Source organism: Centroberyx gerrardi, chromosome 11 (genome assembly GCF_048128805.1).
Source record: "Centroberyx gerrardi isolate f3 chromosome 11, fCenGer3.hap1.cur.20231027, whole genome shotgun sequence".
In the NCBI taxonomy this organism is placed as follows: domain Eukaryota; kingdom Metazoa; phylum Chordata; class Actinopteri; order Beryciformes; family Berycidae; genus Centroberyx; species Centroberyx gerrardi.
Genome location: NC_136007.1, coordinates 30,127,386 through 30,199,474, shown reverse-complemented (window position 1 = coordinate 30,199,474; position 72,089 = coordinate 30,127,386).

The window sequence follows — 72,089 nt, the reverse complement described above, 5'->3', positions numbered from 1 at the left end:
TTAGATCTTCTCCTCTCTCATCCCTTTGGTATTCTTTGGTCTAAAGCATCAAAACTGGCCGGGTTGGTAAAGATGAGTGTGCAGTTTACTGACATGATTTCTGGGCCATGAATTAAGTTCATGCAGTTGCCTCTCGCTGCCATTTGGGGCCGCCAATGTGCGAAAAGCTGGACGGCGCAGCTTCAGCGATCTAGAATGTATTGTGACACAGGCTGAATTGCCGCCAAGAATTTGAAGCTTGTGCGCCCGCCATTGCACTCTCACATCTTTTTCACCTAGCTAACCCCAAACGTTATAGACCAGTGGTTCGCCAATAAATCTTCAAAGCAATTTGCATCTGTCAACCCTGCTTCTATCCCTGACAATTTTTTTTCTTTTTATAGGGTCATCATAAATCAGAGGGGCCTGGTTACTGAAAAGGAGGGACATAATATGCAAATGAGCCCTTTAGACCTTCCCGTACAATGGACAAAGGCAAGAAAAGGGATTATTTGTGTGTGTGTGTGTGTGTGTGTGTGTGAAAAGAAGGTGGGGGTGAGGGGCTTAACAGCACAAAACAGCATAGGGTACAGCATTTAGTTGCATATTATCAACCCACCAGTCATACTCACGCGCCAGCCAGCAACACACACACAAACACACATATGATGTGAATTCTTTTTTTAGCGCACGCTAAGAACATTAGCTGTTTTTGGTTTCAGTGCGGCTGGTTTCAGTATTTATTGACAGCGGGGAATAATCCAAAATAGATAAGCAATTAATATTTGATTCCCTCCCTCTGCACATTTTGTCATAATTTGGATTTCTTATCAACGGCAAAATGGCTAATCAAAGTTGACGTTTGAACTAAAGCATTTTCCAACAAGTAGGTTTCGGCTGAAGTGTCATAGATCTTGCTTTTTAGCGGCATCTCTTCTTTAAAACCTTGTACACCATGAGGGTATACCTGAGGCATAAGGCTTTCAATTTACTAATGTGTTTGCTGCCTTGAACTCGTTCCCGGTCTTAAGGGAAAGGCTGCGTTACTGTGTATGCATGCATAAGGATTTGGTGAGGTATAGAAACCAATGTCTGCTTCATCAAATAAAGTGGAAAATATGTCCGTTAATAGCATATGCCAAGGTCAAATAATATATGTTTACAAATAAGCCCACCTTGGGGGATGAAGGTCAAAAGGCATTTTCCCTCCAAAATGCAAACTGTGTAAATTACTACCACTAGTGCCTGCCTGGTTGGTAGTGGTGTAGGTGGTGACTGATTCAGCTATTAATACCAATCACACAGACAAAGCAATGATGAGGTGATTATTGAGGGTAGCAGGCAACTGACAAGCAACTACAGTTTACAATAATACGGGAGTCATAAACAGCAGGAACGATAATAACTATAAATATACAGCATTTATCTAGACAAGGTTACAGAGTGCTGTGAGATAAAAAGAACGGATCCAACATATTAACAAACAATCAGTGATAATAAAGGGATGGCTTTCTCTGCTGGCTCCATTAAGGCCTGCTCAGCAAAACAGAAATGGCACAAGACTATTATATAGAATTATTATCATAACAATGCAAATATACATATAAAAATAATGACACTATAAGCTTGAAAGTCCTCTCAACAGTTCAGTGACCACTAAGTATGCCATCAAATTGAAGCCAAAAGGGCACCTGATACTGGTGGCTCATTAAGGCCCACTCAGCAAAATTCAGAAACCATATTGGAATCCCAACACACTAATAATTCATACTACTGTGGCATAATGACAGCTATAGCAAGTTCTCAAGTAAATGTAACAAACAAATAGAGGGTTGTATAAACATGAACTCTGGGATAACAACACACACACACACACACACACACACACACACACACACACACATATACAGTATATCTATAGATATGAAAACATATTTCAATTTTAAAGAGCACACAGCTGCTTATCACATTTATACTTCAAATGTATGAGCTTTACATTAAACCGCTCCCCCGAAACACAAGCTCACAGACAAGAGAGGCCTTACATAGTTTAGTTTAAAATCAAAGCCAGCTTTATCTTTCAAATGGAAGGCACAGAAACAAAATATAACCGGCAACTTAAATGCAAAGGATGAGCTGCTACTGTCATTGCGTATTCCCACTGTGCGAAACACTTTCATGCTAGGCAAAGCTGTCTTTGTTCAGGTTTGACTTGAGGTTATCTGCTTTATCTGCTGTTTTCGCTCTGCGGAACACACGGGCTAAAACCATTTAATATCCTCGGAACGTACTGGGTGTCGCAAATATTGAATGATGGTCACTTTGAAGTCAAGTATTGATTTGACCAAATATCTCCAGTGAATGTCAAAAGGGTTAGGGGGTTGTGGCATGTAGAAACTGTTCAGTGGCAGCCGGCAGACACAAACAAATATTGTTCAGCAGTCTCGCCGGCTCTGCTCTGTGTGGTTGGTTCTGGGGAGAAACGGCTCCCCTGTGGATTTTTTGGAATTAGATTAGGAATGTGGTGTGAGGTACCGCAGTTCAAGGGTTCAATTGCTGCCTTTTATCGTGAAAGTTATCCCTGGTGTTCAGACTTAAATATTTAAGATATACCCCTGCACATACTGGCTGAGTGTGGAACGAGTTTGAAGACAGACTGGGTGTGCACTGTATGGTATGAGGCCAACTGTTCAGCACAGCATCACATCAGGTTTTTAGATAGCATTTTAGATAGCTTTTTCTTTCCACCAAAGAACAATTAGGCTGTAGCATTGTTGCAACTGATAACGTAATATCTGCCAGATAGATAGATAGATACCTTATCTGACATAATATCTGAAATAAAATCACATTATTATATCAATCAGCAGTTATTGCTTTGTAAGGAAGATTTAACATATTTGTAACTGATGATGTAATAGCTCAGGAAGACTGTAATAACTCAAATTATTGCATTATTAGTCAATATTGTTATTACATCATCAGTTACAAATATCTTACACCCCTTATGAAGTTCTAATCACCAGTTAATGTAATAATGTGATGTTATTACATTATCAAAATGCAATAATGCAATGTTATTACATTACCCAGGAATGCATTACATTAACAGGTTTGATCACATTTTCAACCCATTTAGAGGGTAATTTTCTTAAATTGTGACAAGTTATATTGCATTATCTGGCAGTGATTACATTCTCTGTTATTACAAGGCTAAAGACACTAAAGTGTACTGAAACCGATACAGGAGAAATATTTTTCAAAAGGTAAGATTCTAAAACACCCACAATGCCTGAACTAGTTTTATGCAGTGACATGGCATATTTGCGAATATGTGAGCTCTCCTGTAATGCTCACTGCATGTCATTTGTGGCATAACAGTGGAACAGTGTGTCAATATATTGAGTGACTTTTTAGTGTAGAGGACCCAGATAATGCTGGTCCTGTTTCTACCATAGTTGGCAATTCAGTCATGCAGCTTCATCAGTCATGCGGCCTCCTGTGCCATCTTAATCACCCATTAACCAGGGAGAAGTGAACTGTGGACAAACGGCATCAATTCCACAGAGTGGGCAGAATGAATCCCAACATCATGACTTATCCATCCAGAAACCCCCTGTCAGAGGAGATGGATCGGATGCATCTCCAAGAGAAGTCTAGATGTCGATGGTGAGTGATAAAGTCCGTCGTCGCTCAGCATGCTGAAATATTGCGTCTGACATGAAATGTGGAGTCTTGTTCGCCCGGTGCCCGTCCCAGTGCCCATTTGTAAACCCTGCGGGGAGGCAAGCTAATCCTCAGACGGATGCTGGCCACACATGTTAATGGGAGTCTCGTGGTCGGCCAAGTGTGGGCGATGTGATGGATCACACAGCCTCTCTAAAAGTTCACGCTACACGAGGCAAGATTTGAATGTAAAACTACACCTGTTTCATCAGTGTGGGGCTGCGGCAGAGAGAAGCGTCCCATCTCTACTAATTGAGATGCTGTAGATTTGCCCAAATTAACTTCTGGGGTTGGTATGGACACGGCGGGAAATCCTCTCTGCAGGAGGAAGTAGCAAATCAAAACTTAAGAGGGAAATACAAACTGTGTCCTAAGCAGCAGCTGGTCCATCCAGTGCTAGAACTTTTGTCTTCCTTGTCCCTTTGGAATTCTTTGGAATCCTTCTGGGTGCTTGAGTCCCCAAAAATGACAGTTACCGCCAACATGAGACATTGCCTATTGTCGCTTTAAAAGATCAGATTGGTTGTTTTACTTCCACCCATGTTTCCTTCTCCTCAAACATTTAGCCTTTGCTAGTTTGAGTTGTATCTGTATTTCTTGTTCCTAAAGGGGGTTTCAGGGCAAGCCTCACAGCTCAGTTGATATGCCACTTCCGTGAGTGTGTGTGGTGGTGGTGGTGGACCTTTCCATCAACACACACCCTTGATGGAAAGGTCGCTGCACGCCCAATTAGCAGTGACATTTACAATTATGATTCTTGATGACAGGTAACAAGAGTTCCACTGGGCCAGGGGATCACTTAATCCAGAGTTTGGCAAGGGGGTGATCAGGAATAGGTCATCCATCAGGGGAATAAACTCATCCTGGAGCAGAGGGTGACTCAGAAATATTTGGGCTCTTAGTGTCTTGTTTGCCAAGTGTACGACAGACACCCAACAGACTATGGGTAAACCACATCAGAACAAGCCCGTAATCCTCCATAAGGGTTTATTTACCTCTCGGGTACAACACAGAAAGAGGGACAAAAAACGACAAAGATGTGATTGGCATTTTAAAAGTGACTGTGGAGAATTTGGTATAGACTCTGCCATCCTACGTGGATTCCCTTCACCACCTGCTAAACCAAGATACATTTCAGAACTAATAAATTGCTGCTTGGGTTCACAACTTTCAAAAGGATGAAAGTAATGGTGAAATATTCGAGCTAAGAAACAGGGTTTGAAACTATCAGCATTTTCACCTCAGAAGAGATGAATTTGAGGCTCATTGGCCCAAAAGGCAAGATTTTTATAGCGGCAAAATTATTTTCTCAGAGCCATAGTCACAGCACTGGCACAACTGTGCAGTGGTGTAGCAGTCGGATGTTCTGGATATTCATTGTTGGCTGTTATCCTGAATTTTCTACACGCCCTGTTGATTTGGGACTAGTGCCCAAAATCCTTGAGTTCATCCCTGCTTCATCCCTGCTTAAGGGTCTCTGAATTGCTGGGTGTTCACATACTGGCTATACTTCACACTGTAAGACATCAGACATCACATACGAAATCTTGTGTCTCCACTGTGTTTTACCTCTCTATTCAACCTCTGCAGCCATTCAGGCAGACAAGTCCTCGCTGAGGAAGCGCTGACCAACACAAATGCATCCACTCCAGCATAAACTGTCAGAAAAGGACACGTTCCAGCTTTTCTGACAGGCTTTCCACAGCGGATCATGTTTTTGGACACAAGAATTCGAGAGTCTCGTCCTTGTTCGCTTTTCCAACAATCCCTGACTGCTCATAGGCTTGAGCGCGGCCCCTGCCTTGGCGTTGGCTTTAATTACATGCTGTATGAAATCTAAATTCGCCCATAGCAGTGGCTCCGAAGACACTCGGACTCAATGACAGAATCTTACAAGAGGAAAGAGAGCAAGATGGATTTCCACGGCGAACCCATGTTCACCCAGTCACACGACCAGTTTATCTAGCGTGGCAGGAGACCAACCGAGGAGTGCTGCTGCCATCCCCCCGGTGACACACAGGGATTTGTGTGGTAAAAGCTGGCCAACCAGTGGGTGAGAGTCACATATTCTGCGGCCGGTATACATGCTCAGTGATGTGGCGCAAAGCCGCCTAGCTGAGTTCCACTAACAGTTAATGAGGCATTTCATTCAGATGGTACTGGAAGGTAGTGGCCCACATTTGAGCACATTGTGCTTCAAATCCATTGTTGAATGATAGTGCTTGTTCCTCTTGATTCTGTTTCTTTTTCCTATCTTTATTTTATCAGGTAGGTGAAAAGACAAAAGGCCACTTAAAGTCGGACTAAAATAACAAAACTGGACACTGAACATAAATGAGAAAACAGGACACACAGAACACAAACATGGGCATCAATGATGAGAAACAAGTAGGGTTAGACATTGGTTTTTCAATAAAACAGCTTCAAGGGTGTCAGTCTGTAAAACCTGCAGTGAAACCTGCTTCACTCTGCCTTAAAGAGCCACTAACGTAACTAAAACAATTTCATTAGTATGGCTTTCAATGGAGAGTTTTAGTGACCCATGGTCTAAACGCTGTTTCAGAGGCTTGCCACCTGCAAAGAGTAAAATTCTGTAGGAAACAATGAATCTTAATTCGCTGTAATATACATAATATCAGCACAAACCATCGGCTATCAGCAGCTTCAATCCAAAAATATCGGTATCTGTATTTGCCTTCAAAAACCCATATTGGTCAAACCCTAGTATATTTAACATTTAACACTACAGATTTCATCACAAGGTCAGACAGCATCCATGTCAGCTCAAAGACCCTGCAACCAGAGTTGTACTCTATACTGGTTTTGATCATTCATTCACAGAGGTGTGGAGTGAAGCTTCTCAGTGGTGTTGCCGGTGCTCTGTGTTTCCGTTCTAAAATTATCATTTCCAACAAGTGCCCAGCGTTGACTTTGCTTTCATGAAAACAGAGCGCTTGAAGTCTGGGGCAATGCGCATTGGAATGCTAGATCTGTCCTTTTTCATAGTTGTAGAAACTGTCGAAACCCCAAAACGGGTTCGACACTAACTTAAACAAAGCCCGTGAATTTGACTCCCGAGGCCAATGGGTGAATGGATACATTATCAACGTGATTAATATGTAGGTCTTCATGGTTGGCACTACCCTAGGTCAAAGGTGAGATGACAATCGGGCCCATTGTCTTGCCTCTAAACTGACCAAGACTTCTATTGTACCACTTTCCCAGAGATTTTTTGGCGCCCTTCAGCTCTGCAGGTTTCCGTGCTGACCTCCAAACAACCTTTCATCCTCCGGGCTCATAGGGAGCTTTTACATGGCCGGCTCTTTAGTCTGTGCCAACGAGACAAAAGAGGCATGGGAGGAACTTCAGAGCATGGGAAGCTTCCACATACCGTTTGACAATACTCTGTCAGCAAAATTAGTCGGGACGACGAGGTTAAGTGTGACAAGTGCTATCAGCCCTGGGAACTTCTTTCGCTCCTCCGGTGTCTTCATTTGTTATTGTTTCATAACGCCTTCAAGGAGGGGGAACACTTTGAAACCATGCCTCAGGGAGTCTCCTTTAACAGAATACACTCTCCTCAGAAGTCGACATGAAGATTATAGTTACACTGCTGCTACTTGGACTTAAAATCTATTTCTTAACTAAACAGTTTAAGATAACACACAGTATGAGGGACAGATTTTAATTCATGAATAATGCAAAGAGGTGTGCTCTCATGTGTGAGAAGGGTAAAAATATTCCACTTTCCAAGAATATTCTCAGATGGAAACTACCGATCCAGTTCAGCAAGAATGAGACACTGCAAAACCTTTTTTTTGGGGGGTCTTTTTTCAATCAAGTGAACACCTCTTTAAATATCTTCCGCAGCACAATGAAGCAAAAAGGGCTATTAAAATCCCAATTATATCCTGTGAGGAGATCACATATATTCCAGATGACACTCTAGGATTGTTAATTCTGTCTAGACAGAGGTTAGGAAGTAACCCTCTTGTTTCCAAGTGCTCCGAAAGGAGAGAGAAAGGAGAGAGATCCTACCCCCCTCCCCCCTCGTCTCTTTTTCCATCCATTATTTGTGCAATCCCTCGCCTTGCCAAACTCCATAAAGCCTATGCTACATACCGATTATCTGTCTGGCCTGCATGGGGGCAAATGGAAGGCTTGAGAAATTCAGTGTCATGAAAGGTTTATAAGTCAGATTCTGTGGGTTCAGACAAGCTGTGGGAGGTCAAAGGGGGAAGGTAAGCCTTTGGCTGTATATATAAGAACACTTAGCCTGCCCTAATATTTGTGGCTGAGTTCTTTGGCTTTTCATAAGTAAGGCTTCCACTGTGTATTGACCATGCCAGTGATGATCTCAGGATCCTTATTATGATGAAGAAAAATGGTGTGGCTACAGTCATGTGGAAGATTCCGCCTGTCCAAATAGTAGACAGAGGTGAATACTGTGTAACTGACTATCTAGTGTCATTGTGACCAGCATGGCAGACCAAATGACAGTCGTCTATAGTGCTATAAAGCACAGGGAAATTGGTAGTGAGTGTTGCTGTATGAAGTCAACCCCATCCCCACCCCCAACCCCCCAGCCTCCTATACAGGTCCAACGGAGCAGACACATATTTCATTTCTATTGTGTCATCTGTTAAACTCTTTACATTATGAATTCCCTGAAGCGTTTATTCCCTCTGGACTCTCCCACACACAGTATAAAAACCATGACTGCCAAGGTCTGGTGAACGAATGACATCTCCCAAGATCCCGTTAAGTGTACACAGCTGTGAAGAGACGGAGGAAGCCGAGGAAAATGTAAAATAGCTTAGCAAACAATACCCCCTATAGTTTAAGATCAAATGGGACTCAGTAGTCTCTGTATTTCTATGTCGTCTGCTGCTGGAGAGCAGTGGTGGGTTCGGCATGAGCAGACGGCAACTGCAGTATGGAATTGTGTACATCAAAGCCAAGGTCCAAAATCTTTTCATTAAGAGAGGCTGGTACTGAGAGCGGTCACAGCTGGTTTCTATATGAGAGTGCTGTCTAGGCCACAATACAGAAGCAGAGAGCGTTTCTATAGTTCTACAACAGCCTGGTGCTTCTCAGTGGTTTTGACATTCCTATGCGCGCTGTTGTTTCAATGGAGCAGGAATCATTACAATGTGCATATGCATGACCTTAACAATAATAACAACAACCAAAACATCGGTGCCTGAAAAGATATCTGTTGATTTGTACTGCTGGCACTAGTTTGTCAGTTTATTTGGTGTGAAAGTGTTACAACACATCAAATGGCACCAAAGCGCAATGGCCCAAGGATACACATAGCTGCTATAGTATTATGATTTTGTCAGTGATGCCCAATTTGACAGTGACTGAACAAGCCACGAGTGTCATTTTCCGCTAGTTCAACGTGATTGTGGATGCAAATACTTGGGTACTTGATGGATTTATTATAAAGCCCTCCTACTGAAGAGGAGGGAAAAGCTCTCCAAAAACGGTTCATCAATATTAAACAGATGTCGGTCTGCCATGCGATATTTCAGGAGCACGTGATCCCTTATAGGCCGACACCATATAATATACAGAAGGGGAAAATCTATACAGCTCACTGGCATTAACTTTGTTGTTAAAGGAGGCCCAGGCCCTGTGATATTAGAAACAAATGGAGTGAGGTTTTCATTTTCATTTTCTCCCTGCCCGCAGAAATGAGAACATCATGGCGGGTTATTCATAAATAGTTCTCTCCACCGGGGTCACGGTGTCAATCATAATAGAACTTTATTGTTTTTCATCATTCAAAATGCATGAGGCGTGGGAGGGGAAAAGCACACGGGCAGAGTTTGATTAGGATACCTAGTCTTCACCCATCAGGAATTCCTTTTTCATTCTGGCACAAACATATTGAGTTGAAAGCCCCTCTGCAGTCTTGATCAGCAAAGAAAGAGCGTGAATTGGCCCCAGAGCCATACTACAGTGAGCTTAACTATTTTTGTGTGGTCGGGGCTGCAGCACTCAAGTCCGGTCTTGAGAACATTATTTCGACATCTCAAACTCGCCTCGGTCTCGGTCTTGGTCTTGTGTACTTTTGGATGTTGACTATATTTTTTTCCTTCCTATCTAAAAATTTCAAGAATGGGTCATTTTTATTGGTGTGTGGTTAGCACTACAGACAATTTATGGGATTTCAACCTGTGTATGTAATGGTCCTGAAACTTCAGTACATTGGTTAGTCAAAATCCTATGCATTGATTAGTTGGATGTTGAAGGGTATAGTACAGAGCTCCTGCAGATAGATCCACGTCTCTGTTGGTCCTGAAGAAACCCCTTGAGCGTTATTTTTACATTTGGAAGGAAATGTACTTGGTTTATTGCCTTGTCTCGACCCCCTTTGGACCCGTTCTTGACTTGAACTCGACTGGGCCTGGTCTCGGCATTGCCTTGGACTTGGACTAACGTACCTACAGCCCTGTGTGTGGTTGTGCAACCAGGCAGCTGAGGAGGGTCTTAAATCCACGGAGGGGGGATTGAACACCCCTATCCACACGTCTACTCCTCTCAGGTTCACATGCTACTTAAGAGGCCCACGTGGAGACATAAATTAAAGGGATGTCTTCAACCATAAAGCAGCCTCTTAAAAGGGAGCGTGTGGTTGATGCAGCTGGCCCTCTTTGTAACAAACATGCTCCAAATGCAACCATATATGGAGCTTGTTTCCTTATATATATGCCTAAGGCTTGAACCTAAACCATATCCCAACATCTCTCTTTGGATGAGAAGTGAAAGCAACACATAAGACTGCAGATGAATCAATGTAAAACAAATTGACAGTGATTCTGACAATTTCATCGCCCGATATTACTGTAATATATATACCTCTAAGTGGCAGGATGCTTTTTAGAACATTATATAACCTATAAAGCAATTGCTCAGATGGCCCTTTGATTCAGTTATGGCAGCAGCTGAGATTAGGTTTTCCCCTCCTCCTCTAGGGGTTCAGTTACTAGCAGTAAGAGCCAATGCGTCTAGCAGCTGGTAGCATATGGGGTCTCTCCCCTTCTTGACTTGTATGGGATAAGAGCACAAAGACGCCAGCAGTGCACAGCTGTCTAGACAAAAGCAGGCGAGACACGGAGGGAAAAAGCGAATGAAGTTAAACTGGACACCAGGCCACAGGGGGATATATATACTCTGCTGCTCAAATGGCAGTAACAAAGTGTTGGGTATGTGCGGCAAACATGGCCTTCATTTGTTGAGCTCGAGTTGCGGCCCTACCGTCCTGAAGCAAAGTTCGACATTACTTATGCACTGGAGAGAGTTTTCTGGACCTGTGCGGAGGCGTTCCGTCTAAAAATGTAACCTTACTCCTCAACACATGTTTCTAGGCTTGCTTCTGTACAGGGGGGCAGAGGGGTTGGATGAGGATGGAAGAGGGCAGCTAGCCTGTGTGAACAGCACCACATATAAAAGAGAATAGCAAAACACTGGACTGGCTACTAAGTATGTAACCCCAAAACAACCCCCCGCCCCCAGCAGTGACCGAGAACTACAGAACAATATGTTCTCTGTTGACAGAGGAAAAAAATGAGATGGGAACAAGGTGCAGCTCATAGATCTATTTTTGCAGATTTGGGTGTAAGAGCAGAACGGCTCAGCTGAGGCCTGGTGCATCGTTAAAGGGGCAAGAAGTAGGAGTTTTACTGACCCTAATATATCTGCGGGGGTAGATAGAGTATTTGATCAGTACCAATGATTCAACGATTACTAGATGCTGAGAATTCTGGCTTTCAAAACTCAGTTCATCTGCTCAATGATGGACTACAAGCAAGATTTCTCAGCTTTTAAGCCTTGTTCTCAAGCCAAAAAAGCAAATGGCAAAGCAGTGTTAGTATTCCAGTTTTTAGCACGGTGATATAATACCTCTTCACTAGATGTTTGTGTTGGATCTTTGCTCTAATTAGCTTGGATACTTGTCTCTACTGTGGAAAGGGATGGGAGGGGTTGGAGGGGCTGTGTCAGAGACTTTTGTAGAAGGAGACGAGTTCTATTGATGTTGTCGCAGTTCCCACTGGTCGCAGATAGAAAAAAAATTTGACAACCTTCATTGTATCACACCTCTGAATGGCCATGACAAGATCCACTGTAGCCTGGTGTCTGCCTGTCACACTGAGGTACTTTGCCAGCTAATTGCAAGTTGGGCACTGTGACAGTTGTTGGGATGTGTTCATACCAAAAACTTAAACTTTGAACTACACATTTTACTACCCAAGAATACAAGAAGTGCCCCTTATGTTGCGTGGATTGCTTGGGTAGACCATGTAACGGTGCTCAGTCTTCATGAAGAGGCTTCCTGTCCACCTTCACTGCGTTTTCTCGTTTCTTTTCTTTTCATGTGCCCACTGAAGTCTTTTCTGACATGGTGGGTTGCAGACCATTCAAGAGCGCATTCTGATTTGGTGCTCAAATGCAATTACCCCAGTCTCTTATCCACATCTAGTCTGCACCACACTTTTGATCATATTAGTTACGGACTTTGAGTGCGTCTCATTTCTCTTACGAGGCGGAAGAAAATGTAAACAACAGCCAAGAGCGCACGCAAGATCAATGGCTGGAAGTAAAAAAAAAAAAAAAATCATTTGATTTCACATTCATGTAACTACCCTTTCTTGAAATGGTTCACCTGATCAGTTCGGTCAGTCCGTATGAAACTGTGACTTAAGTGTCTTTTTATTCATCTGGCCAATTTGTCTCTCATTACCGCAGAAATGCTTGAGAGAACAAAACATTCAAGTACCTAAAAGCAGAAGGCATTCAAATAATACCACAGAAGCACACCCATTTTTGAGTTCTCACCATCACTCTAATTGGGTTTAATTGCTTGCTTTCCCAGAGCTGAGGGAAAATCACAGCCAAAATCATAACAATATCACTTTGGGTCCATGAAAATGAGTATTGTCAGCTCATTTTGTTTTAGTTTTCCTCAGGGCTCCGGAGTCATTTGAAGCATTTATCATGCACCCTATCAGCCCTCAACCACTGGGAAACTTCACGGTTGGAGGGAGCTAAGGTTTCTTTGCTTTGTTCTTGTAGCCAAGTGGCAGAAAGGAAAGACTTGGATGTCTTTATTAGAGGGGAAGAGGAGAAACCGTATTCCATGCTCACGTCTGAAAGCCTAAATGGAATTACACTGACATGCAGATGACCACTGCACAGAAAGCAGCGGGATTTAAAAATAGGCCTAAGTGTATTTGTGGAACAGACTGGAATAAATTAATCCAGCGGTTCTTTGGTGGAGACGGATGACTGAAGGCAGAGGTTTGCCAGCTAAATGAATTCAGTTTGTTTAAGCAGAGGGTCATTTTCAATACTCCGTACAGATGGATAGATGATATTACTGTTGGCAAGGCTGCGATCCTAGCTTGTTGATTTATGAAACAATCCTTCACACCACGGTCTCAAAGATTACTTTTTTAAATCCCTCCGTTGAACCCACCAGCAGCCACTGAAAAGCTATCAGCTGGCTAAAGCTATGGCCTTTGCCTCCCTCTAAAGCTTCTAGGACTGTGCTGAAAGTCAGGAAAAACATGCATACAAATCATAGCCAGATGGATTGAAAATCAGTACTTTAGTTACATTTTTACGGCGAGTAACCTGTTATTTTTTCTTTATAGCGCGTTCTGTATCAGTACATTAGCGTTCGCTCCCTCGCCATGTGTGACTCACATTAATGAAAACACATTCAACGGTCAATAAGAAAGCACTTGGCTTAGTGTTTACAATTCTTCAGCTTAACCACATCCGACTGATGGAAAGCTTTAACTACCTTCTAATCCCCACAACTCCACACCAGCCGACACACACACACACACACACACACACCCCTGGCTATTAGACAGTCTCGCACAACAACTACTGTTGGTAGGAAATACACTAAGCTGGGAAGTTCAAGAAAAGATTAGAAAAACACTTGCTAGTTTACAAATTAAAAAGTCCTTTCGGGACAGTTAACAGGGCCAATGGGCGTGGTGTGATGTTCCTCTTAAATAAATAGTTTCCAGGCAGTGCAGACAACTTTGTAGATTACCTTTCCACGATCAAAGACATTAATTGGGTCTGGGGGACGAGGACAGTCTGGTCTAAAAGCATATATTACAATGGGAGAATTATTTGGACAGTTTTATGGGGTGGTGTGTGTTGACAAACGGCATTGGACCTTTTGTGTATTCAAAATGAATTTTAGATTCATGCATAGAGTTAGAGGGATTTTATTGCTCTCCTCCGCTGCATACCCACTTTGTGATTTAGACCAATGACACAGGTGTATTTTTACATCAGAATTTTGCCTCGCGCTGCTTATAATTCTTGTTGCTTGAGGATGTTTCACTATGCAAACAGCCTTATCACTTGGACAAACATGCAACAGAGATAGCTGGATATTCAATCTAGAGACAGGCATTGAATCTAAAAGCGGTATTTCACTTTGGAGGAACCTTTTCACCTTTTCACACACACACCTCCACGGTACTCCAGGAGCAGTCAATATCTGACATGAGCCGCCCTGGGGATTCGCTGTCACTACTGGCATCCAGGTTTTTTTCCCCCCTCAACTGTCAAGATCAATAATTGTAAACATTCTTGAAGGAGGACACTGGACACCAAAAGAAATAATACTGCCTAGGCCTACTTTGGCTTAGTTTTTTTTGCCTTTATTAGATAGTCTAGTCAGGAAAGATGGAGGAGAGAGAGAGGGGGATGACATGTGGCAAAGGTCCCAGGCCAGATATGAATCCAGGACGTCACAGTTACATGGTATGCGCCTTAGCCCAGTGGTTCTCAACCTTTTTCATATCAAGGACCCCTAATTTAGTCTACATTAGGGCCATGGACCCCCATTTGATGAGATTTTCTCTCTTGGACCGAAATCTGAGAATATTTTTTATTGTTAAATATGATTTTGTCCAGAATTTCATGACTATCTGAATTGTAGGTAGAGAGATAACAGTGAAACTATGATCAAAATAGTCATTCTTCTACATTCTATAATTGTTCTTATGAATGAAATAATGAAGTTTAACAATTCATCAATTTGCTGGGGACCCCCTGGAATGCCCTCAAGGACCCCTGGTGGTCCCCGGACCCCTCGTTGAGAACCACTGCCTTAGACCACTGAGCTACCAGGACACCCAAGTATGGGCTTTTAAAAGGGAAAATGTTCCATCAAAATGGTATTTTGCTTTTAAGCGCACATCCAACACATAACCCACTTTCTTCCAGTATACAAAGCTGCTTTACCATGGGAATAGGACATGGTTTTTTTTAGCACATGGCAATGCTAATACTTTCTGGTTTGTTAGGCCAAACCAGAAAGTATGGCCATGCCGTGGCCCACTAACACATGTCTCTAAAACTGTCCAAACCAGTAATTCACACTGCAGACATAATAACCTAACCGTGTGGGGGACCATCTCACCTTCCAAACTGGCATGAATGTGTTTTAGTCATGAAACTGTCATGACAACACCCATCATTAATCTTTACCTCTGTAGGTATCCATTTCACTTATAGTTTTTCTCAATTGCTTAGATGCATCGCACACAAATATGAACAAAAATGAGACAAAGGCAAGCCTGGTTACAGTACTGAAAACAAAACGATACACTATCTATTGAAAAATGCAATGTTGCTGTAATTACAGTCAAGTACTGTAAGAAGCACTCATTCAAAGGCAGGTGTGCTCGTTTGCTTTTCAATTGTTGGAAACTTACTGGGGAAGTGAATCACTGGAATCACACATCACACTGGCCTTTTCGTTTGTACAAACACAATGCTCATTGTACATAGTATTTTGCATGCAATGATTTACGCAATGAACAACTGTCAATGCGAGTGTGAAATGTACATAGCTGGCTGACAAAAGTACAATCTGTTTTGACTGGCATGTCAGAGTCAGAGAATTGCTTCTACGCAATGACAATTGTAGGTGTTTTGCAAAATGTGCTTTAGCATTTGCATTTTGTGTGAACACAATGAGAGTTGAAATAGTGCCATGGTTAATTGCGTTAATTTTCTGGGGTTTTGAGGCACTATTTTCAGAATTAGGTTAGCGTTTCGGGAAAGCTAACCGATTGAGAAAAACTGTAATTAGGAAATGGGAGTCAGGACTCCCTCTGCCAACGAGTCGTTCGTTCAGCGCCACATGCAGCCATTCAAGAACTGAGTCTTGTTCGTGAACGAGGGGAGCTGTGAGCGGGTTGAGGAAATTGAGCGGCGAGTCGCGCATGCACCACAAGCATAGGCAGGAGGCTAGGGAAGCAGTAGAGGTAAACAGGCTCTTCCTCTCGACTCGCGAACGATGAGCTGTTGAGTGAGTGCGTGACTCAGCAAGTGAGTGAGTGACTCAGCGGGTGCGTGAGTGAGTGACTCAGTGGGACAGTGAGTGAGTGAGTGAGTGACTCAGCGGGTGAGTGAGTGACTCAGTGGGACAGTGAGTGAGTGAGTGAGTGACTCAGCGGGTGAGTGAGTGACTCAGTGGGACAGTGAGTGAGTGAGTGAGTGACTCAGCGAGTAAGCGACTCAGCGGGTGAGTGAGTGACTCGGTGGGACAGTGAATGAGTGAGTGAGTGACTCAGCGGGACAGTGAATGAGTGAGTGAGTGCCTCAGCGGGATAGTGAGTGAGTGAGTGACTCAGCGAGTAAGTGACTCAGTGGGTGAGTGAGTGAGTGACTCAGTGGGACAGTGAATGAGTGAGTGAGTGACTCAGCAGGACAGTGAGTGAGTAGGTGACTCAGCAGGACAGTGAGTGAGTGAGTGACTCAGTGGGACAGTGAGTGAGTGAGTGACTCAGCAGAACAGTGAGTGAGTGAGTGACTCAGCGGGACAGTGAGTGAGTGAGTGACTCAGCGACTCAATGAATGAGTGACACAGGGAGTCAGCGAGTGAGTGACTCAGCAGGACAGTGAGTGAATGACTCACTCAGCGGGACAGTGAGTGAATGAGTGACTCAATAAATGAGTGAGTGACTCAGTGGGACAGTGAGTGAGTGACTGACTCAGTGAGTGAGTGAGTGAGTCTGGCTTCCAGGCTAACCCTTGCAGTGTTCACTGCAGCAAGATATTTAGACTACAAGCAAATAAGCAGTCAGATAAAGACTAATTGACACTTTCCATTGCAGTGTGAACATAGCCATGTTGTTCAAGATTTTTAGGTCACCAAGTCCACTGTGTGAACTTTGAGGAGGAGTGAATATGGTCATCATTCCTTCCATAACTTAGACCAGAATACCTCAGTTTCCAGGCCATCTTTGTCTCAGGTTTCCTTGTGCAAACCACAGGTACAGTTTTGTCTGGATTGAGTCAGTAAGTCGCAACACTATTGCCACAGATATTGAAGAGTAAGCAGCCGGTGCAGTGCCAAGACAAGCGCCCAGAGAGCAAACAAAAGTGGATGGTTCGCTGTCACCTCAATCTGGAAATTCAAATATTTAACAGAGCAGATACGGAGGCCCCCTGGAGAGAATTTCCTTTGCATGGAAATACATTTCCTGACAGCAGAGAGACAGCCAGTCTTAAAAACCATTTTGAGAGAGAGCCCTTCATTTTTGCCCTTCAAAGACACTTCCAGCCATTAGAGATACAGTGGCAGACAAATTAAATTTCAGCAGGGCAACCAGTCCTTTTTTCCTCGTTCTATTTGAGGACACTGTATGAGGCGCTGATTTCCTGCCATCTGCTCTTATTGCGGCACCAACTTGGATTGAGCATTATCATTATAATTATTTTTTTTAACTGAATCCATGGCATTATCTGTAATAAGCTGAAATGTCTCACCAATGGCCTTCTCTTGACAGCTAATTAATAGGCCTACGCATATTCCTCTGAAATTCAAGTCATGCAGAGAGACTGCCTTCTTCAACAGGAACCGTGCTCTCCATATTGCAGTGCACTGACGCTGAAATACCCACAGCCCCCAGAGAGTCAGTTGCCATGTGGGACACCAAATTTGTAAATGGGAAAATGTTTTATGTTAACAATTACCGCCTTAAATGTTTTAAAAGACCTGATTTTCTGTTCTTTATAGACCCAGGCTTACTGATTAGACATCATTTTCTAAAAATTGGGTCATAGATGCAATAAAGAACACATTTCTTGCCTCCAGAGTTGATAAAATATAAAGTCAAAGGGACAAAATCACTCAAAATAACAGACTTTTTCCGGGGTACAACTTTTTTTTACTTATAATAATCGCCAACTTACAAGAATGTGGTCCTCCACAACCTGTAGCAGTGTAGCTGTCGGGTTTAAAAGGTAGGGGAAACAAAAACACAGCAGAGGAAAATTGAGGATTCTCATCTCTTGAAAATATGAGTTCTGTCAGCGAAAGAAATTAGAACCGGCCCAGGCCCTAGGTTTTTGCAAGACCACAGCGTATCCAACGGCAGATGCGCTACTACAATTCCCCTCTCTTAGTCGGCACAGGCCCATGCCCGTTTATGGGGAAATTGTTAGGAGAGGTGGGGAGGGTGCGGAGGTCTGGAGAGAGAGAGAGAGAGAGGGAGAGCTTCCTTAATGGCCCAAAGCCAATAAACACATAAATAAACATTATGGCAGCGGATACTTTTACAGGGGCAGGTGGTGAAAGGCTGGTTAAGTGGCACAGAAAGCCAGTAAAAAGCCAAGAGTCCAGCCTTTAATCAAGTTTTGGTGGGGCACTCAGCAAGGATCTGATTAGACGCACATACGGGAGTTGCTGTGATGAATGTGGGTGGGACTGGGTGCTCCACACCCACACACCCACACACACACACCACCCAGCCACTGCCACCCAACCTAGCCCCATCTCTCTCGGAGGTGCAGGCACAAGATGGCAGCTGAGCGGCTTCCCGAACACATTGATTTCCAACCGTTTGCCTGGATGCACCATATGGCGCCAGCTATCACCGCGGCTCCTGCCAGCCAACACAACACACACTCGTGTCAGCAAACAGAGTAAGCTGATTGGCTCGTTTCGCGTTGCTAGCACAGAGGTATTCAGCTTGAGTCTTCCTCTGCTGCTGTCATTTTCCTGAGAAGTCGTGGAGAAGCAGTGTCTGCAACACCAGGGGCAGTTATCAGGGGGTTTTAAGGGAAGGGAAAGGGATGGAGGGGTTCTATCTAATACTGAGCAAGAAGATAAAGAGAATCCTGTTACTCTTCTCAAATGGACCAGATAACCACCTCTCCTTTCAAGACAATATAGATTATATCCACAAGAAAGCACAAGCCATTACCAGGCACAAAAAATAGCTCTGTCCAATTACTAATAGCTGTCATGCAAATGAGACCATCACAGTTTTGGCTCTCTCTGGGACTTGAACTGCACTCGAAACTCATCGGTCATCGGTGTGGAAGACAAAGACATAGGTTGATCATGTTGTGAGATGCGGCTGGCTGACAACAATTTCACGTCACTCAAGGTCGTTTGCCTTGCATTATACTAAATGGTCAAACTAATCGATGAGCAACATGGAGGCACTTGCATGCTGTTGTCATGGAAATCGAGCCGGAAATTTTGTGAAATTGTCCTGTGAAGAAGTTTTCGACTGGTAGTGCAGTTTTCATTTTTAGCTAACGTTTTTCTTATTTAGCCATGACTAAAACCTTAACCTAACCTTAACCAAATTGTTTTAGTTGTCTAACCGTAACCCTAACCTTAACCAAAGTTGTTTTACTTGCCTAAACATAGCAGCTAGCTAACAGTTTAACGAAATGAACAGGTGAAAATGGCTTGTCTTATTAGTGCTATTGTCACATAATCCAATTCATGCTATTGCCACATAATCCTTTTGCGGTGGAGGAACATAATCTTCACATGTAATTTGCGTTTCAGAGTTGCTAGTGACCAGCTTGTAGCTCTTGCCTAGTTTGTTGCTAGTGTAGACATTGAGCTAGCATGTCAGTCAACAATCCTTGCTGCCTTTGTAAGGCAAATCTGCACAGTCATTTGTTCTTCTTTTATCACTTTCCAGTTCTGCAATAAAAGATGCTTTTGCTATGCATGATTCTCCTTTGAAGATGTGGCACCTGTCACTTGTGTCACCAACTGATACACCTCAAACATCGGTCTCCAGAGCTGATAGGATCAAAGGGGTTGAAAGAGGATACCAGAGTGCGTCCTTGCTTCATGCTTCTCCAAATTTCTCTGTTTTCAAATTTACTCTGTTCGCAAAAGAAAAGGTGCTCTTTGGAGTCAAGGGTAAAAGAATACTTGAAAAAGGTGTTTCTTTTGTGTGGAAAAGTTAAAAAACCCTTTCATTTTCTCTAGCTACCCTTCATGTTTTGGCATACGTGAAGGTAGAGGTCTATACGGAAACATGTAAGGTAGCCGTAGAATATCAAAGCTTTGCTTAACTTTTGCACACAAAAGAAAAGTGTGCCTTGGCTTCCTCTTTTCGTGAACCAGGGTTTTTGTTGGCCTTGCCTTAGTCCTTGCTCCTGGCCAGACGTGTCCCACGCTGTGATCAACTCTCGAGATCATCTGGTTCGTGACATCAGATTAATATTACAGTTTATTCTGATGTTTCATGTTGTTGTTTAGGCATAGTACGCTAGGTGGGGTATTGATTAAAAAGAAAAAGACAGAGAGAGAGAGAGAAACTAACAAGGGTTTTGAGGAAATGGGTGGTGAATACACTAGGAATATACTGGAAAAGCAGCTGGTGATGGGAGGCCTTCCTTTGCCCCCACTTCTCATTTTTTTCAGTTAGCATAGTACTCCATGTCACACAGGGAGCCAGGATGTTACAGAAAGAGACGGCTAGCCCCCTCTTGCACTCTTCAGCGGCTGCTTCCCACATTAATGTTAGTCGTCGCTGCGACCGAGCGGCAAACGTTGACTAGCTTTATGTCTGTCAAACCCCCTGGCAGCTGCTTTCCATTAGCCTGATATTAGCCTTCATGCAATTAAAGTCTACACCCACGCTTGGAGGAAACTGGCCTGATGGCGTGTCGAGCTGCTACAGTACATCTTGACAGCCAAGCTCTCTGCTCTGGTTAGTTCACTCTTAACTCAAGTCAACAAATCCGGGAGCAGATGTCTTCTTGTGCTCCGTTCCTGAAGTGCTGCGATTGATGCTAGCGCCCAAACAAAAATCTGGGTTGGTTCCCTCTGGAAATATAGCACCTTTTAAATAGAAAGCGTTTATGTATTATCTCAAACTTGCACTGTACCTGGAATGTGTTGTTATGATCACATGGAGTTGAGGAGAAGCGACATCCTAACAGCAATATTGAACTTTTCAGAAAATGAGCCCCAAAGCTGAGGTTGCCCTGCTGAAACCTATTGTCCTCGTATTCATTTCAACCCGCAGGCTACCAGCATCCTCAGTGCCTTTAACAAGCCAGACACGCAGAGTTCACCAGCGCTGTAATCTATTTAGAAGGATGCGACACAGTTCAGTTTTATTTGTCTGAGGCGTAAACAGCTTTCTGTGACTCACACTGCAAACCCCAGACAGGACAAGGCTGAAGACTGTGTGCTTTCTGTTGAGACACTTTGCAGCAGTGATATTGGCTTGTATTAGCTTAGCCCATTACAAGAGCCAGGGGATTTTAAGGGGAGTAAAATAATTAACTCAGAAAACACATGTAATGAAAAGACTAGGCGGCTCGTACTATTATTAACAATATGTAAGAGGGCATCACATTTGCAGCGTTTGTGAGAATTAAAGCAACGTCGGCTGTTCAAAGTGCGCAGATTGATACAATCCATCAAATTAAGAGTGAACAAATCTTTTGCAATGACAACATAAAGCCTCAGTCTCATATTACTACTTCTTTGTATTCATACAGTTAGCGTTTTCTGGTCCTATGCATATAATGACATGTTCTTTAAATAGCCCTGAAGATGAAAGCCCTCACAACACCAGTCAAATCCTTGACTCACCCACATTTCATCTGACCTCTTTTTGTAAATCAACTCTCTTCCTCCCTCGTGCTGCCTTTCTAAAACTCAGCCATTCCCTAAAGGTTGTAATTGTGGCTGCTTAAGGGGGTAATTTTGAGGGCAGCAGCCCATGTTCCCTTTTTTAGAGGGGGGGGGGGGCAGTGTGAGTGTGGCCGCCTTTGAACCCGGGGGTTGGGCGATGTGTCGTTAAAAAAAATCGGAGGCCTTTCGGAAATACCGTTTTGCCGTGTTCGACTTCCATCTCGTCGTCTTGACTGACAGCTGGGGATGGGTGTGCCAGCCCCTGCGGGAGTAACTTGGAAATTATCTGGATGGGTAGGGAAGTCATTACTGCCGAGTGCTGCCATGAAGGGGTGGGGCAGGCGGGGTGAGGCGGGCGGGCAGGCGGGTGGGAGGGGGACTCGACCTGCTTTGCAACCGGCTCAGCACACGGACGACAGATGGAAGGGTATGCCATGTGCCACGAGCAGCCGACACAATCCTTCACAGCTGTCCAATAGGGCGAGGGCGCGCAAAAATAGCAGGACAGGCCCGTAAGAGCTCATGGCGGGAATGTGGAATGAGGAGTAAACATTCTCATCGCTCACTTTACCGCCGGGGTTCTCTCGGCGCTGTGACCGAGGCTGATTAGACGGGCCTCTGAGCGCTGATACGCGGCAGGGGTGAGGGGTTAGCTTGAGAAAGTTATTGGAGACCCCCTGCCTGAGCACCTCAGGTTTTTCCACCCTTAAAAGGCACTATCTGTAACTTCTATTCTCTGTCCAAAAGCACTGCCCCAACAGCAGTTCACTTTCACCCACTGGGATCTATCCAGCATGTGAGAGTGGTGTACAGCCAGTGGAAGCTGATACCAGAGGGATGCCTCTTGAATTGTGCAGAATTATACACAAACAAAGAGGATTTGCTATTTAGGGAAGGCCTTTGAATAGCCAAGTAATACCATACCTATTGGTTGGGAAAGGATAGATAGATAGATAGATAGATAGATAGATAGATAGATAGATAGATAGATAGAGTATTTTTTATTCCCTCTTCTTTCTTAGGCAACTGAACTTTACATCAGATTGCACTCCTCTAACGGATACCTCAAACGTCAGAGCCTTTAAATAATGCATTTGTCATCTGCCTCAAAATATGAAAGGAAAAATGCCAAGCTGTTTTGATGCACTAAAGTGCTTTTCATTCCTTTTTAGTGTTTTTTTCTGCACTCTCTTTTCCTGGGCTGCACCCTCTCTCTGCAATTATCCCGTCTGACAGCCCACTACAATCACACAGTGGCACGCCGATGTGATATGTAGGTGATACAATCCTGGAAAGGAAGCTGTCAATCCTGCTGGAGGATGACAGGATGCCAGGGACATGTGACGATCTCTGTAACCAAGTATTCAATTAGAAATTTGTTTGTCGGCCTGCCCATGCGCGTCGCTCAGCGGAAAGGTTGCAAACCCTGTGATACGGAACTGTTGTATAATGAAAAGAAACATGTTGTGCTCCTTATTTAATTAATTAGGAATATCATTTGTACTAAGGTGATACAAGTGAGAGGAACACAGTTATGAATCAAAAAGGAGTCCCAAGGCACTCTTCAAGCAAAACATTCAAAATGCTTTTAGTTCATGGGTAGTTCAAAATAAATTAATACCAACTGGAATGATTTCTTCATGCAGTTTGGTGTGCTGCTCCCTGATGATGGCCACACCCTGGCCCGAAACATATTGGAGTTGGTATTAATATGTAGGAAGCCATGAAATAAAAGCTTTTTAAATGTTTTGCTTGAAGAGTGCCAAGCATCTTCAGCAAATGCCTCCACACTCTGAAACCCAATAGAAGCACTCTCTAACCTCTATATGCCTTGAACTACAGTTAAGAATCAATTTAAGAGCCGACTTTGACAGGAGTAAAATAGGAAACCGCCTCATAGGAATAGGACATTTTGAAGTATTTGTACAGATGAATGCATCAAATCTACAGAATGTATCAAAATCAAAACATCAACCCTAAAAAAATGGAGCAGTGAGACATGAGAAGCCGTTATGGTGCTTTTGAATGTTTCTGAAGAGAAATGCAATGGTTTGTTGTCCGTGAGATCATTTGCTTTACGCTTCCTGGAAGACTGTGGAGCAGATGGAAACTCAACCGGTCTTTGGACAAAAAGTTAAAATTTACACCAAAATTATACCTTGATAATGACGGCAGATAAGCAGAGCTGGAGGCCAAATTACCCAAGAAAGTCCAAATCAAAAGTAACATCCACTGGACCAATGTTGGTCCATAATGTTAGCTATCTTTCTTTTTTTTTTTAAAGATTATCGAGGGGGATGACATGTGACATCACTGTTATGGTATGCGCCTTAGACCACTGAGGCAGCAGGGCACCCTGCTACTTCATGTTTTTAGCATTATATTTATCCCTAAACCAACTACATCAAGTTCTTACTAATATGCTAACATTATGCCTCATATCCTTAGTGGCGCTGTGTCCTTAGTGGTGCTGCTAACAAACTGCTACATAGGTGCTAACAAACTGCTAACAAACTCAATAAAATAAAAAACGACTCAATTCCTGACTTTATATCTCAGAATTCGGACTTTATTTTTTCCTCCTGCAAAAAAGAAGTCAGAATTCTGAGATATAAACTCAGAATCATGAAAATAAAGTAATAATTCTGAGAAATAAAGTCAGAATTCTGAGATATAAAGTCAGACTTCTGAGAAATAAAGTCACAATTGCAAGAAAAAAACTCAAATTTTTCATTTTATTGAGTGGCGGGACTGGGCTTCCATAGCTAACAAACTGCTACATAGCTGCTAACAAACTCCAGCTGCTAATAAACTGCTACACAACTGCTAACAAACTGCTACATAGCGGCTAACAAAGTGCTACACAACTGCAAACAAACAGCTGCTAACAAACTGCTACTGTTAAAACTGGCTACTGAAACTGGCTTTCGGTATCAACTTACACAATTAGATCTAGTTGGTTTGAAGATAAATATAATGTTAGCAGGAAGTAGCTGACTGCTACATTAGCTAATTAGCTTTTAGCAACATTAGCTAATGTTATGGATCAACATCAATCCAGTTGCTGGACCTTCATCTGGACCTTCTCCAGCTCTGCTTATCTGTCCACCATATCCAAGGAAAATTTTGATGATTTGTTGTCCATGACTTGGTTGCATTTGCCTCTGTTTCATTGTCTTCCGGGTAGGGTTTCCAAACCCGAATATGACGTAAATCAAATATGTGAATAATGCGAGGTGTATGGTTTCTGCTGCTTCTCGTCCGAACTCCATACATATTTCATACACTACGATAATTCACTTCATAGTATTATAGGCTCAGCGGTGGGGTTTTACACTGGCAGTTAATATCTCACAGTAGGAGTGTGTGATGGTAGTACTTAAAGAGTTAAAATACTCCTTTCTTATGTTTCCAAAAATTTACTACACCAGGGAGTCTTCATGGCGGGAAGCTAAATTGAAAATAGCCTTTATGTGGCCCTACGGTGGGGGGGGAGACATGCAACCCAAGCTGTGAGTGGACCATGATAAATTCTGAGGCGAAACCTTAGTGCTACGGCCAAAGCTCCATCATGTATCACCTAGGGGAGAGGGGGGGTGGGGGTTGACATTGTATACTCCCGGTGGAGTGGACCCTAGACCCTGTGATGGTGGGTATAGTGGGCTGACTGGGCCCCTCTCTTTTGAATGAATACACAGCGGCGGACGCTCGGCAGCAGACGGGAGCATTTAAGGAGGGACCCGTGCGGCGGGGGAACTTGGACGCCATCCAGAGCCTCTCGCCGCGCAGCTTAATCACATCCAGATTTGGAAATTTAAGATGAAAACAAAACTGGGAAAGCTTGTAAAATTTATGAGGTCTCGAGAAGGTGAGGCTGCATCTGCGTGTGGGAGCGCATGTGTGCGTGTGTGTGTCCCCCAATAACCGTGCTTTACTATCTGCAGCATTATCATAAGCAAGTCATTAAACTCATGTCCCATATCCTAAATGGCTGTCATGTTTACAACAGTCTGTACATACCCAGCCGTGGCAGAAATGCTGACCGGACACTGCGTTTCATTCCAGTATTATTTACCCCTGTGTATTACTGTTATTGCCATATACTGGCATGTAACCCATACTAAACTGTCATATGCACTTTTCAGAAGTGCATATGACAGTGCACTACTTAGTACGCCTTTGCAAAGGTGTATCTATTTTTAACAATCTGACCTTAATCATTCACTGGAAAAGTTTTGTAATAGCAATCAAGAACTGGCTCTTTGCCAATTTCTACACATATAAAATGATGGGAATGACATCTGACAATAGAGCCATTGTTTGGATTAGATAATATATAACAGAATTCTACATTACTGATTCAAGCGTATTGTCCAAGTGGCAAAACAAGAATAAAAAAAACATCTTGAGCGACTGACTCTTCTGAAAATATGAAAAAGCCATTATTTATATGGCTGTTGCTAAGGGGCATTTCTTTGCGAGATGCAACAGCCAAATGAATCGACTTTTTATATTTTTTTTTGCCACACAGTTGACCCCATAGCCCTTGAGCGGTGTTGTAAAAGTATTCAGATAACTCACCTATTGAAGAAGACACGAGGAGACGGCATCGCCAAGTGATCCAGAGGAAGAGATAGGGGAGAGACAGGGGGAGGAAAAAACAAATCTTTATTAGTTAGAACATAAACAACTTTAAAACAGTATATACAATACACCAAGTAATACACAAAAACCATTCCAGATGCGAGGTGAATGAAGCCAAGAAGCGGCGCGGCTTTACAAACAACGCTAGATCATTTCCTGAGGAAGAAAAAACATGCTATCGCTATTTTCAGATGACCTTAAAAAGTCCAATTCAACTCTCACTTTTCACCTCCCTCTTCAACTGTTTTCAAGGTTGCATCCGTGTTAATGACACACTAGCAAGGGCATGGTAGGACACTGTTAAAATGATACAGATGTAGAACAACATTTTGAAGGGTGTATAGTGATTTCCCAACTGTTAAATCTCCGCAGCTCAAAGTGGTATTGTTTGCTCGTCTATAATTTAATTTGAGTCAGCTTAAAAGATTAACACCATCTCAGGTTACATCACAACCTTTTACCACTGAGGTTGCGCTATAATCAGGGCGTGAATATACAGATTTACTATCTCGTTTCAGCAATGATTTGGGGTCAGCGTTCGGCAACGGTTCAAGTAATAATTTTGGGGGATTTTGGCGACATCTTTGGTGATGAGCGATCATTGCATTGGTGTTTTGCACTCAATGTAGGCACTGGCCCAACACACTGAAATAATAAAATAATAAAACATTCAGTGTAGACTGTGGCTTCTGATATTTCTTCTACTTTTTTTATGTCAAGTCCAAACAAACAAAGACTTCACAAGTGTAACTCCAATGTAGTTTCTCAGTCTGGCAATACAGATGGCATTTTGTTTTCTTTCTTACTTGAATTGCACACATACAGGCCAAATAAAGACGCTGCTGTCACAATCCGACCACAGAAAGTGCACTGAACTTTCTTTGTTTTTCTCTCAGGTTTTACTGCAAGCTTGACTCATTTGTGAAATTCACTCAGCCGGCCACATTTCTTCTAAACAGCAAAATACTGTGTATTTGTTAGAAACAGGAAATGGACGCGTTTAGACCCCGCTGGCCAATAGCCTCCCCTGTCCCATACCACTTCCTCCAGTCGAAATCCCCACAGAACACTTCTTCATTCATCCTCTTCTATAGCCAGCTAATCGCAACAAATTTGCATGAGTGAAAAGGCTGTGGCAAATGCCAAGGTCAACTTATTTATCTACCTAAAGAAAAGACCTGCTGTCCTTTTTCCTTTTCTAAGTGGTAATCATCCTGGCCCTTTCAAGCACTCGGGAGAGGGGGGGAGGTGGGCAAAGGGCTGATGAGAGAGAGAAAAAGTAACTTTAAAGTGATAAGAGCATCCGCAAAAACCCACTAGGGTCATTGGTATTCAATGTAAAGTGGTTTTAATAAGAGGCCGCCCACAGCTTTGATTGCACATTGGCAGCATTACTTGGCAGCATCACTTGGCAGCATGGGGAATGTAGCATTTAGAGATAACATTTATCAACCTTTTGATCTGCAGCCCCTCTTAACCCTCAAGAATTATTTTTTTCCAGAAAATAGTCCGATGACAGCGCAACAAAGACGCTGCGAGATTTGCGTGGCAGTTATCAAAGGCAATGTCTGTCTTGAGCAGAGATATACAGATATACAACGAGGTCTGATGACATGAATCATCTGGAGTTTCCCCCGAATGGCACTGCACAAGGCAGTCATTTTCATTCACGACCCAGAAATGTGCTATGTGTATAAAACTTACAGACTAAGTCAGCGGTTCTCAACGTGGGGTCCGGGGACCACCAGGGGTCCTAGGGGGGGTTCCAGCTGGTCCCCAGCAAATTGATGAATTGTTAAACATCACCATTATTTCATTTAATTAAGTTAACACAATTAGAGAATGTAGAAGAGTGACTGTTTTGATCATAGTTTCAAGTTATCTTTCTACCTACAATGCAGATAGTCATGGAATTCTGGACAAAATCATATCTAACAATAAAAAATATTCTCAGATTTGGGTCCAAGAGAAAAAATCTCATGAAATGGGGGTCCATTTCCCTAATGTGGACTAAATTAGGGGTCCTTGATATGAAAAAGGTTGAGAATCACTGGATTAAATTACACACTAAAAGACATACACCATGTATGCAATATGAAGCATGTATGCAGCTTGTTTTCCAACACAATCACATACAATTTTGTGAAATGAGCACAAACTCTGAACATTACACCTCTCCGCCACAAATTGGATGATGTGACAATACCACAAATTGGAAGAATTTTAGCTAAAAATTCAAACTGAGAGTAGAAATCATCTTGTTAAATGTCAAACTGTGTAACCCTGTTTCTGGTCGTGTCTCCTTCACATAATCCTTTCCTGGTGGGGAAAATGTGTTTCTCTCCACATTTCTCTTCACAAAAAGTCAGGAAACAGGACTCTCATTTTCTCAGACTTCATAATTACAAATCATAGTTATAGTGAAATTCCTTCATGCATACAGACGGACAAGCTTTATATCCCATAAACTCCAACAAATATAGCCGTAAATGGTTGACTCTTAGGTGGATGATATTTAGAGGCATCAGTCAACTGCCATGCTACAATTCCTACTGTACCTACCAATTGTTTTTACTGTACCTATTTGACTTATTATAGCAGTGAAATGTAGACTAGCAGCATCATTTGGCAGCATTTCTGCATAATATCCGATCATTAATGCCATTACCGACGTCACATTCTGTGCACATGAGCTGTAGGTGGAGGATTTATGGCGGTGCAAAAATGTATCATGTGTGGGAAGGCTCGGGATGACCTGCCGGAGGTTCAGGAGGAAGCCGTCGGTGCTAAATGACCTTGGTGCTGCCGCTGTGGACTCCCAGCCCACGGCTCTGATATGATGTGAGGCGGTGAAGTCGCGTTCCGCAAGATAAAAAGCCGGTACATCGGGGAGGAGATTTATCTCTTCGGCTTGAGCAATCTGAGAAAGTGGATGACTGCATCAGTTCTTACATATTTTACCTGGAGGGGTGTCGTGATGGACGGACTACTCTGAAACTGCAATCTGAGTTGTTTATAGATTACCTGTCAGTGCAAACTAATCAGTGGGTGATTCTTAATAATGCTTTTAGATATGCCCAGCCTTTTATGCGCATGAATATAGTATTTATGGCCACTGTGGTCAGCCTGTGGTTTAAAAGTTGGTCGAGTGCAGCTGAACACCCAAAGTAACTTGATAGTGGTTCATCATGTTTCAAAAGCAAAGAGCTCAAGGTGTCTGCAGGTCTTGAAAAAGTCTTAAAAATGTCATAGATCATGTCAACTCAAGGCCTTAACCCCTTGAACTCTGATTTTCCCCTTAAATTTCCCCTTAAGTAGCTTCAAAGATAGAAAATTTCTTACTGTACGACAATGTCACATACACATTCTGCATCTGCTCGTACCAACGCTTCATTGAAGCTACAGCTGCTTATATTGAGTGAAATATTCAAACCTAAGTCGCCCTATTTTATGGCTGCACCATTACAACAAATGGAAAAAAATCTAGATGTCTTGTGCATCGTTTGATACACATTTCCCTGTAATTCAGTGTGACACATTTGGTATCTTTGGAAACCTCGGGAACTTGACTCGAATTTAAAATAAGGTTCTGTGGGTTTGAACCAAGCTTGGCCGTGCACCATGCATTTGAAATGATGAACCCACCGGTGGGACCGGCGGGGTTGGAGAGATTCAAGTTTTTCAATCCAGTTAAAGAAAGCATTTTACATTCACTTTTAGAGGTTTTTGAAATGTTACAGTTTCTTGTTATTTTTCCAAGGAGAAATCAGCCTGCACAAGAAGAGACCTACAGTATATTCCTAAAGCTCTGCAGTTGTTTTCATTTTCATGTTTCAATAGCGAAATTGGTCACATATTTCATCCTAACTGGCATTAAAAGGTCTTAAAATGTCTTAAATTGAACTTGATGAAAAATGCAGACACCCTGGAGCTGCACCTTTCCCTGATGTTTAAGGCATCATGGTAACTTAGGAGAGGCTAAAAGAGCTGCATTGAAATGTCTTCAATTTTCTCTGTTCATATAGGTGATTACAAACTCTCTCATTCTATTTAACCATATTGAAAGATTTTGCACAGAAGCATAACAGGCTTGCTAGGAAAGGAGCACTGTCAAGAGTCATTAGGGAAACTGAGCCAATAAATCCATTTTGTTAGCATTTTCACTTACAAAAATCCATATTAACAATTCATAAGGTAATTCTAGATTGAACTCAAGTGCAATCCCCGAAATGAATGTATGCACATTATACTTTTGGAAAAGAATCCTAGTCTGATTCCAGTTAACTTTATTTTTGTAGTCTGTTTTATTATTTACATCTAAACTAAATGAAAGATGACAGCACAGTTATAGTTGCAACAGCACACTGTTGGGTCAATCGACTTCTGTCTTCATGCCCTCAAAGGCAACATGCAGAAACCACTTGTGCTGTCATTTTTCAGTGTATAACTGAATGAAGTCTTGAAGTGAACGAGCCCTCCATCATTTACACATTCAACAGTTAAGTTTGAGATGATGCAGTCAATGGATTTTTATCAGCAATTGAGTTATCTTGATATTATCCTGATGGTTTTATTCAACACTCCAGGATCCTAGCCTGCCAAGCTGACCTGGTGGCATTAACCAATTGCCACTAAGCTGTGTGCTCACTGAATGCAATAGGGGGCTTTCAGGTGATGCAACAAACCCATTGGCGGATATATTGGGTATATTGAGAGTCCAGAAATTGGGAGAGAGTATGTTTTCACTGGCCCAGCAGGCAGAAATGAAAATAATGACTTTTTCATAAATATAAAATGGAAGTAATTTATCAGTATAAAATGTATATGACAGTTCTTAATAGTAAAATGACAAAAAAAAAAAAAAAAAAGTAAATACATGACTGATTGTGAATTGAGGGTTAGAATTGAAGTTGAAATTTAGCAAACTACAAATGATCTAATTCTAAGGTATGAATTGACCTTTGTTGCACTTATTGTATTTATGGATGAGCCCTTCTAACTAACTGATTTTCTGTAACCTGCAATAAAAACAGTAGCAGCAGAGTGGAAATTCACGAGGCTCATTGATCTCGCCATTCATCTGTGTTGCCAATACATTAGTCAGACCTGATGAGGTGTTGTCAGTTAGCTGCTTTGCCAACATTCAGACTAGGTGCTGCCAGCTCTCGCCGTGGGCATTGAGTGTGTTTACAGCAACTGATGGTGAGCCAGCGCTATCGGCCTTACTCGGAAATTGCCAGCAAACAGGTCAAAATCTATGGGATGGATTCTTTACATTTAAACTGCCACTTCATGGAAATTACTGCCGCTTCTACAACAAAAGAAAGAGGCTTTTACTTTGTTTTGTCATTTCGAAGGAGCAGCCACCGTGTCCACTCCACATAACTGACTAACTCTCCACACTGATTGGTCAGAAAAAGCACAACAGAGAGGAGAGTGTGGCAGAGCAGAGAGGCAAAGATAACAGACTTGTCACTATAGGTATTTTTTCCCACGGTGCAGCCGACATCACGAGCCAAATTCAGGTCAGGCAGGCAGTCAGTCAGTCAGGTAACGCTTGGTGAGATGATGCGCTTCGTCAGATGGCCTCTAGAGGGCGTTTTTGACTGTGAGATGCAGTGTTTCCCAGACAGAGGCACAAAATCTAAAGTTGGTCATGGTGTAGAAATGGATCTAAATGGATCACTAATGCACCTGATGTCGCATCACATCATGTCTGTAATGTGGAGATGTACAGACAGCAGACCAGCAGCATTGAACTCAATCCAGAGTCTCCTGGTGTGAAAACAAAAGTGAAACTTAACATTACACAGTTAGTAACGGGGATTTGCAGACAGTAACTCGTCTTCGCTGCTCTACAAACTTACGGTACGTGACGTCATCTTGTGGTATTTAAGTAACGTTAGTGGAATTAGGTAATTTAACCGTGTCGCAGTGCTTCAGTGTATAGAATTGAACACACGCGCCATGGGACTGTACAGGATCTGTGCTTGTTTTTCCAGACACTGGTCCAATAAGGCCACTGACTGCTCAATGTCTTACTGGTCCTTACTATTGTCCAACTTAATATGCCACGGACTGCTGTATACAAACACATAAAAACATCACCAAATCTATGCATGTGCACACACACACACACACACCCATTCTCTCTTCCACATACCAAAACAACTACTTTGCTCTGTGACACATTTCAATAGCAGTAACTTTGGTCGATGTACCTGTAATTTTTTTTTTTTTGCCTTTATCCACGGAAAGCCAACTGAGCTGTCATGTTTGAAATTCCCGTTTTATGGTTGTCATACACAGTTTGCTTCACATTCATTACAGGTAACATAGCCGGCACCAGCACCATCATCTTCAATCACTTCACAGAACTTCTCCCATGCTGTGTTTTTCCATCCTTCCTGTCTCTTAATTTTTAACTCCACATTTCACAGTCTTGCTCAAATCTTTTCCGAGTGTTTTGACATTTTTTTGTCACAATTACCTTTGCTAGCTTGTGTCATAGTTTGCAGTTTGCTACTGGAGATGGGCCAAGGACCTCAAGGCAAGGATCCGTCACAGCTAAGGAAAATGAATGAAAATAAACTAATATGGCCATTATTACATGGTGCTTTTTGTGGCTGTTATTTTTTTTTTCTTCCACCTGCAACCCATGCGTAATAGAAAGTTGGTGTTTTTTTCTCATCCCGACCTGACCGAGCTGTGGTTATGCCTGCAGGTCCCGAGTCAACCCGCACATTACTAGTCTGTACCATCTAGTAATAAGACAGGGGAGTAGAAAGTGGATTTGGCGGAACAGGGAAGGGTGCAAACAACTGTCACTATTCAGCCATGGTTTGCAGAAGCCTGGAAATCAATAGGACGTCAGAGGAAAGAGAGGTCAGTCTCTGGCCTAATAAGAACAGGCCAGACAGAAGGAGCGGCATAAGTAAGCAGCCATAACTGAGATTGCTTTGTGTCTTGATGTCTCAGTCAGAATACAGCAGACAAAGAGTTGTCTGCTGGGAGGGCGAGCCGAGTTCCTATGAAAGAAGTGCTACTAAGACAGTGCATTGCTTATCATTAAAAATGGATGGTTCTCAGTGGTAAACTGACAAATTTTAAATGCTGTTTATTAAGTACCTTCAGTTAAAGGAGCATGCCAGATGCTTACACAAACCCCCTGCCATTTACTGTTACAGACTATTTATTTGTCAATGTTTTAGTATCTCACGGCTCTCACTTATGTAAGTGCTTTTTTTGTCATAATGCTTCCTTCTTTTTAATTTCAATAGGACTACCTGGTTGAATAAAGGTAAAATACTACTACTACTACCACTACTACTACTACTACTACTACTACTACTACTACTACTACTATTACTACTACTAATACTAATAATAATAACAACAATATGTGTTGTTATATGGGTTCATATGAGTTCAACAATACTGCAAAAACTAATACAGACCAGGATGAAGCTACTGCGGTGCTATCCATTTCAATACACTGTGCAAAACTAGACAGAAATACACCTACTTAATATTTGCTATTCAATCACATCCAATAATTAGTTTTTCATACAGAGAAAGAAAACACAATTTTCGGTGCTCAAATTATAATTGCAATGATCAAAACAGTTGCATACTCAGTCAATCAACTTTTACTCTAATGAGCTTGCAGCTATATCTCAGGAGGGAATAGTGAAGTCTGTAAAATTGCCATGCTGTGTGTTTTGGCTTATTATTCGACTCCTAAGCAAACTGTTTGACAGGCTAACTAATAGTCATTGAAATAATGTTTGGGTATTGCTGCAATTTGCAAACCAAGCACAGTTATATCTGAAAAAACATCTAAAAATCTAAATTTTTCCATCCATTTCCTGAAAAGAATGCAAGAAGTATTTGGTAGATTGTCCTGTTGGTCAATTAAGCTGTTAAGTGATGAGAATATAGACACCAAAATATCCATGTGTCCATGGTAAATTGTTGTCTCTGGTGTTCCATGCTAACACTTTAGCATGAACTATGTTGATTGATTGTAAGGCATTAGCATTATCCAAATAAATACCATTAACTCAATATATCTGATGTAGCTATTTTTTTAACTACTGCATCCGCTGCACAGTAATTTCTAGTTGTGCAGTCTCCCATTGCCGGTCAATTTCACTTTCCATTCCAGTACATTACAGTAGGCTACAGTCGCTACAAGTTCTCATTTTCTCACATTTGAGATAATGCTAGTGACCTACTATCAATTGTGTATGCTAAAGTTAGCATGGAGCCTATTATCACTCAACATAGTGTATGCTAAAGTGTTAGCATGGAGCCTATTATCACTCAACATAGTGTATGCTAAAGTGTTAGCATGAAGCCTACTATCCTGTATGCTAAATTGTTAGCATGGAGCCTATCACTTAACATATTGTATACTAAAGTGTTAGCATGGAGCCTACTATCACTTAACATAGTGTATGCTTAAGTGTTAATATGGAGCCTATTATCACTCAACATAGTGTATGCTAAAGTGTTAGCATGGAGCCTACTATCACTTAACATAGTGTATGTTTAAGTGTTAAAATGGAGCCTATTATCACTCAATATAGTGTATGCTAAAGTGTTAGCATAAATGTTAATCTACTGGGCAAACATGAATTTTGGTGTCGCTCTCACCACTTAACGGGGAAGCTAACCAATGGGAGAATCCACCAAAATCGATTCATTTAAAATAAGATAGAAAGATAAAATCTGAATGCAAATTAGTCAGCATGCATCACTGTAGTCGTTTCTCTCTCCCTTTGCAGCTGTCCAAAAAGGGTGCAAATGGGTAAGAGAGAACAACAGTCATCTCAAAACACTCCTGTTCATCATCCCTCTCTGCTTTGACAGGGTAAGGAGAGTCAACATTCCTTTTGGGTCAAGTTTGCCAGCAAACATATTACCGAAATATGACAGAAGAAAACAACAGAGGTGATGAATTGCTGCAACCTTGACAGTCACAATACAAAACAGTGACTTTTTCTAATCTATTAAAAAGGCTCATAAAGCTCCAAAGCCGCCTGAGGAAAAAAATATAAGCAGGTAGCAAAGCTATACAGAAACATGTGGACTCAAGCTGCTGGTGGTTTGTGCTTCCACCATGGACTGGCAATGACAGATGTGGTTAGAAATTTCTAGGCAGTGTAATCTTTTTTTCAGCAAGCAGCATTCTGAATACTGCAAATATTCAATACAGTTCAAGCACAGGAAAGGTCTACTTCATAATCAAACTAGATTTTACAAATCTCAGATGTCCTCCAATGACTCTCCAGTGTCAGGTTTGGAGTTCTTTCATGACCTTTTAAGCTCACAGACCTGGTATCTGCCACTCCTTGGCAGGAAAATATATCTACCGCAATTCACATGTGTTTGCAGCATTAAATCATTTTCCAAACTCTCTTAATTCCCAACCTCAAGCCCTCCTGGGGATTATGGAAAATGCAATTATTTTTTATCAATATGACAGCGTAATCAACTCATACCTTTGCAATCCCATTATACCCTAGACTTCCAGATGCCTAATCGGAACCTGCGCTATCTCTACCACTGTCTTTTGTCTTGTATGCCGCTGAATTCAATTGTAACATCATTAGTGTCTTTTCTGGGGTTAAGGGTAATGACCTGTATGCCTCCAGATAACTGATCTCAAGATCCTGCGGGAAAGCTTTTCTTTTACATTAGGCCATGCACTTCAAAGGTGCAGATATGGAACCCGACAGGATGTCCTTCGGAAATCTACTCATTGATCTAGCTTGCGAGAAACATAAAGAAGGTTAAGTTCTTTTATTGTAATGTCTGTGGTCTCTGAAACTAGGAAATAGCAGTTGTAATGTAATGTATGTTTGCCTCCCTTTGGCCAGAGCAGCCATCATTTGACAGCATGCTTTGACCGGTCATTCAAAGTGTGCGGATTTTACCTGTGTTGAAATCTTTCTGAGGATGTAGACCTATTTTATTTCGATCACTGTGCCTGTCTGGAACGGGACAGTGTGTATTGGTGTTGTACTATTGTGAGAACAGCCTGCTCCCCTCCCCTGCAATTGGAACTGCTGATGAGCATCGCCACTGGGCCATCATTTTTGCCTTCCAGTACTGATATGAATGAATCGGAGGAGAAATATATCGTATTGGGGACGACCAACAAGCAGTGAAGAGAACTGCCGCCCAGTGCACATAAACCGAACTCTGCTCTACGATTCAGCACCACAGTGATAAAAACAGAGAGGATAAATCTCGGCATCTACCGAAGTGCAAACCAATGAAAAATGTCCTGCATCCTCAGCGCCATGCAACCAACAATGGAAGATGACATACCAGATAAATTACCCGCGACAGTTGATTGCTACAACAGATCCAAGTCTGGCGTTGATGACAAGGATCAGATGACAAGTACACTGTGACAATTACTACCCGTCATTGGCTTGTGGCGGTGTTTTGCAGCCATTGATGTTTTACACAAACAGTGCATGAACAAGAAGATCTGTGTGACTTCTTGCAGCTGGCTATATAAAGGCCAGGCAAGTTAATTGCCTTTACTTTTCCATTTAGCAAAGACACTTTGGCCATGGTGCAATTTGTACCCTTTTCATTGTCACTTTGATTTGAACAGTAACCATGGTAAAAATTAGACATATGGTCACAAACACAATTTGGCGACATCAAGTTAAACACACACACAGTCTACAAATTAGTATTCAAGTCATTATTTATTTTGAAATGGCTTGGAGTCATTTGGTGGCTTGTTGGCCTTCTCTAAGACCCCCAAATCCATTGGACTTCGTAGTAAGAGTACTCCGAAAGACTTTGGGATCAGTTGACTTGTTTTTCAATTCAGCTGGGCGGCCAAACTGATCCGTCAGAAAGCGGACAGAATTTGTCCGTAGGGTTGGCTGGATAGATTTCTCCGCTTTATCTCTGTTTTTGCAATGCTTTGATGATAAGTTGTACAACATCGGGATGGTGTACACTGCATTATTTACGGCCTCCTCCAAGCTCTCGGCGTTTGTCACTATTTATTCCAAAACACACCTCAAAACGCCTCCTCGATTCGGATCAAAATTTGATGGAGAAATTACGTATATGGACAGACACAATGGATGACTTGGGCCGCCCCCTTAGTCACTTTCAATTAAGTAGGTCGTTACTTTAAAGCTGCATTAGGCAACATCGTCCCAAATGGCAAGGAGAGGTGACTGAATTTCTTGGACTTCCAATTCTCAGAAATCCTGTAAGGTGACCAAATGTCTTCCAGCTTTCTCTGGACAGAGCACTCCCTCACTGCTGTTTAGGAGACACTTTTGGATTCCGCTCTCAAGTTTTGATTCATTACTCCCTGTGTGGAGCAGTCACTTTACCACCAGTGTCCATACCCAACACCAGAATTTCATTTTGGCATACAGGGTGAATCGATGGCATCTCAATTAGTGGGGATGGAACGCTCTTCTTTGCTGCAGTCCCACTTTGTGATTGACGCTGAAAAGACAGCTGTATTTTTCCATAAAGATCTTGCCTAGTGCAGCTTTGACTATATTGTTTGATGATTTAAAATACATCCACTGTATACACAGACCTGGAGTGTTCTTAAGTATTTGGGCACTTCAACACACTGTTTGATGTCTTGCCTGTCTTTGAGGCTATTTTCAGCACTAATAGATCAATTGTGACTCTAAGGCAGATCCCATGTCAGATGGATTATTCATCAGTCTATCAGCAGTTCCATGCTTCATTTGAAGATATCATACGTTCCAGGTGTATTGTACTGTAACAAAGCTTTAAATACAATGAGCAAATTCGTAAAAAACATAGCTATCCATCACATTTCTGTGTACACAAGAATGAGCAATGCCTGCAACTGTGCAAGCTTCCTTCCATGGGATTACTGTTTTCGGTCACATGGATAATGTAAAAACCTATTTTTAAAGGGAATAACGTGTTACATAACAAGATACTTGTAGGCTATTAGAAGTAACCTAGCAAGTTTTAAAAAGTAACATTCCCCAGCACTATTCACAAATACTGAAGTAGCGATACAGAGCTGCGAATGTTTTGGATGTTAGTCGACACCCTTGAAATCTGCAGTGTTTGCTCTCACTTTAAGGGGCTTTATTCTGGACGGTGCAAGATGTTCAGGAAATGAATGACATTGGAAAATAAACAGCAGCGGTTTCAAATTTGTTAAATATTTAGAGGGCAAGGAGACACCATTGTTTTTCTGGCAGATGAAAGTGGCCACTAAGTCAGATGACTTAAAGCACTAGAGCTAAGGACAACACAGGGCCAAATACCAAAGAACAAAGTAAAGGAATGGTCCTGCGTGCTACCTCACCGCTGCATTTCAAGGGGGAAAAAAAATGCTCCTTGTCAATGCCATCCTCGAAATTACTCCTATCTGGGTTAGCGAGACGCCAAACGAGGCCTTTTTCGGGCAAAAAAACCCAACACATTTCCCTCTGGGAGAAAGACAGGAAATAGTTGTGATTCCCATCAGTAACCTGTCATGAACCAGTGAGTGATGGCTCCGAAACCCCCGATTTGATAACATCGCATTTCCAATACACCTGTCACATTTAATGCCGTGTCGCTCTAAAAGTACACACTCAGTGGCCTCTGTTTTAACAGGTTTCACTGTGACAAACACCCCGTTGTCACTGCCGGAGCTGGAAGGGTAGGCGAACAATATCAGCAGTGCAGCGATGGAAAAACATATAGGTAGTTGTTGCAAGGCAATTCCCAAGTTTAACGCAGAACTCCCTTTGCCCAGCGTCATGTCCGTTTGACAATTTTTAAGTCATATATCAGTTTGTTACTGTGTAATAATTCTACAATAAGGGAGCTGTAAGTTGTATTTAAGGGTTACCAACTTTTTGATTGAGCAAATCTTTTAACAACTCCTCCAATTCCTTTTCCCTATTCCAAATCTGGCTCATTAGAAAGCAAAGAGTGAGAATAAAATGACGACTGACACGATTTTAAAGTAATCTCTAAATTTCCGCAACAATTAGTGTAATGAAAGTTGTAACAGGAACAGATTTGACAGATATGTTCCGCCAGAAAATTAAAGTACTTGTGTATGCCACTATTTCTCTTGGAAACACTTTCCTAGGTAATTTTTTTTTTCCAAGTCTCCTCAGCACTTATTGACAGAAAGATTGACTGCTATAATCCCTTCATCTTTCTACCCTGCCTAAAGCCTCTTGCGATATCTCTATCCATCTGGTAAACAACAGTGCTAGGGTCCCTTGGCTTATCATGTCAAAATCATCTCGTGCCTCCTACCTCATAGGCAGACTTAATCACAACCATCCTTTCTTCCTTTCCAGCTGGCTCAACATTGGCCGGTAAACAGATAGAGCCTGCTGCCAATCCACAAAGCTTTGACAGCTAATGCAACTCTCTAAAACTCTTCCAAAACTCTGCAAAGATGCATATTGGAAATGATAGGAGTGTGGCCAGTTCTGACGGCAAAAAATATGCCTGCCTAAGGCGGGGTTATGCATGGGGAGATGAACAAAGATTTGAAACTACTGCATGATTTCCCTGTCTACTCCAAGCAGTGCTTTTTTTTCTCTCTGTCAGTTCTGAACCTTACAACAAGTTCATTAGCATCTGGCTAAAAAGGAGTTTATTGGTAGCCAGAGGTGCCACTGCTGTTTTTTGTTTTGAAAATTATTAACATCGATTGATGAGTTTTATGACAGCTTTCACAGACATGAGGCTGAATCCAACTACAGCCTACAGCCTACACAACATTTCTTTTCTCCTGCCCAGTACATCTGTAATTTTCTGTTCATTTGTTCTCTGTACCAGTCCAAGCTAGCAATTACCAGCTACTGCAAACACTGATGCACACTCCTAGTAGCAAAAAGTGGGCTAGATAGGTAGCCTAATGCCTGTGCAGTACTTCAGATGAGGTCCTGTCCTCTATCGTCTCAATTGCTCACAGATGTTCCTCGCCTCGGATCCCACAATCCAAGATACTGTAAATAAAAGGGCTGGCTGGACATGAACCAGTAAATCTGAAACATACTACTGGATTGTCAATAGAGCCTGAAGCCTTGAGGCGGGTGGTGCCAAAGAAAATATGCACCGTTTGATTTCACATTTGCAATGAGCTACCACGGTCTAGGGCTCAGGCACCACTTGTGCCATTGAAATGTGCTCACAATTGTATATTACTATACCATGTTGATGTATTACACCATAAGCTAATTATGGAGCAGCAGGGGATAGATTAAACTGTCTGAAATAACATTTTCAATGCAGTATAAGCTTACTCAGGTATGTTCCGTGGCATTTTTTTTTTTGTCACAGAGAGAATTCAGATGACAGGTGATGCGTCAAAGATAAAAATAGCTGAGGGCCTTGTCAAGTCGGTTGAATTTGGCCGTGGTCTGAGCTTGCCTTCATTACTCTCCGTGTTTTCTTTAACAAGGGCAAATATATACTTCATTTCAGAGACTCGCATAAACCGAGGCCCAGATTCACTAAAGGTTTATACAAGGAAAAGCGCACGCTATATATCACCAGAATGACAAAATCAAAATGCCATGTTGTTCATTAACCGCGCACAATGAGGTGAAAGCTGCTGGTCAAAAAATATAGCCTCTTTGCATCTGTCATGCATATGTAAATTATATGTATTTCTCATTACTTTGCCCACATAATAGTTATTTGTAGGTGAGGATATGCGAGTCGAGATTGCGCACAATTCCCTAACACTTAACACACACGCACATATAAGATCCATTGAAAGATGGAGTAAAGACTTTGCACCAAGAGTTCAGTCAATCTGAATGGCCGCTATCATTACTGCAAGAGAACACTCTAATTATAAAGGGGCTTCAGGGCACAAGAGTGCCAGTCTTGGTGGATCAGTCTTACAGATGAAGCACAATTTGCGCTTGCAGTTGGTGATGCAGGGGCTATTTGCTTGTGCAGTGCTCTTTTAGAGGGCTTGTTTGCACCACTTGATATGCATACGTTTCTCAAAGTAATATCTCTTTCATAAGTAAATGTTAACTGTTGCTGCAATAGTGATTCAACCTATAGCCAGTTCATGAATGCTTTTACATTTGCTGCTGTAAACACCCGGTTTTCAGGTAAGAAATTCCCAGGAAAAACTTCCAACTTTTGAAAGACAACTGGCAATTTTTTGGGTTTCACAGCTAATTTGAATAATGCCATAGCTCGGTTTAAAAGTAAAACAGTTTGTGAATGTGTTTATGTATTTGTTCAAGTGTGTATATTAGAACATATGTTGGAGAAGTAAGAGCACAGTATAAACACACCTATGCTTTTCAGTGAGCACAGATCAGACACCTCCATTACCATTCAAGGTTATTTAGACTACTTTGATCTTAGGGCGCTAGCTAAACGCCCAAAACCATCATGACTAACCAGAAGCAACAATAACTAGCCTCCATTATGAATCCACACTGGCTTCAGCAGCACTGTTCACTGAAAGATAAAAGAAGTGGGGCATAGCTGTGAGTTCTTTGGCTCTAGCTTGAAGCCATACTGAAAGGAAATAATTAACAAACTATTAATGAGTCGGACGGACCCCTTTAAGTGACATAAAGTAATGGGGCCTCTCATTAAGCCTGGCAAATGTAGCACTTTGGTAGAGAAAACTACCAAGATAAGTGGGAAAAAGTGGGAATAAATATTTAATATCTTGTAGGGACGGCTTTCACATACAAAATACCCACTCAACACTAGTTAAATGATTTAGGGATCACTCCTTTTTTTGTATTTCTGTCTAGTTTATAGACTTATTAATACAGTGGAAAAACTGGCCATTGCAGATTCAAAATTCCTGGGAAATGGGATCTGTTGCAGATGCAATATTGGGACTATTACAGATGTAGGCATTTTATACAGGCTCTACAGAATATAAAGGCTTTAGACCCCAAAGGAACCATTCTCACTTTGCAGTTGATAGCAGTTTTGGATAAGCAAAAAATATCTTCTAAATTTCCCCATGACATTTAAAAATCACTTGACACTTCCATGACAGTAGGAACGGTGTGCAGGTAATTTCACTAGTGAAGGCTTGTAAACCATATGCCACCAGTTTCAGTCCATCTAATGTAATGAATGCGTGAAACAAGTTGCATAATACATTCTGGTATTTCTGAAAGTGACCCATTTGTAAAATTCCCTTATATTTCTTGACTTCCTTAGAGAACTTATCGGAACCAAATAGTCAGAATCATAGCAAGGATTTGTGACACAGCCCATCTTAAAATGACGGCACTCATGTTAATTGAAAAGGCTAAAAATGACTGTATTCCCTTTGCAATGTCACCTCTTTAATCGTTGTATTTTGTCTGTTCAGCGTCTCATCACCATGCGAAAGCTCTTTGTATGAAAGGTTGCCATCTATTGTGGATGGCAACTGGGCTTGCGCTGTTGAGGCCTGTCCAAGCAGGTTGATAGCTGCAAATTGACAAGGGACCAGCTAAGCCCCTTGGTAGAACCCTGCCCTGATTAATTAGAGCTACAGAAGATGGAAAAAAATATCTGGAGCTTAGTACTCCTGTAATCCCTCTCCCAAGATCATGTGCTCAGGGCTTGACCAAGCAGAATAGAATGAAGATGACTTGGTAAAGCAGACAGTGGCATCTCTCTCTGTTTGGTCCTGGGTTGTTGTATTTTTTAACCACCACCCCACCCCATTATACACCAGGATTAACTGCAGACCACTCAGGATTTTGAAAGAGAGTTTTTGAATGTACTATTTTACTGGTGAGAACAAACATGAAACCCCAAGGACCCCTCTGATGTTACTTGGATTGCGATGAAAAAGAAAACTTTGCTGCAGAGGTGCTTGATAAAATGAAGCTCAAATGGAGTATTTTTTTGGGGGAAACCCCATGAGTCTCGCTTTGTTTAGCAATCACACCATTTCTCCCAAATCCTCCCCCTTGAATAGAGTAATAATGCATTTTATTTGCATAGAGCTTTTCAGTGTACTCAGAGACACTTTGCAAGAAGCAACATAGCATAAAATCAAAACAGAGCATAAAAATTACTAGGACAGGCATACAATAAGGACAAAACTAAACAAGACAGACTATTCAGCAGATAAAAGCAAGAGAGGGAATTAGAGATTAAAAGCCGTTTTGAAAAGGTGGTTTTGAGATCCTTTTGAAGGTGGGGAGCACATCTGAGTTCCTGATGTGTGTGTGGAGAGAGTTTCAGATGGTGGAGGTCTGCCATGGGGAAAACTCTGTCACCCCAGGTTCAGTGATTTTTGTCATTTGTCTGCCTTCTAATCTTCAACAATGAACTCCCCAAAAGATCAGAGTGCAATAGCTCTCACTGGCTTCTGTTTCTGTCATCTCGACAGACTAGAGATACTCGTCAGATCTATACGGAGCATGACCCTGAAAAGTGCTTTCAATTACTTGCTGCTGGAGTCAACCGTTTGTGCTGAGCTTATTGAAATTGAACACCCAAACTTTAAACAAGGCCAGAAAAGTTGTCCCATGGTGCCCCTATCAACAACTTGGAATGACAAATTTTGCAACCACCTCACAGTGGCATGCAAGGTGTAAATGAGAGCAAAGTATGCCCAATACAGAGCGAGCTGAGCCAAAACACTTTTAGGTGCATATACAGAAGTGCAATAAAATAAAAAATGTCAGTGTACAATAGCTGCTGTGAAGTTGTAATGACCTACTTTTGCGTTGGCTCTCAGGTCAACTCCCCCATGGAGGTCAGGGAACGTACAACTTTGTTTTTCAGAGCGATTGTGCAGACAGCCAGGGCTCAGAGAGGTAGTTTGCCTCCCACAGAGGTGGCATGTGATGGAGATTTAAAGTGATGAGTGGCAAAACTGGCAACAGAACGCAACCTTGGAGAATGTCTGGATCCACGGTTGAGGTTCTGCAGCGAGCATTTCATTTCCCAGAGATCACAGAGAGTAGCAAACCGGATATGCATTTGTATGAAAATGTCGTAGGTTATTACTGTAACACCCCCGGTTGCTTGTAAAGGTGTGCTGTCACTACCTCAGTGTCCCCCCAAGCTGTTATGGCCTCGGCTGGCACAGTGTCAAGGTGCCAAAGGTTGACGAGTTTGCTCTTATGTTGTTTGTGAGGTGCAAACTCTGGTCACACTGATTTGCAGCGACACTGATAAAGTTCAAATTCCCTACCCCCTCCTCCCTTCTTTCTCTCTCTCCTCAAAGAGTCCTTGCCCTCGGCGGTTTGACATGACAGGGTGCTAGGCCAGGCAAGACGATGCCATCAATCACACTTAGAGGGGTGAAGTGTGGATGAAGGTAGTGGTGCGGTAGTGGTAGTGATAATGGCCTTGGAAACTCGGCCAAACTCTGAGCTAGCCTTCACCTCTTGGTTGTATCGGAGATGGACCGGAGCATACGTTCTTTGGGTAGGGGAGGATGGTCCGAATAGTGGGAAGGTGAGTCATGGAACATTCCTATGAGATGGGGCCAACTATCTCAGCGTGGTTCTTTCTCCTCTTAACTGGATTAAACTGGCCCACGCATTTCATACGAGTGCCATGATTCATCCATGAACGGTTCTCACTTTCATGAATCAGAAAGTGTGAATATTTTCCACCGCTGCCACACTAACCGTCACAATCAAGACACATCCTTATTATATGCTTTAAAGTTGTAATGCATTCATGCCCTTTCCGTTTTTCACTTTTCACTGGTACAACTGGTAGCTCTCCCAAATGAGTAGCAATCCTCATACAGATTAGAACCTGTAACATTAACTTCGAAGATCAAAGGGTTGTGGAATGATCCGTAGATTTTGCTTCGATTGACCGAGCATGAACTGAACATCACTTATGAATTCCACCTGTTATTGTCTTTGGGAAAAAACTATTTTGCCTCAGCCTCAGCATTCAGATTTGGGTAGACCAAGTGCACTCCACAAAGCCAATTTCAGTCCTGATCTGATTCCAGTTCAGCGAGTTCCTCGGCTCTTCCCAACAACCCATGCGTAATTCCCTTGGATCTCTGATAATTCAAATGTCAGGCTAGAGTCTACGCCTTTTGATCTGAGAGTTGTGGGATTTGGCAGCTGGATGAATTTCAATCTATTGAATTTTAGCTCCACCCTCCAAAAGCTGCAAAAAAGCAGCATCACAACTCATGAGTGAGTTTTTACAAGTGCCTTCTTAGTGTGTTTACATACACAAGGCTTACTAAATCATATCCGATTTAAGGTGTAATTCAGGCTAAACTGTTTATATTCCTCTTCATATCTGTACGTAAATAAAATATTTTAGATATGACCATGGAAACTGAGCCAAAAATAAGTAGTAAAGGCATAAAGGTAATACCTGAGTACTGTATCTCCAGTAATAAGAGGATATCGGTGTGTGTTTGAATGCGCTCACCAAGTCAGTCCTCCGGTTTTCAAACTTGCCTATCTGACAAGTGAATGCATGTCATAATTAAAAAGAACCGGCAGGCCTTTCAGCATAAATAATTCAAACACTGTCACCATATTCATGAAAAGGCCAACACGTCTATTCAACACTGAATTACTTGCTTCAGAACAGTCCTTTCCAGGCCTGTAGACTGGCAATCTGCATCTGCACAGGAACAATGATCCTCATTCATTGATCTGCTTGTGTTTTGCTCATATATTTAAATGTAAATCCAGTCGTACTACATCACTATCAGTAGAATACCTGCTGTTGCCTTGATAAATCTTGTGAATGTTAACTATTTGCACTCCTTCACCCAGTAATTTCATTAGCATGTATTAATGTATCAATAGGTCCACTTATCTCCATATTAAAACCAGTTCTTGAAACTGATGGTTGATGGATAGTTTTCCTTTATGTGGCCCACATTTAAGTCTACTATAGTTCCAATAAAAAACAAAAAGAAGGCCTATGTCTTAATATGCTCTCCTAATATTCTGTATAGATAGGCCATCATTTGTTATGTTCCAAGAAATAATAATAAGAAAACATTTTAAATGTAAAATATTTCCTTGTTGAGGTTGCAGTGCAAGAGTTAGAAGTCACAGTGCGAGTCACAATGCTCCAGACCTCCTGGATGTGTTAGTGTTTCAAATTTCACATGCCAAAACTTTGAGTAACACCACAACGCTTGTCTACTCCTTATGTTACCGGGGTAGTTCCCAAACTATTTTTTCATATTATCACTGTCCAGTGAAATATCAATGCAATGTCAACTTTTCAGGAACTATGAAAAACAGCCATATTTTCAGCTTGACCACAATGCATTTTTGACTTTATCTAATGGATTTTGAAAGGTTTTCATAAGAGCAAGGGTGGTAGAATTTTCCCAACCCATAGAAGAACATATAATCCTTCAGCTTAAGTTAAAACGTGAATATGTTATATATGAATATGTTATATATGAATGTTACAGGGTTTTCGCTGGACAAAAGCGATATCCTCCTTGATAAATTAGGTCCCTTGAGGACAACAGCTATTAATGACTACAGCACAAGTTACAGCACATTTCAATTCATGCATGAAAAATGATCATTGGCAGGGCCTAAATTTAGGGAATCGATACGAATCTGAATCAGCCGCGTTCCAATACACCATAATGAACAACAACAAGGCAGAGCTGAATAGAAACAGAGTTCCTCAGGAACAGGACTGTAATTGTAACTGTAATTGTAACTGTAACTGTCAATTCTCAGACCAGGTCCACTTGAGTTCGAAGACCCAGACCAGGGCAAATGGAGTCCTATTCAAGACCAAGACCAAAAAAGGAAATAAACAGTGTACATGTCTTTCCAAATGTAAAAAATAATCATTAAGGTGTTTCTTAAGGATGGACAGAGATGTGGATCTATCTGCAGGAGCTCTGTACTAGACCCTTCAACATTCAAGTGATTAACGCATAAGATTTTGACTCATCAGTGCCTTGAAATTTACAGAAGTTTAGGTTCATTAAATGCTATGCACAGCAGTAATCCCTTAAATTGTAGTGCTGGGGAGAAAATAAAAAAAGTTGGACCAGGGGGACAAATACATATCTGAAATCTTTTAGATAGGTGGGAAAAAGTCGACTCATGATGAAGACAGTCAAGTCTGAGTCAAAATATGAACGAGATTGAGACAAGTCCAAGACATCAAAAAAGTGGTCTGGAGACCGGACTCTAGACCGAGACCGACGGAAACATCATCGGAGTTGGAAATCCAGCCCCCATCTGCTCAATGCCAATGGAACTTAGATAACAGCTGCACAGAGACAAGTCCATTTGTCTGGACTCCCCAGAGGCCACTCAATAGGGCTTTTGTTTTCCAGCATCTCAAATGCAGCCTTATGCCATTTGTCCTCAACACTATACAACTGTAAATACTGCGCACTTACAGTAGGGTTCTCTACTAAAGGACGACTAAACAGAAGTGAGGTCCTTGAGCAGCGAGGGACAGAAACAACAAATACAAACCCACATGCTTTAGAGCAGCTTATTGGATAGGTACATTGTACAATTCTTGCCACTATGCTAGACTTCTGTCACTATTCTTTGCTGAATGTCAAAGCCTTTTAAAATCTCTGGATCAAAGTGGCCACAAGGCTTTTTCTTTACCAAACAAATGTAAGACTTTCATTCTTGAGGATCTACCCAAGAAGCCACAGTCTAAGACAAGATGCATATGGACATGTTTTTTGTCAAATCTCTCTGGAAGGAAGGTCATAGGAGACGACGGGCCGGCTTTCAATGCACACTTTGAACAAACGACAGGCAGACAGCAACATAATATTGAAGTAAAAGTGTTCTCCCATCTGGTGATGCCATCTCAAACAATGACATTTGGAATATTTGCCCCCCGCCTCACCTAAGCATAACTGAAGTGCAGTGCTGCTTTCGAAAAGAGCTTCAACCGACAGTAGAAAGATAGTTGTTGTCCTTATAATGAGCTAATTCTAGGTTATACATTATATATTGTGGGAACATTTACTTACAAAAAAGACCAACAATGATTTGGTACAAGCAAACAGCGGTTATGACTCCCAGCGCCTTGTTCTGTGTCCTATCACCACCATGCTATTGCAGTGATGCTGTAATTGTTGAAGCCAACTGCATCCTACGCATTCCTACAAAAAAGGAGCCTGGTTTGGGCTCTAAGACAAGCACTGAACCATAAACAGTTCATTTATATCATCGCATGAGGCATGGATAGGAATTGAAACTACACAGGGAGACATGGCTCCGTTTGTTGGCCTTACCAACAGCATAAATATACCAATGGTGCATTCCGCAGTGAAACTGAATCCCTGCCACTACAACTCACATATTCACACCCCCTTCACCTTCGCACTGACTCCCAAGTTCCCAGAGCATACCCCTCATTCCGATATTTCTATGGCTCAGGACCACCAACTGAAACTCTCATCTCCTGTTACAATTCCCGCCAGTTGTGCAAACGGAGCAGGCAAATTTCACTAAGTGCTATTTTTTCAATAGCAGCTCTGTGTGCTTATGCAGCTCTTACACAAACACACTTTCACGCTCGCGCCTTTTCAACACTGACAGGGTTCAAGGGCAATTTTGACTTTTCTCACCGGATTCCCAATGTTTGACTGAGTGCAGTGTCACAGTGAAAGGCATGCAGCACTAGCTGGAATCCTACATGAATTAGTGACCGGGAAAAGGAACAAAGGGTAGAGAGAAGTTTGCTCACAAACAAATCCAGGGCATTCTTCTCTAGTTAAAAAGAGTGGCTAATGCATGGCAGTGCAGATCCCAGATGTCTGGATGAAGAGTTTGATTATACTCCTTTTCTGTGATGGTCACTATTTTATTTCTGTTCTGGGGTTGTTAGTTTTTCTTTGATTTCTGTGTAGGAGGTACTGGCATCAGTAACCTTTCTTTTTCAAAGTTATGTGAATATTCTAGGTTATGTTGAAGTGTTATGTTATGATGTGTAGAATGCCTTGGATTTGTTTCTCTTCATTGCTCTTCAACTCCGAACACCCAACTTCCAACACACTGAAGCCAAGGCAAGCCTCTGGGCCAATTTTAAACTTGTATGGTCGTTTGGCGTCTGCAGTGGCACAAAGTGAAGGGTTTGCTAAAAGTTGATTCTGTGCTCTATAAAAAAAAAAAAGAGAGAAAAGAGAAAATCTGTTGGGTAGAGGTTGCTAGCAATTCTATTCTTTCATTCTATTCTTTCAAAATGAGGGCTATGTCCGCTTTTATGGCTTTCTTCCAGGAGAAGAGGGCTTTTCTCTAAATGCATTTTTAATGGAAAAGAGGTGTGGCTGTTATCCTTCTAGGCCCAGAGGACTGTGTCACCAGCTTGGGTGATATATTCCCATAGTTTGCTTCTGTGTAGGAAAGAGAGGGGATGTTAGGAGAACAAGCAATTACTGTAAGCTAGTGTGACAGTACACATGAGGCATTGTCTGGGTCTCTTAAATGGTTAACATCAGTCAGGAAGAGGGAGGCAGTGGTGTATGGATGGATTCGTTCCAGTCATTGGCAACGTAAATAAATAATGCTGTGCGTTATTTCTGCATGGTGAGCATGAAAGGTTAAATCATGCCATTCTGTTTAGCTGTGGATAATGAGAACTACTGTACTAGTTCATCTGCCGGAGGACTCCAAAATCCAGGCGAGTCCACATACATCTGGCCATGAAAAAGAAAAACAGTCATGGAAATAGCAATAAGGATACAGAACTACCAAGGGAGGCAACGCAATGTGACTCCAGTGGAGCGAAAGTAGCAATTTCACTGTCAGAGGTGCATAGCAACATGAGGGCTGTAAAATGCTATGAGCATAGAGGAAAGGAAAGAGGAAAGCTTTCATTGGAGGCTGTTAATCAAAGGCTTGAGGAGGTGTAAAGAGGACAGGTCTCACAGTCTGTGTACTTCCAATGATTAGGATGCCTTTTTGGTTCACATAAAACTCTGCAGCAGTAAAACACTAAACACAATAAAGACAAACCCATATCCTCTCTTCTCATTTGACACAAACCAAAGAGAAACCATGAAGATTCATCTGTGCAGGGTTAGTCACTACGACTCGGTGACGATAATATATTTTCTGGAGTTCACACCTTGACGCTATTTTCAGGTCTCCATGGGGAGGAGGAGGAGGGAGGGCTCTTGGGGATGGAGCGCCACACCCAGTCTTATCAAGCTTATTGTCTGGATTGAACAGAAGATGGGTGGGTAAGATGCTATCTTCACTTTTACTGTAAAGCTGTCGCAAGGGGAGCAGATCGATGAAATCATCTGGCAGGCGGAAATTGATTGCAAAAGACATGAGCAACATGTGTGAAACGGATGTGCAAACAAGTGTGCCTTGAATGCCTATTAGTTTGACAAGCAGACAACACACATGGGGAAAGTGGAGCTTTAGCATATCACATGTAGGATTTTCACATGAATATGTTATTGTGGAATCAGTTGTGGTGGCACATTGTAATGCCATCGAAAACACAACTGTTGCCTTTAAAAACAGCAGCCCCATTGATCTGCTTTGTGCCTCCATTTGATCAAAATGCACAGCTCTCCATGAAATCCGAGAAATCCCTTCTGATATAGTGATAAATTGAACATCAAATGTAACAGGAAAATGTTGTTTGAAAGCAGCTCACAGGGACAATTGAACATACCACTGATGGTTATCACAATTCATTCTACAATCATATACATGATACTACATACATGCATATATACAATACATATTTATTTATATGAGTATTAAATGTTTTCTACTTCATAAATTCTAATGCCATAATATAACTGCGCTAAAACCTAAATTATACTAGTAATGGCCTCATTAACAACAAAGCATGCAGATGTTTGAGATGCAATTCGCATCCTTAGTCTAAGTGTCTTACTGGGAATTGTCTTGACAGTAAAGAAAACCTAACTAGGGCAATATTTCACTGGGGAGGACAGTATGCTGGATAATGAAGGCTGCACATTGCATTAGAGCTGGTCTGGTGAAGGACTGGAGACTGAGCCATGACGTCAACACATTAATTATAGGTTAGGTCAAGCAGACAATGCCAACATGCTGCGAGACCCCACAAGGACATACCAATCCCTCCAACATCTATTGGCTCATGCAGTGACTCATATTCCTCCTTCACAAAGAGCTGTGGCAATGCTGATTTATTGTTTTATACCTTTGCCTATAGGCTAATACTACCAATACATAGTGGCATACAGTCTCACAGCAGCATGCAATCCCTAGTGTGAAGGTTAATACCCAGACTTTTTCCAAACTGTCCAGACTTTCCATACTTCCAGACCAGCATGGGGACCCTGATAGTGGAAATCTATTCTGTGAAATGCTCAGAACCTCTAATGAAGAAATGAGGCATGGAGGAAGCATGACCGACTGAGGCCAGAGGGAAACATACAGAGAGAGAGAGAGAGAGAGAGAGAGAGAGAGTGGGGGAGAGAGAGAGAGAGAGAGAGAGAGAGAGAGAGAGAGAGAGAGAGAGAGGGGCTGTATGATTGAAGAGAAAGAAAGAAAGAAACGGAGGGTGGACATTAAGTGAATTCTCAAACTGCTTTTAACGAAACGCTTTCATCACAAAGTGCTTTAGAGTGCACAAGAAATGTGGGTGACTTTTTCTGCTTGACAGAAGGTCCAGCATCTCCATGTGCTGATGTGTCTGAGAGACTGTAGAGTTTTCATTAGGTCCTTGTTGAACTGCCATGTCTGAAATGTCTGTGGTAGTAACCTTTATAGATCAGCTGATGCTCCTGCTGCCACTAGTTTTCACTGCAGTTGCATTGGAAGATTGCTTTTTCCATTTCACATTTCTATTCCACTCAGATTGCATGTGGAAGCATCTGGCTAGCTAGTAGAAGATGCATTTCAAGTTCCCTGGTTTCCTGATAAGGTAAATTGTGTCATGTTACAACATTAGATTGTTCGATTTAGGGTTTGCATATTAGTTGCTGGTCTTATTTATTGCAAGTGGGCTTAATCCTTTCCCAACAAACATTTTGACATCCTGCACCAACGTTGAAAACCTGTGTAAATGTAGCACCAAAAAATTGAGACGTTTTGTGAAATCAGGACATAAATGTCTTTCTGATATCAGTCCAAAGCAGTTTCTAAAGCTGTTTTAATATGAATTTTTATCATGCCATAAAATCATACTGTGAATTTTTTGTGCTTGTTTGGGTTGACGTTGAACCTGCACGTCATGTAAACCTAAAAAATGTAAAAAGGGGTTGAACTTGGCTACTTCTTGCACGTTGCACTCCTTTAAATGCTCATTGGTTTGTTAAGGATGTAACGTTAGCATAGTGGGCCTTGCTAAGTGTATGTTGCTACTACTGGTGATTTTATTTCATTTGGAAAGACACTGTTAGCTAGCCTGTTACTGGAACTAGCGCTAGCACTTGTTGAAGTTAGCTGAGCGAGGGAGAGAAAAAGGTGTGTTGAAGACAGCTGAATTGTGTAAATATGTGTCTCAGCAAAGTGAATATGCTCTGTGTATGTGTCAGTGTGTGTGTGTGTGTGTGTCAATGTATGTGTGTGTGTGTGTGTGGTCCTTTGTTTGCGCTGTTTTCGGTCCTCTTGGCTCAGTATCACCTTTTAGCCCCCCTTTGGCACCAATCTGCCAGGCTGACTCACTGTCTCAGGTGAAGCCAAGCAGAAGAGATGCAGCCCCCCACCCCCAGTAGCACTGCCCCCCCCCCCCCCCCCCCCCCCCCCCCCCCACACACACACACACACCTCTCTCCACCCCCACCCTCAGGGATTCCCCTCATTTCAGCCTGTCTGCTGAGGGGCCCTTCCCTCCGCGCTCCTGGGATCGCACACACCAGTTTGGCGCCTCGCCTCCTGCCACCCTCACCAGTGGGAGGGCGGGGGCGGGGGGGGACGGAGGGAGAGGGGGTTGGTAGCACACCCTGCATGGCTCAGCGTGGCTCCACTCTCAGCACACAAGACAAACCGGGCATCGGCACTTATTATTTATGACATTTTCTCCATAATGATTAATTCATCGGAAGAGCCGATCCCTATGTATTCCAGACACAGTCCAGACACACTGTCACATCTGTGGCGTCTCCACAGGATGGTCTCTGGAGCCCGCCAGGTCCTGCAGGAGTCAACCCCACCCACTCCATTAACACCCCCCCCCCAACCCCCCCAACATTGCTGTTTTCCCTCCTCTCTAATTGGGTTTTGTTTATGGCTTCTCTGATCATTCGCGACAGCATGATTCGTGCTGTTGTCTCCCAAAGTCTAATGGGGGGGAACTCGTCTATTTATCCGCTGCCGGCATCGCGATCAACTGTAATCGCACTGTGAACTATGTTTTCATTCAGGAAATGTGAGTGTCTGCTAGTATTGCACTAATGTTGGTATTATATTAATGTAAAAATCAAAGCCATTTCATCTCTTTCATAGGGTAAGCGTACTTCCAGTAACAACATCTGAAATACATAAGAATTGTTCCTTTGTGTTGATCTTGTGTTTATTGTAGGCCTATACAGTAAATACAGTGTTTAATTTTCAGTTCTCAAAGTGATAGAAATCATGCTGCGCTTATAAGCTGGTCAATGACAATCCAAGCAGTTTTTCTCATTTCAGAATTGCAGATTTTGAACTAAATCAGATATTACTGTCATTTTAATTTGATTAGGAATTCTTCTAGAGAGAGATTTTCCCAGCTCAAACTGGCAACCTTCTAGTCACAAGCCTGCTTCCCTAGACTGCCACCCCCAAAAACATCCAGTATCAAAACTTTCCCCCTCCAACCTTGGTGAGGCTGCACAGCGTAGGCACTCACAAGAAAACCACAAGGGCTCCAGGAGTGAAAGATAGTGCAGGTGAACGTGCCGGATCCGTGCTGGTAGTTCATCTAATGCTCCGCTCCCTCGCAGAGAGAGGACAGAAGGAGCTCATGGTTTGTCTCAAGTGTGAACTGCAAACCCAGCAGATAGTCTTGCAATCTGTCTCTTACACCCCCAGAGAGCAGCCAGCAGCATAGTTTGTGTAAAAACTAATGGGGACCCAAAGTCTGCTTTTATCTTCCAGAATGCGACCTGTTGTGTGCAGCCCAATGTTCGTAGCACAAAATGACCATATTATATCTACGGGGGGTTGATGGTTGTTGATCAATACCAATGACTCAACAATTACGTGGCCAGGTGCTGAGATTTCTAGCTTCCATAACTAACTTTCTGAATTGGAACATTACACGACTCATTTTGGAGCTCCCCATCCATTAGAATTTTAGTATCTGTAAAGTCGGGCAGATACTTGTGCACATATATGACCAGACCCAGAAAGTAGAACACATTTTCAATATACAAAGGCAGAGGCGTGTGCACTGAAAGCCCACAATCTTGTCTAGGCCAGGCCCAACCTCAATTGTGCCGACCTTGTGACCAAGGAACATCGCTTGCCAGACACACGCTTTCCATTCAAGGTTTGCTTGGCATCCTGCAGCCTCATCTCTGCAGCTTTCTGCAGAGATGGGAGACATGGCTCATCCCATTTCTGCTCATCTTTATCTACCATTCTGATCAGGAAACACAAAGATGTTTAGGATGCAATTGCGAAACTCTACCAGCCAAATGAAGTCGCATATGTGTTGAGTTGGGCCAGTGGGATCTGCAAAAAGCCGCAAAAGCATCTGGCTTGGCGAACATTTTCGAGCTGCTGAGAGCTAAGAACTAAGAGCGCCAAGGATGTGACATGAACTTCACACAGCCTCATTCAGCTTTGTAAAATCTGCACAGAACTCTTTAGTTGCACTCCGTAATAAAAATGTATGTTGTGGTTCCTCGTATCCCACATTAAATTCGGCGGTTTTGCCTCACAAAATGATAATGAAATTCCTTTGGGGATTTTTTTTTTGTTACAGAAGTTTCTATTATTATGAAAAGCTCTGCTGGAGAAATGACTGCCATGTGACTTGTCAGCAGTCTGGCTGGAGAAGGAATAATAGACCACATCTCCCCAACACCCTGAAATAGAAGTCTCCGAGCCGCATCAAGCAGACAATAGTGATACATGGAGAGACAGCCGCATATACTGTTCAGAAAAAGGGGATAGGAATGGCCATTAGGAAAGATAAACTGCCCAGAAGTTGACACCGTACTGCCGCGCAGACCCATTTCGCAAGTGCACAGCTGATGTGGCATAACTGCCACGCAGGATAATGGAGCCCTAGTTGTGATATTGATGAGAAGCCACAGTGTAAAAGTGCCAAGTAAAGAGCACTAAGCTCAGATAATGCACTCACTCTCTCAGCCCGCTTTCTTGGACCCCAACTGGGCTGCGGACTGCAACATCTCAGCACTGCATCAAATCCACCCCATACTGCTCCTAACATAGACAAAGGGCCCCCTCCACCCTTGGTGAACCAGAGGACAGTGATTAATGAGGCCACACCAGTGGAGAGTCGCTTTGTTGTGCTCCACCTCCACTCTGTATCTCTGCTTCTGCAGTAAGAGGGGCAACAGGTAACTCATGAAATGCATTTGCTGAAAACTTTACCCACCAGCTCTTAACGGCGCATTCGCATTGAGGCGGTATGCGGTAAGCGGCAAAACGAGATGTTAATTGTCTTCAGCGGGAGATTGGCGGTAAACTCCCGCCAGTGCTGACGTTAAGTGCCGCCCACGGTCTTTCGGAGGCGCTACTTGGCAAGAAAAGTTGAATTTTTCCCATCTTGTACCCTTCTATCGCGGAGACAAACAGGATGCTGCAAAATCTAGCACAATGGATGTAGCCACATATGGTTGTGAACCTGCTCTTCTATAAAAAGACAAAATTTGGGTTTGGCTGAGCTATTCCAAAGCTGTGCTTAGCTTCCTCATGCTTTACGGATTTGTAATATATAAATTCACAATATGACATTTTGAAATTAAATGAAATATTTACAATGAACCTCATGAATCCCACAGTGCTTTTTATTGTATGAATGTTTATCCAATGGTCGAACCTCTTTCATTTCTGTTAGCCGACATCACCCCCCCCCCCCCCCCCCCCCCCCCCCCCCGCCCCCAACCAGTATGGCTTTCTTTTTTTAGGCCACAGTGTGAACGCAGCATAAAACTGTCATCCATTCAGACTCTCCGGTCGCTCCGGTGTCCAACAATAATTTAGCCCGCGCCTCCTCCTTTAAAAAACTCTCCACAGGAATCTTATAAAGTTCTCTCCCTCCACTCGATCGGTCACGGCGTCCCTCAAGCCACTGATCGAACTGCAATCTCCCTGTTCAAACACAGCTGCATCAATGGGCTTTTATCACACCGCTACCCCCCCCCACCCACCCCACCCCCCCCCCCGGATACAAAGATATGCACAGCTGCCGCTCTGTTGCCCAGAAACTGAATGTCATTGCAGGAATACCCCCCCATTCCACAAACAAGATAGTGTTACAGGAAGCACTGCAAACAGCCGGAGCCTCCAAACTTGATTTTCCCATTTCAGGGAGAGCACTCTATACCGCTCCCATGCATCCATTTCCTGGGGCCCTTGTGCGTAATGAGAGTTCGAATGTCATTGAAATTGTAGCGATAGAATGAACACAATTACATAATTGCACCTTGTCTTAAAGGAGGACCCCGATGTTATTGAGTTTTCCCTATCATTTTTCCATTACTTGAGACTGACCTAAACCTCTGTTCAATGCATAGTGTGTTATGGGCTATATAATTCAAAATCACGTTATCTGCTGCTGAGTTTGAGACTCTTATCGAATATCCCGCTGACAGGCAGCTTTGTCAATCCGAAGCCACACAACAATCCAGCAGGTTGCGCATCTGCAGGGTCTCTTATGTTTTTTGCAAAATGGCTGCCTTGTTCCTTTCAGGCCCTAAATTTGGTAAGATATCAAATTTTGCGTCGGAGCAGATAACGGTTAGCACTCACTTTACGCATCTTCTCCATCAATGTTCAAACACTGATTATTTTATGACGTGATGTAAGCGATATACTGTATATGCGTGGGGGGAAAAACATAAGAGTCACGCTATGGTAAAGGTACAAGTTCAAGTTCTTTATTGGTCTTAAAAGGGTAATTTGTTTATTGGTTCATTAAACTTTATCCTTACCTTTCCATGCTCAAATAGTTCTCCCTTTCCCTAATTTGCCATTGTTTTGAAAATAGCAAATCATAGCTCTCATGAAAAGGAATGCACCACAGAGGCATTCAGGTAAATCATATATTTTTCCAGTCTTTGTGTGCTAAGAGGCATAAATCTGACGGCGTGATGCTCTGAGTCCTACAAATAGGGCGCAGATGTTATAAATAAATGCAGGAGGTTGCTGGGGCTCTCTCTTATTAACCTGATAGGTATTTTATATTCTGTACAGTTTGGGTCTGTTCTGCAAGAGGGATCTGGCATTTAAGGCCCTCCAGAGGCACTAAAGCCATTGGGCTAGTAAGAAGAGCCATATCCGTGAATGAACTAATTAAGCTCCTCAATGTCCTCAGCAAAATGGTGCCCTGAGACTGTTCTCTACAATACCAGTAATGAGAAGGAGAGAGACAGAAGGGTAAAAACAGGAGAGAGGAAAAAGGGGGAGGGGGGGGCAGACCTCATCTTCAAAATGCATAAGAAGCCTTCACGCCGTTCAGAAACGAGCGAGAGAGATTAGTGAGATGAGATTTTCGACGCTCGCCCCGCTCCCCGTCTTCCCCCGGACGAGTGGACACGCTACATTTTTTGAATGCGACGTCTGTATTTCTCTCCGCTTTGTTTTTCCCTCTCCCCTTGGTCGCGGCAAGGCTCATTAAAGTCCATAAACAATGTGAGATGTGCTCTCTAATGAGCGAGTGCCTCTGCAAAAAAAAGAAAAAAAGGCCCTGTCCTTGGGAAGCTGGCCATGCCTGCTCGCGCTGCGTCCAACCCGGTCTCATGCGTCTCCAGACTAACAACCGGGCCATTCTCACCAAGAGAGAGACGACCAAGGGTTCGTTTGTGGCCCTCTTGTATCCGCGCTCTCCTCATTTTCATTGTTCCCTCATTTACTGTAGTCCGTTTCCCATGGACATTATCCTTCCTTTCACCTCCTGGCGGGGGGAGGGAGGAATCATTTTGCTTACACTTTGCCCAGGGAAAATCTGACACGATGATTAATGAAGATTTGGGACTTCCTCCGCTGCCCCTTTAAGATTGTGTCCAAGGACCTGGGAGTCAACGGAGTCCCAAGAGGTTTCTATAGCACAGGGTGTCTAGCAAAGTGATGTGCTTGGCTTGCTAGTGCGCAGTGGGGCTGAATGAAACAGCAGAGCCTTTCAGCATGTTAGGCGGCCATAACAGGGCGCGCTTTCTTTCAGACAGAGAGGAAATCATTTCAGCGAAACAAACGGTGGAAAATGGGAGCATGATGTGGCATTTTGAGTCGCTCTGTTACGCCGACAATGAGTCAGGCGCTGGTAAGTGAAGTCTACCTATGGCTCACCAGTCATGGCAATGCTGATAAATGATGGCAGGAATTATGAGATGATGTAGAATAACAATGGCATCTTATGAAATGATGTTTAAATGGGCAACTAAGGATGCCAAGTTTGACATTTGGCTGAAAAGAGGCAAATGATATAAAGCAATGCCAACGGTTCATGTCTTGTCTTAGATTCCAAAGATGGAGATCATCACCCACATTAAGAAAAATGATGTCTCTTGCAGCCTTTTTTAGGAGGCTTGCTCTCTCTCTGCATACAGAGCGATTGCTTCGCTCAAAAAAGCAGTCAATCCTGATTGATTTCTACCAACTGGGCCAAGCTGCACACACTCCAACCCCATTTAAACTTCAGTAAGGACACAAGATGCAGTTTCTATCCGCATGATGTATGTACAGAAACCATTTCTGTTTTCAAGCACATTCTATTTGAATGCTACTGGTAAAACATTGAAAATATACGTTCTGCTGACCGCTTCCTATTCAGGTCTCAAAATGGAAACTGCAAAATATCTGTTTGTTTCTCACTCTCTGCACTTTGCCGTTTACGCTACCTCAGGAGACACCACCACTGTGTAATTAACACACATACGCAACCTTTGCTCCATTTCCGTACGTTATGTAAATGCCAAAAAAAATACTCTCCTGCCTCTACCAATGGAGGCAGGAAGGAGAAGGCCACTGTGGCGATGCATCAATAAATCATGGTACAGCGGTGTTGCTGGGCAAGACTGTATATTCAATATAGACTGTGTTATTGCACAGATTCGCTGCAATGTCAATGAGGCAAGAACGGCGATGAGGCACGCCAAGCACATTTGAAATCTTCGGGCCAGAGCCTATCGGCGGCAGAATCTCAGAGGCCTCTCTTGGCTTGGGTAGAAAGGGCGAGCCCTCAACCCCTCATGCTGACTTTTCAGAGCTCGGCCCATCTGGCTGCTTGCATTGCGAGCCAGTATCAATCATATGCAGCATGACACCCTCCCTTTGTTCCTGCAATGTAAACATATTTTATCCTTCTGGTGTTCAAACAGAGCACTGGTCTTCATTTGACATTTAACTCCCTGTCATGAATGATGCATAGGAATGGGGTAGAAACCGAAGAAAAAAAAACCCGGCTTGATTGAAAGTCTGCTATTCTAATCTGGGAGGAATATATGAAGGTGTCAAACATCTCAGGGGAGATTTTTGGTCTCATAACTTCAGTTAGTTTCTAACCTTCAGCTTTCATCAGTGTGAAGTTAGATATGTGAGGCAAGAAAACATCATTCTTTGTGCTTATTTGTGCTCATTTCAAAGTGGTAGAAGTTAGGTGTCTTTCCTCTTGTCAAGCTCCTTGGCGTGGAAGAAAGTAGATGCTACAGCCATTAAATTAAACACTAAACACTAAACCTTTCAAAGGACTTCAGACAGTTTATATTGATTGGTTGGTTCTTCAAAACAATGCATTATTGGCCATAAAGCAAAGATACCATAAGGGAAGACTGCAGATTTTCACCATTTTTTAATTCACAAATTTATATCATGCTTGCATAATATCATCAGTTGCATTTACAATGAGTCATGTGGCACCAACTCTCCAAGCTAAAGCCAAATAATGACAAAACAGAAGACAGAAGATGAGGTAAAGAGCATTCCTTTGTAACCTGTAACATTCATGTAGCATCAACAAAGCAAGTTTTGTCTTCTAACCGTGGCAAAATCCTCATAGTTTCCATTTCCATGTGCAGGCATAATTTCTGAAGTCCACAGTGCAAAATAATTACACTCCTACATAACTTTGCAGCTGCAGCGGCTTATTAAAGCAGCAGAACAGCGCATTATGCAGAAAAACCCCCGGCAGATAAAATAAGACAGCTGTCAATCAGGAGAGTGGCTATTCATTTCAGAGACATAATCAGGCCACGATACATGAGCAAGAATTTAGCTCCTTGTACAGCAATGGGTTTGCTGCCAGAATGCCCGGGCCACATCTTATTTTTAGACTATTTTTGGTGAAAAATATTGTGGGAAAAACAAGAAAAACACACATCATGTAGGTCGTTCAAGGACAGGCTATGTCTTTTCATGAAATCACAGTTTCGATTCAACGTATGTGGATGAATATACTGTAGTAATAATAATGAGAAGCAGTGTAAAAGTTCTGCAATGTCTGCGGTTCAGGTCTGGAAAGTCTGGAAATGTATGGAAAAAGAATTAGGTAATTTCCAGGTCTCAGTGGTTCTCAACATAGGGTCTGGGGACCACCAGGGGTTCTTGAGGGGGTTCCAGGGGGTCCCCAGCAAATTGATCAATTGTTAAACTTCAATATTATTTAACACAATCAGAGAATGTAGAAGAATGACTGTTTTGGTCATAGTTCCATTGTTATCTCTATCTACAATACAAAAATACAGATAGTCATGGAATTCTGGACAAAATCATATTTAACAATAAAAATATTCTCAGATTTGTGCTTGAGAGACAAAATCTCATCAAATGGGGGTCTGTGGCCCTAATGTGGACTACATTAGGGGTCCTTGATATGAAAAAGGTTGAGAATCACTGACCTAGTATAGAGGCAAGACGACTATCAACGTAAATCATACTGAACACCAAAATCTTCAAATCAAGGACGTTAGGTCTGGAAAAGTATGAAAAAATTTGAAGTGTAGAAGCCTGTATCTAAAATGACTTCCGGTCACAGGCCTACAGAGAAAGAATCAACCCGTATGCTTTCAGAGAGCCTTGTTACACATAGTGGGGGCTCCAGCCACACAAAGGAAAACAATGAATCCAGAGGTTGAACTGCGTCACCGGGCCCCTCCCTGACGACACTTTGCATTGTGGCCTGCCTCCTTCCCATCCTCCACCCCTCCTCCCGCCTGCTACCCTCCACCTTTGTTTGCCTCCCTGCCTCACAGAGGGCTACTGGCGGGGGCTTTTCTTCAGGAGCAGCCCTTAAGACATTGCTTTAAGTGTGAAACTCTCATAAATTAGAGAGCTTCTCCTGTTCTTGTGACGCAAAGCAGCCTGACCATAAACGCATAATAGAAAGCCCCCACTTCAGGGTCTTTAAGGTACGGTCAAATTGAGGGGTAAAGTCCTTTAAAAAGGTTAGAATTTTCTGAAGGTTGCAAATTTTTTCTTTTTTGAAAAGATAAAGCATTCAATTGAAAGTTGTCAAATCTTTTTGATGTGTTACTACTGTATTTGGCATGCATGGTCAGGTTCTGTCAAAAGCAAAAGAATTTGTTTCACTACAGATGATCTTCTATTCAAGTGCTTGAAACAACTCTGAATAACTGAAGCATATTCCATATCTTAGGCATATTGGTAAATAACTAGTATAAAATAAATACTAAATACTGTATATTCAACTGTATATGTATAACCTTTATTTAATCAGGAAGTCACATTGAGATCGAGATCTCATTTGCAAGTGAGACCTGAGTACATGATAAAATAGAGAAATTTAAATATACAATTCATACATCCAGAATTCCACAAAGCAGAAACAATAGAAATAGGTAAGTAAAAATATAAAACAAATGTACTGTATGTACTGTATATTCAAATCTGATTTGTTTCTACGACAACGACAATCATGTTATCCTACTACACCCTGCAACCACCTGCTACCAAACAAACAGAAAAACATCACAATTTATTTTGATCAATCAGGCCTAATCAGCGTTCAAATTTGATTTCCATACGGACAACAGCAGCAGAGCTTCGGCTATATTCGGCTCCCATATTCGATTACGGGCCGGTTCCTACCTGCTAATTAGATGATATCTGACACATGACTTTGATCAAAAGGTCCACAGAGTCGCTGGTGCATCCACTGTCAGATGAACCGCACCAGGATTTGTCCCTTGATGACGTCTTAGCTCTTGATTCTACAGTAGCTGGATGACAAATCTAAAGCTAAATGTCCAAGATGACACGGGTACATTTATTTTAGGGTCCTGCTTTGTAGAAATACGTCATTTCCAAGTCAATTTTGTAAATAACCATCAGTGCTCACAACATCATGACAAATTTCGTAGCAATCCTGTAAGAGAATTCAACACATTGCATTTTCAACAAGTACACAAAAGCTAAGCCAAGCATGGACTTATGCCAAACCTTCTGCAAATTGTCCCATGCAACAAGAAACAAGGCTGTATCATCCCCATCTAAACTAATTAAATTGTTTTTTCCATTTCAGAAATGGACGGCCTGAGTTAAGATAGTTCTACATCACCAGACCATTACCTGCAGACACAAACCCAACATTCATTCATTTAACCTTCATGAATAAATGTTTAAACATCTAACAGTGGAATCGCTCTTCAATATTTTTTTCTCTTTCTTTCTAGTTGAATTCTGCTAATTACTTTTGGGCCCGCTGTTTGCTTCCGCTGTAATAACTCACAGTCATCTGAAAGAAACCGCAGCAAGGTTACTTTGAAAGAACTCCACATGAACAGAAGTCTTGGATAATATTTTTGAACACATTTGGGTACAGGCTTTAGGACGTAGCTGCCGCATTATTTATAGCATCTGCATTTTAATAAGGGAGGAGATGAACCCCTAAGACAGAAAACTATTTGAGACCTTAAAGCTTGGGAAAACAATGCGAGTACAAATTTGAGCCTAAGCTTGTGAACAGTACGCGCTGACATAAAGTCATTCTGGACTCTAGCTGGCATGGTCTGAATACACCATCGAGCCACAGAGGATGCTTGCCTCAAGGATACACACTGACAATTGTGCCAATTTAGGAAGTAAACAAGTCCAAAGAATACTGCACATGCTGCACATCTTGCCATGTTCTTATCTCCCAGAAGACGCGCTTGTTTTTGTTCTTCACACAAAGGCTGTGGCAGCTTGGCACCTGAGGAAGGCAGCCAATCACAGGCCGAGTCCCTGGGATGAGCTAACTGCCATTGCTAGGCATTACATCATGATGGTGAGTCACTCCCTGGGCTTAAGGGACTTTAAAACACATGCCCAAATACACTAGAGCCTTGCCCCTCCGCGGCAGCCGCAGCAAAGGTACAGTGAGAAGACTGAAATCTGATTTTGGTAAATAAACTGGAAGCCTGGTCTGTCTGTATGGTGCATTAAAGATCCCCTATGCAACATTTTCATGGAAAACAATATTGCCTTATTTTCGATTTAAGATGATGAATCAACCATGGAAAATGTATGTTTCATGAGCATCTTTGGGGCAATAATTACGATTTTTACGGCCCCAAAGCACAAAATGGCCAATATATGTGTGGTGGTTGATAGGGTTTTTGATCAATACCATTGACTCAATGATTAGTTGGCCAAGTGCTGAGATTTCTGGCTTTTAAATCTCACTTTCTGTTTTGGAATTGGAACATTTGGAAGATTTTCCACTGCACAACGATGGAAGACGGTGCTACGAGTGTGCGACCAGCATCGAAAGACATTTCAGTTGTGAAGCGAAGTAAAAAAAAAACAGCAAATGACAAAAATAGTATTATTATTCCAGTATTTAGCATGGTGATATATCACCTCTTCACTAGACGTTTCTGTTGGATATCTGCTCTAATTAGCTAGTTTACTCCTCTACATTGGGAAAATGTGACTTTATTGTGTATGTCAATTACAGGCCACCGTAGCTCAAAGGGATGGGAGGGGTTGGGGGGGGGGGCTGTACCAGAGACTTGTGTAGGAGGAGCCAAGTTATGTCAATGTTGTTGAAAATCCTAAAGGTAATAAATCACTTAATGCTCCTTTAAAGGGAAAATAAAAATACAGATATCGAGTTGCCTCAAAGGACAACATTTACCCTTTTTTGTCGAAATTTGCATGGTGCAACGTTAACACCTGGGACAAAGAACGGATTCCCTGTCTTGATGTAGAATTATTTACAGTGGGACTCCATCTGTATGATTTGCCACAGGAGTTTAATCAAATCTTTGTGACAGTTGTCTACATTTAACCTTGCAATTGAGGCCGGCATAATCCTAAAGTTGGTCCCCGAGCTGCAGCATTTTAATAGTTTTGGCCAACTACAAGTCAGATGAACTTGAATCTTTACTGCATCAGTGGCAACAATACACTGACATCCCAGCAGGTGCTACTCAAAAGCTGCTAGAGCTTATGAGGTGCAGCACAAAACATAGAGCAGCTCCCGGTGTGTCACATTGCGACACTGTACACAAGATGCCAAAACTCAGATAGAAAGTCACATGGGAAAACCCAGCCATACGACAGCATACTGGAGTTACAGCAATGATTTTTATGTACTGACATAAAATATGTCTACATCCTCACCTAAATTTCTCTGAATCACTGATCATTAAGGAGAAAGCTGTCAAACTTTCTGTCAAACTGCGATGCAAATTGAAAACCTTGGATTAATATGGGTATTAAAACATTTTCTCTGGAAAAACAAGGAGCTAGTGAAGATAATGATATGGATGGAAGGGACCAGACAGAAAAATGATAAGATCATCAAACAAAGCAAAAAGACATGTGGAAAGGAAAAGAGCAAATCTTTCAAAAATCTGAGATACAAAGGCACTGAATTGTCTGACACACTGCATGCAGTCATAAATGAAAAATGATTATCCCAGTAGACACCAGGTGCACTGGAAAATCAGCTAGCAGGGTTGATATCCAGGATTTCAGTACAGAAAATCCTGCACCAAGTAAAAACAAATACAGCAGATGTGATATCAGGTAGGCTTGTGAAATCCTGCAACAAACAATCCTGTATTACACTTTTTCTTCAACTTCAACGTGTCTTAGCTGCAGCACTGGAGCCAGCCTGTGGTAACAGTTGGTTCAAAGCCCGGTTGCCTAAATAACTTCAGACCTGCCACTCTCAATCCCAGTGAAGCGCTTTGAACAGCTAGCAAAGGACATTCTCCTAACACAAACCAAGCTCTTCCAGGATGACTGTCAATTAAATTACCCAGCAAATCGATGTTGCCGATGCACACCGAGGACTCACTCTGCATTTCCACATGATATCTACGCATTTCTAGATAAATCCACTACTTATGCGACAACATTATTTCCCTACTTGAGCATTTGACAGCATTTCACTCCACATCTTACCCGATAAACTATGCAATAGGCATGTTAATGGATCTTCTTTAGATCAAATCCAAGACGGGCAAACCCAACAACCTTCTTACCAGAAGCATTCAGTCCAGTATTTTAAAGGAATACGCCAAGATCTGGGGAGATTGATCAATCGTTGGTTCCTGTGCTCCATGCTAACACTTATGTTGAGCGATAGTAGGCCATCATCCAATGTAAGAAGACTGACATTGTAATAACTAACAGCTATTTGTTCTTATTATATGGCCTGTAGAGTCAAACATTTTAAAAATGAAGCATCATTAACTCAATGTAGCTGATGTAGCCTGGTTTATTTTTGGAACTATTTCAGGTGAGCACCGATGTATTAATCCGCTGCGCAGTGATTTTTAGCTGTACACAGTCTCCCATCGCCCACCACCTGCACTTCCTATGGGAACAGGAAAAGTAGGCTAGTCCCTGCTACTTCAAAACAGTACATTATTTTTATATCATATTTAATGTAAATTTTAACAGTCTCCTACACAGTATCCACATATCATTTAAAATGACTTACTTTTTAGGTTTTAGCTTAGCATTTTCTCACTTTTGAGATAATGCTAGTAGCCTACTATCAGTCAACGTAGTGTTTGCTTAAGTGTTAGCATGGAGCCGACTATCACTCAACACAGTGTTTGCAAAAGTGTTATCATGGAGCCTACCATAACTCAACATAGTGTATGCTGAAGTGTTAGCATGGAGCACTGGAGGGGACAGGTGGACTGTTAAATGTAAAATGTAAATGGGATGTAAAAACATCTTTTCCCATTGAGTGTCAACAAAAGAAAACACAAAAAAAAAGTATCTTTGACTTTCAGAGACAGAAATACCATCTGTTCACAACTGACGGACCCAGGGGAAGGAAGTTAGAATAGTGACGGCCTATAAATACCATTAGGCCCCATGCTGACAATAAACCAAACTGGAGCATCGATACAAACAGTATCTATTCCAAATAAAATCGGTGCTTGTACTTCTTCAGGCTGTTCAAGGAGGACAGGGACATCATGCTGGGCTGCCGCTGAAGAGTAATGCAGTCTGTCGTCACCTTCGGCGCTGTCACCAGACTTGGCAGCCTCACTTAAACAGAACCCCAAAACACTGGAGCCAGCAGCTTGCCAATACAGCATAGATCAGTGGTGCTGATGTGGAGGACCTGGCGAGTTTATTGCCAAAGGACTCTGCTGAAGACGCTGAGTGTCACAGCAGACAAGCCATCCATCCCGCCCCACCCTTCGCATTCACGCTGGAAAATGCAGCTCTCAGTCCTCTACCCAGAGAACTGCGACGTGGTTCGTTAGCAGTGGGAACATAATTCGAACCAACTACGGGAAACGACCCCAAAACGCAAGGTTTTGTGGGTAGAAGGAGACACTCATATATGGTTATTTCTTCATGTGTTCTTAACTGGTATGAACACCAGAGAAGATAACTACAGACAAGTCCATCAAGCTTACCTATAGCTACAGGGACTAGAGAATTGGATTGTAGGTAAAAAAACCCCGGTGATGGTTTTTACCTACAATTCCCATGAATCCTTCCCCGTCACTTTAGTGATTCCGAATCTATGGAAACAGACGAATAAACAAAGGAAAAAGTCTTCAAGTCAGTACCAATACCTGCAGAGAAGCATCTGCCATGCTATGCTCCACCTACTCCAATCCAAAGTCTTCCTTGTTTTCCGAATATGTTTAACACTTCACTTCCTATGCGCTGAGAAGACTCCCCATCACCGGTTGTGCCTGACCACATGGCCTCATACGGGCAAAACCAGGAGGCCTCATACATTGCTGATGGGTGGATTTTCTCTTGTTCAGCCCTAACAAATTACTTAGATTGGAAATAAGAAAATGTTACATAGCGGATTTTGAATCTTTCCAAATACATTTGGTACCCTGAATGTGGAAAAAGCATTGCAGTTCTGTAAGTGTTCATGTGATAAGGCTGGAACTGACAGTCTGCACTTGATAGTTATCATGTACAGGAAGTAACTACATGCCATAAAGCAACTGCTGATGGCGCCAAAGTTTTGCAAGGCAATTCTGTGCTGATGAAGAAAAAAAGTCCCTTTCAGTGGCCAGTGCGTGCGTGTGTGTGCGTGTGTGTGTGTGTGTGTGTGTGTGTGTGTGTGTGTATGTGGGGTGGGTGGGGTGGGGGGGTAGCTATTCAGCATTACAAACCCCAAGTCCCTTTCTCTCTGTTTTTTCACGTCCAATTCTCTATAGGACGCCTTCGGAGCTCGCACAATGCAAATCACTCTGGGTCCCTATTCATGGATTGATTAATATGCAAAGACAGCCCATCCTCATCTAACAGTCAGCAGTGAAGAAATATAACATAGGCTGCCAGCAGAGTCATTCTGAACTTATTATCTATGTGGGACTATCTGTAGCTTTGGGTTCACTGTGGAGGAGCACAATGAGATGACATGAATTTATGTATAACGTATTAGCTCTGACTGCATCATTTCCCCGTAGCAATGCATAGCATTTCGTGAACTTTCACTGGAATAAAGTTGCTGAACTGAATTTTTTGCTCAGAGGGTAATTTCAAAGACTTTTTTGCCCTATCTGTGAACAGCTACCAATGACATTGTGACTTGATGAAATGAGTTACTGTCCCATCTCTGTTATGGATTTGATCAGTACTAAAATGAGAGCTTTCAAAATATCTTGTGCAATCATTGGCTTCATGTAGATGCACATATAAAGTAACATTTGCCATTACCTTGATAATGAGAAGAAATTCAGCAAAAAAGGCTTTGATAATGTTGCTGTTTTCAAACAATCGTACATATCGCAAAACTGATAAATTTGATAAACTGTAGGCTGCAAGCAACATCAATCATGTCATACAGCACAGCAATGGAAGTCTATGAAGTGCATTGACCACCATGGATTTCACAGCTCCTGCTAGAGTAAACGAATGACTAATGAATGAGGCTCTGGTAAACTCCTCAGTAGTTGCATATCACTCACTTCAGAGAAATTATCTAAACTTGTTGTTATGACTCATTAAACCATCATATACTGATGTAGTCTCCAAATACAGCAGCACTAGCACGCAGCAAAGAACTGACTTTGGGCTGAATCCAAAGGGGAATACAGCTGTAATTGGAGTGGGTATGATACCAGTGAGAATTTGATCAGCACAAGCTGTGATAAAGTAGCACAAAATGTGTACATGTCACTTTGAATACAACACGGATCTTCTCCCAGCTCGAGAGCAGACATCTGAAGAGCAGGACCTAGTTTTATTCAGGCAGCAGACTAAAACGCCTTATAATTTCCCCTTGTTAGGCTGCTTTTTACAGTTTCCCTCATTCAAAAATAGCCCGTATTATTTTCATAGTGGCTTTGAACTCACCACAGACATTGAAGTCCCATATGTTAGCCATTTCGGAATTGTTTATTTTCTTTCCCCCAAAATGTTGAATGTTAAAAGTTAAACTTCGCCCTCTTCCTGAGTTCAACCCTATGCGCAATGCATGTAAACAATTTTTTCTTTTTTTAGATCTCGAGGATATTTAGGGGAACTTCCCAGTGTTTTATGGTTGCAGATTCAAATTTGAAAAGAAAAAGCCAGCAGATGGATGTGCCTTGCTCTGACAGAATGTCTTGAGTTTGATAAGACTGTATGGGATGGTGGGCTTGGGCTACAGCAGTGCGCAACAGTCAACACAGCTAATGGCGCAGGAAGCGAAAACAGAAAAAGCTGCTCACTAATATCAACCTGTCAACACCAAACAGCAGCACAGCTTCCATTTCTACATCACTAATTCAGGCCATAAATCACAAATCACTGCTGTTGAAATATTCAAACGTTAACAGTCATCAAATATAGTCTCTAAACCCTAAACCAGCTTGCAAAATGAGTGACTTCACCCCTATGAAGAACTCCCCCTTGCCTTCCTCACTCATCAGAGTCATAGAATGGATGTAACATATGCTTTTGTCTCTCTGATTAGCCCCCATTGCCCCCAGTCTCTTTCAGGCTACAGATTGACAACAACATGTGCGGTGGGTCACTCCAATGACACAGCACCAGTAGTGGTAACACAGACCAGACCCAGTCCATCTCACTGTGCAGAGAGAAACACAAGACAGGCTTTCTTTCAGAAAGCCATACCGTATTTAATCCAGCCATTATTCAATCATTTTCTTGGACGGTGGTCATGGCTCGCTATTCCAGTTGTTTGTCACTGGCCCTGAAATTTAATTATCACTGAACTGGAACAGGAACTGGAAATCAATAAATGTAATTAAATCGCTCAGCCTTCAAACAGCGCGATAGTGTCATTACCCCTTTAATGCACCTCAGGCCTATCAAATAATGTGATCAATTTCTTTTATTTCTTCCCCTTTTTGCAACAGTGCAGAGCTAATGCGCAGTTGTCTAATTATCTCTCTCTTTTGGTTCCTTTCGTTCCCAATGTGAGGTGCAGTGAAATTTGGAGCCTTTCTGAATATTGCCACCGGATCGTGAACCATGTAGAAAGATGAGTGTTCCTGATACCATACCCACCTTCCCCCCCCTTCCAGTACCATTAGATAGTCTCAGTGACAGGCTGACACATGTTGTGGGTGTAAAATGTGGCAAGAAAGATTGTTTATTTGAGAGTGCCTCAAAATGTCCATATGTCTATACTGAAAATGAAAAAGCTTGTGTTCCTTTAACTGTGTTTTCTAAGGGTGCACAGGGTAGGCTATAGTAGCTATATAGCAGGAGTTCTCATTCGTTTTCATGTCAAATCCCAAAAACAGATACACATTAGGGTCACGCAGCCCCATATGAAAAGATTTTCACAGTTTTAGTTCTACAAATGTTTCTTGGAGGCAGAAATAATCTCATTGGTGTTTCTCGGAGTCAGAAATAATCTCATTGGTTGAGTGAAACCCCAGTGGGCGGAGCCAATGAACCACAGTTTTTCTGGGTAAGTAACATTAGACTGAAGCCCAGTGAAAAAGGCAAGAGGTAAGAGAGGAGGAAGCTAATATTATGAAGCCTAGCACTCTGCTACTAACTGAAAAGATACATTCTAGCCATGCAAAGTTATGTAGGTTAGCTAGTTAGCCTAGCTGAGCTTTCAAATTCAAACTAGCCATACTAGCCTAGCTATCAAGGCAAGCTAGTTAGCTAGCCTGCTGACTTTCCAACATGAATGAAGGAATGAAAAAAAAAACTTATTGCCATTTCTGTTTCTTTTTTACATTTTGAGAAGAGTTTCTTCTTTGCCATTCCAGTTTGCCAGTTAGCTAACTTGGCTCTAAAAACTTCCGCTCATTGTAGTTTAGCTCAGCCAGTGAGATTATGCTTGTCCCACAGGGGAAGATTTTTGTTGTTGATTTAGCCTACTATTGAATTGAAGAACCATCTACACTATATGGGGAGATAACAGTGGTGAGAGTGAAACCTGTGGTTAGAATAACCATTCCTATGTTCTGTAATTGGAATAATTTGCAGTAAATTAGGCCTAAATGATAGTGAAATTAAACTATTCCTCCTCCCCTCAGGGACCCCCGGTCCGCCAAACCCCACTTTGAGAACCACTGTTCCAGCCTATAGAGTGCACTGGCTATGTGAGAGAATGTGAGAGGCTATGTGTGTGTGTGTGTGTGTGTGTGGGGGGGGGGGGGGGGGGGGGGGGGGGGGGGAAGAAGGATGGAGGAAGGGGGAGAGGTTGGGGGAACAGGGAGGGAAACGGGTCCCCTCCCGCCCTATAACCATGGAAGCTCTGGGATTGGATCCTATTGTTTACTTTGAATAATGACTATTCAGTAGATCTCAATAGAGAGCGGCTTTCCCTCCCAACCGACCAAATTAAAATTTGATCAGATCAGCCAAGGCCTGTATGCCAACACCAAACGCCAAAGAAAAAAAAAATCGCACCGCATCTTCAAAAAAAAAAAAGAAAATCCACATTAAGTTGGAAACTGCGGTGTCCTGTAGCCTATGGCACAATGGAAAAAGAGGTCTGACACATAAAGCAGGTCTAGTGTGGTTTGAATGGAATGGCTATGTGATCAGGTTCACTCTAAAATCCCAAGTTGACACATCAGCGCAGAATACTGTTTGCGTGCCAAATCCGATGACGGTCAGTGTTGGAATACAATCCATCAAATCAAATAAGAGTTTTAGCACACGCTTATATAAAAAAAAAAAAAACAAAAAAAAAACATAGCAAAGCAAAATCTGCATTGGATTTCTATCACATTTTGTCCCTAAAGCTGTGTTTGTGGGACTGAAACAAAGCATCCCCCCGCCCCCCCCCCCCCATATGAGCGACCGACGCTCCG